Consider the following 72089-nt stretch of genomic DNA (forward strand, 5'->3'; position numbering starts at 1 on the left):
TTAAAATTAGTTATTATTTTAAAAGAAACATACAAATCCTATACATTTTTGCTCGTTTAATTTACCTTCTTTTCTCTTTTTTGAGAGAAAACTAATCCAAGCATTCAAACCGATGTCAAAGGACGATTATTAAAAAATGTTCCTTTTCTCTTTAGATTTCATTTTGGAGTGCTGAAAAAGCCTGTACTCGCTCTCACATCACTCAATACCTATAGCTAGTGATAAAGCTCAGGTCAAAGAATTATTGATCTAGTTGGCCTGGATCTCTCTTTTGAAAGCAGAATATAGATAAAAAACATGGTTCAACCTGAAGCCAAGCTGCGGAGCTGCAGAAAGCATGAAGCGCTGAGCTTTCTGAAGAACTTTGGCTTTGTGGGAGATCGTATGGTGCTTCAGTTCGTAGCTGTGGAATTCTCAGGGATTCTTAGCATTGCAAAATGACGACGGATCTGTGAATGATCAGAGCAAGGTGTCTCACGTTGGTGACTGCACACCGGCATCCGTGCGCTGATCTCTAGGTTTGTCGGTCTCAGTTCCTGAAATCTGGGTATTAAGTCAGATGTCCAAAGCACACAGATGCTTCTCCGTAAAGGCTCTTGCCAGTTCATCATCCCGTTACCCACAATATCCAACTCCGATTGAATTAAAAGTTCACTTCAGGCTCCCCAGTTTGTCAATCAGAGTTCACCTGTGGAGTGGTAGCTAACTTCTTTCGTAGGAGCTGGATTTTAACAGCTGTGATATTCACCGTCTGAATGCTGAATATGGTTGTGGATCTTACACTGTCAGAACCCCATGAAAAAGCCTCCTATCTTTTGTTTGCTTTTCTGTGACTACGTTCTTATCCTAAAAAGCCGAACTTTTATTGTTAGGTGTGTTTCTAAAAGCTTAGAGACATAAATCTTATGTGATGGGTCTGTCAAAGTATTTGAGTGAGAGAAAAGCAGGCAGGTGAGCAGTGAGAGGCTGGTGCTTAGAAAGGTGTGACGGTGAGAGTCGCTGCCTTTGTTGCCTGTTCCCCACGTGGTGCGCTGGACGCCGTGTTGTGCTGTCTCCTGGCAGCATCTTTCCCATGTTCACTTCTGTTATTACTTGTTCCGTCTTTGTGCCTGTATCGTGCAACACGGCCCTTGTCATTTGGGAAATTCAGTTATAAATTTCTTAAGCTTTTACCTTTACATTTACCTCAGTGCACTTGGCAGCCCCGCACAGCAGATTTTGTCTTAAAGGCTGGTGTTTCTGTATCAATTTCAGCGTGGCAAATTCATATTTTCTTTGTAGAGAGACAATTACCTGCCAAAGTGAAATGAATTAGAACTGTGTGTGGCAATGCTCTCTTATGACTGTATTTCTAAATAGAAGGCATTTTCTGTATGATACTTTATCTGACATTTTCAAAGTTTGCACTCAACTTTTTGAGCTTGCGATTGGTTGTCAGGTTCTTTCCTTGCAGACAATCATGCTACAGCTGAAATGTTTCTAACACTCCATTTTAGCAGAACCGCATTCTTATTTTTAGAGATGCACATTTTTGCTTCTGTAGTCTACATATCTCCAATTATCAATTACACTGCTGAAAAAAGCACAAACAGGTTTTTATGAGGGAGAGACTACCATCAATATCCCCAAACATAAATATAAATCTTGGAAACAAGTAATTACTGCTTCTATATGTCCTTGGAAACGGTCTGCAACTAGTTTTAAAGGATGCATAGTTTGGTACCTTGCTTTTTCTGTAATTCTTATGGGATTTTCAGGTGTCAAAAATGCTGCTCTTCTGCCAAGCCCCAGCAGCAAGGCCCTGCCACTCAGGCACGAGCGCAGAGGTCACACCTCCTGCTGGGCTGAGCAGCAGAAACAGCCCCATCTTCTGCGAGGCACCAAACGCTGCCCTTTCCTACAGGCCCCTTGAGATGCTGCAGCATTGGTCCTCACCGTTTCAACAAGTTCCATCAAGAGGAAATGAGCTTGGCGGTGTTTGTCATCTTCTCCCTGCAGTCTACCGCAGTTGGCAGAAGTTCTGTCTTTTTTTTTTTTTTACCTGAAAATCTCATACATATTTCAATCTCCAAGTTTTCACCAAGCAGCTTTAAAATAGCAGTAGGTTACCTACTTCTTGCTTTGCTCTGTGGGTTATATGTCCCTCCTTGCATCTAGCAAAAAAAAACTCTGGCTATGGCTTCTCAGAATGGCTCTGCCTTCATAGTCAAAACACACTGCCTAGCTGGTTCTTGCTCTGAAGCTGTTGAAGACACTATTTCATCTGCCAATAATAAAGAAGCAACTGACCTAAGTTACTCTTCTCTATTCACCTTGCTGTGATGGCAGAGTGCTGACTATACCATTATTGCTCTATAAAGCAAAGTCAGATTTATGAGGCAAAATCTATGATGGTATGGTTCCAGCTAGACAAAAAAAAAAAAAAAGCCCAGTATGAAAATAGTTATTCATATCTGTGATAGCCTTTGTCGCAGAAAAGATAACCCTCCTGTGCTGAAAGGAATAAGATCACTGATGTAAATCAGACTGCTACATTCAAGTCCCTCTAAGTTATTAATGAGCCTGGAAGAACAAGGATACTTAGGAGACATCCAGAACAGCAAGACGTAAGTTGTTGGAGCAGAGGGAAGTACTTACTTCGCATGATACTAAACTCGTGAACAGCAGACTGCTTAACACCAGCTTAAGCTGGTGAACTCAGCATGAAAGAAAGGGAAGGAAAAAGAAAGAGAGAAAGAAGGAAGGAAGGAATCTATAAAAGACAGTGTTTGTAACTTGGCAATGTGTATTATTTAAAACGAGATGTTATGTTTTGGTGCACTCGTTCTAGAAATAAAAATAACAAAATTTTGGTATGAAGTGTCGGTGTAAGCAATATGATTTTCCTCAGCTTTTCCCATCTCACAGCTGATGGGATTCTAATTTGTTTCACATTTGTCCATTTTGTGTTTTCAGTAGTAATTACTTCAACTTTTTAACATAACTGTATTTTTCAAGCCAGGCTTCAAATATTATCACTACATTCACCGTAAACCAAAAGGCTACTCGCAGTGGCAGCTTCACTGCCCTGCTAACAGGGAGTCTCTTTATCCTTTTTGCCATACTGGATGGTAATGGGATAACTATTGATGGCCCAATACTTATTAAGATGTCATCAGACAACATGTTGTCAGAAGCCATTATTTTTAAATTGTTATGACAAAAAAATCAAATAGCACTTCTATGATGCTAGCCACTTGTTTTGTCAATGGGAAAGTATGTACTTAAGAAAAAAAAAATTGCATAATGTTAAAATCAAGATTAAGTTCATACTTGTGTGTGGAAAAACGATCAAATATTCAAATGACTATAATCTTCAACAGCATAACAGTGATTAAATAGTGCGGGCCTGAGTCCTACTTAGTTTATACCAATTTTGTGTTACGGTCATTCCATATGATTGCTGAAGCACAGCATTCGAAAATACCTTGACCGCTTTCACAATAGAGGAGAGGTTTCTTCCCAAACTGCAGGTGTTATTTAGGAAAAATAAGAGTGTTGGTTTATTTCTCAATGGTAGTTTGATTAGTTCTCTGAGACTTACGGTTCCATTCCATACTGGCAAAAAAATCCCAAGTGCCCTGAAACGCACTTCTCCCAGATTCATCACTCATAAAAAGTCAATTTTATTTACACAATTAGTGCAACTGTACCACATCAGGATGTAATGAGGTAATGCCACGAGCTCTGAAATGCCATCCCCTTCCGTATTTAATGGAGGAACTTTAAATAGGAAACTGCAGCAGACACTATGTGCAAGACAGCAGATATCTTCCCTTTCTCTAAAATGGGGATAACGCCCTGCTGGAAATGCTCTTTTGTACTTGATTCTGACTATGTTGCAGATTTATTTAAAATCATATAGGGGAGATATCTGCATGCTCCTGTACTTCTGCCACTAAATGGAGCCATTGTTAATTGATTTAATTTATTCTGGTCTTACAGTCAGTGAAGACTAGGTGGCATTTCGCAAGTGTTTGTGTAATGTCCTTGGTCTTTGTTATTAATTATCCTCTAAGTACATCCCTTTTTCCAGACTTCCCAGTTAGTTTTGCTGGAATGTTTTTTTTTTTTTAAAAAAAATGTTTTCAAATATGTGTCTTAGAGCTATAAAGACCTAAGTCAAGAAAAGCTTCCCTTAAGTAATACACAGGAGTTAGTTTATAAAGTAACTAAAGTTGAACCACTAAGTAATAGTGACCACAGTATAATTAACTTCAACATCCTCAGGGGAGAGATTGTACAAAAAATGAGGAAGCCAGTTAAAAAGACCCTAAAGTCAAAAGTGAGGAAATTAAAATCCTTAGACTCAGCATGGAGGCTGCTTGAGCAACCATAACAGTGTAACAGAAGGCATGCATAATCCTAAACAAAAAGGGAAGCTGACAAGCGAAAATGAGCGATATGGATACGGGAAGGTTCAAGAAGTTAGTATAGGCAAACATATTTTTCTCAAGGTAGAATTTTAACTTGTAAAGTCAATAGGGATAAAATATAGTGGCTAAGATACACAGGGAAGATTAGAAGGATGACAGAGGATTTGAGGAGCAGATAGCCTGACATGAAAACAAGATTTTTTCAAGTACTAAGAAGCAGCAAGCCTGCAAGAGATTTTGTAAGTCCAGTGGGCTATTTGGTAGGAGAGTGAGAAAGCTAATGAGAATGTGGAGACACTGAAATGAAGGTAAATGACTGGTTTGCATTAGCATTTCTGCATAGAATTTGGGCAAAACAGATATACCAGATTTCCTCCTGTTGGGCAATATAGAGGAGGTTTTGTCAACCCCAGGAATTGACATGTGCTGGAACAAATTCACAAATTAAATAACAACTGCCTCCTAAGACTGCAGAATAAATGCTGGGGGGATTTTTAAAAAAGTTACGGAACTACTGACAGGAATATGTGACCTGATTAAAATCAGTATGTGTACTAAAGGACTAGAGAGCAATTACCCTCTAGAAGATAAGACAAGTGGTTCTGCGAATGTCAACGCAGAGATCCATCCATGTCAGTAATAAGAAACAGTTAAAACTGATTAGGATGATATGGTCAGAATTTGAATTTTAATGTTTTAGTATTGACTGTTTCCAACTAAAAAATGTCTCCTGGTAAGCAAATAGGAGAATAAAAAAATACATTTTCAACAGAGCAAAAATTTTTAGGGGGTTACTTCAAATGTACTCCCTTAATTGACATTAATGTATTTGTTAATGATCAAAAAAGTGGGAATAAACACTGATGTTATACAAATGCAGATGATCCAAAATTATGCAAGTTTGTCAAACTAAATAACTGTTAATAACGTCTGACAGAAAAAGGAGCTATCACAAGAAATTCAGTGTAGCAACTCAGGCAAAAGATCTGAGCAAATGTGCCGCAGAAGAGCACTTCCCTTGGATTTGCACTGTTCAGGCAAAATGGATTAAATTTAAAAATAGCCACTAACATTACATTAACTATTATTATTTTTTTAATGCAAAGTTTCATCTCTAGTATTGACTCAGTTCTCACCTTCCCGGTCTAAAAAAGGTGCCATGGATATAAATGGATTAATAGAACTATTAAATGTGTAGTTCCAGTTGAGTGAGAATGTAAAATGTTTAGATTAATTCACAGAGAAAACCTATGCCAGTAAACACGTCACCTAATACAGAAACAGACAGTACAAATGAGTTGCTTCTCATCCCAGGCAAGAGCAATGGGATGCCCAGTCCAACTGGAAGCAAGTAACAGAGAATTGTTCTCAGCTCTTTGTTAGTACAACTTATAAACAGCCCGTGAGTTCCGTGCTGCAATGCCATGAAATTCAAACACTTTTAAAAAAACGTAAAAACAACCAGATATTTATATTCATAATTAGAATATATCTGATTGTATCACTTGGTGTGAACAATTTAAGGGATGTGTACACTACAGCCGTGTATCGGATTAATCTCACCTAAATTTAGGTGTGCCCTAGTAAAGAGCCAGATCTAGGCTCATTGTCTGAGACTTTGTTATTAGTGGAAAGAAACAGATGACCCTACATGGCCTGCGATCTTGGATGCATGGGATTAGTCTCTCTCTTTCTCCCTGTAGGCAGAGAACTGAGAGGGCTTGGTTTTAGGATGCTAACTACTAGACATGCAAGCAGAAGTGAGCCGTACTCCAACTACCTGGGGTTAAGAAGCATTTCCCCTGGGAAGAGTTCTGTGGACTCAGCTCATCATCATGGGGATGGGCCACTGGATCAGAGGGACTGCTGATACAGTGTGGCATTTTCTGTTTCCTTCTGTTGCCCTAGAAGATGCTGTTTTTCACAATTAAGAAGATTCCAGTTTGGACAGTCAAATGTTATCCATCTGAAATGTTTTATGGAATTTGCAAAGTAACTGGGAAAATTATGGGGTTTTTAAAGTGAGCCAGTAATATACTGATGGTTTTGCGTGGACTCAAGTGATCCAGAAGATAGACAAAAGCTGTTGAAAAGACACCCAAGGATGGCATGAGTAAAGCAGTAAAGACAGAATTTTCCCACCAGTTGTTCCAAATTACTTCATCATCAGTCCATAAAGCTCCTAAAGCACTTCAGGATCCTTGGGCTTGATCTGAGGGGAGCACTTACTGTTTTGCTGCGTTTAAACTTTTTAACATTGCTAGTTTAAGTTTTATGTCTTTGTGGAAAGTGACACAATGGGATTGCCAAATTGCCTCCACTAATTGAAATTTGAATAAGTCATGAATCCTGTTAAAAATGGAAAAATGGAAAAGCCAATAGGAAATCCAGTAGTTTATTGAAATAATTCATACCAAACTCTGAAAAACATTTGGTCAAAGGGAAGAGCAAATGTTGCTCAAGTTTGCCTAATTAAGTTTTCATAACTGTGAGGGGTCCTGGAATTCAAATTAATGTTATTAATTTGCCAACATTATAATCTCTTACATTGGTGTGCTGCAAAGTTATTCTGATACAGTTTAACAAGCTTCTAGTTCTACAGAATGTCTCCTATTTTACTTCCTTTGCTACCTTCTGGCAGAGCTTAAATAATGGTTATTGTGCTGCTGGATTAAATGACTGGTTAGCCATCAAATTGTGCATGCACATATGCATGAAAACAAGGAAGTGTGTCCACCCGTTTTGTTTTGTTTTACTAGATCTATAATGATTAATTGCTTTACGTACTTAAACACAATCACTGAAGTAGCTGAGCACCTAAGAGTTAGTCTTACCTATATACAATATAGACTTCTTTGGTAAAGCAGAGAATTGCTATTCCAATTTCATCCTCCTTTACATTTCATCATTCAGAATGGCTAGCTGAGTTCTCATTTTTGACATCTTGTCCTTGATTTCCATGACCCAATCTTGGGTTCTTCTGTTGCATCTCTAATCACTTCTTCACTTCTCCTTCACTTCTCCAGCTTTCAGATTGTATGTAGCAAACCGATATTTTTGCTGCCTTCTTCCTCTTCTAACTAACTGTTATTTTGGTGTAATCTCCTTATCAAGCAGATTCAGCTATCATCCCTATATTGCCAACGGTCAGATTTACTTATTTATTCCAAACCTGTCTCGTCCTATCCAGACTAAAATCTCACTTTGTCTTCTTGCAACCTCTTCAGAGATACCTAGCCATCAGCTGCTGTTCAGAATGGGGCTAAAGAGAACATGAATATTTCCATTTCTGCTGGTTGCCCTCATTCTTAATTACTATGCACATCCTGCATGTTCAGGTCCATAAGCGTGTATGATCAATGCCTATGTTTTGAAAATACATTCTGCTTGAACAAAGTCTAAAATCCTTTACAACTGGGGGAAGAAGGAAAAAAAAATAAAAACACAATGTAGTTAAAATATAGAGCAAGCAGAAAATGATATATCAGGATACCTGAATATTGGAGTATTCTAGCTACAGGAAAGGTAAAGCACAAGTAAAGAAAAAGCAGCCCTCTTCTGCATTACCCCCTGGTGTGCTTTAACTGTGACCTCAAGGAGCCATGTCTAGATAGGAGAGGGAGTTCAGTTTCCAAAGCCCATTCAATCCTAAGCTCCTCTGCAAAGTCTCCCAACATGGGGTCCAATTAGTGCCACTTGTATTGGTGAATTTTTTTTAGAAACCTGCTGAAAGCAACTAGAATAAAATTCTCAGATTAACTTTACACAGGCCCTATACAGGACCTGAGCCCTGTATCATTTTCATTCAAGGTAGATTTTGACTGAAGTCAGTAGGAGTCAGAAACTAAGCAATGCAGGATCAGGTCCATCATTTTGTTGTTTATCATTACCTGGTCCCTATTCTTGCCATCATCTTTGCAGTCTGTATTTTTGTTACCTTTTCTGTAAATTAGTGATAGTAATATTTACTTCTTCTGTTAAGTGCTTATAGTTATATCACTGAAAACCAGGCAATATTTAATTTCTAGAATTACCCACCTGCCACTGAATTAGCAAAGCCCATATAAATCATTCTAGATGAGTGCCTTGAGAAATGTTCAGTCCCAAGTTAAGCATTATAAATGCTGGAAAGATGCAGAACAGAAACTAACTGTAAGGGCCATCATGTAGAAGTTTTCCAAACAACAAACAAACAAGGTTAACTAGTCACTGAAAGCAAATCACATTGGCATGAGAAAAACAGAGGTAAAAAACTTGCTTAGTCTTCAGCCCTGAGTTCAGGCTGTGGAACTGTGTTAGCCCATGGTCATTCTCCCTTAGTATGACCCAAATATTAACTATAAATACAGAGAGAGAAGGAAAGAAGAAACTGAGCTGAAATTAGCCTCCTGCTCAGAGGGCAATGGGTTATCTTGCGTGTTTCTTATCTGTAGATAATCAAAAGTAAAGTAAAAAAATGTGTAATTCTCTGATATGCTTCAGCTACAGCACGTTAACTGTTAGACTCTCGCTGTAACATTTGGAGTGGATGCTGTTTAAAATGCAGCAAAAAGAATTAGAATTATAAAATGTTGATTGGTTATGTTATGATTCCAAAACAAGGCAGACATCCTTTGTGCTGGTCAACATTTTAAGCTGAATTATATTGTTTAGTACATGATTAAGACTAAGACCAGTAAGATTTGTAAATGAGCAAAATGACTGATACAACACAGGGAGAAAAATTAACAAACAAACAAACAAACAACAACAAAAAGAAAACAACCCCCCACACAGAAAAACAACAATTACCTGCAGTTTAGAAACTGGTGATGCTGCTCAAAATAAATAAATAAATAAATAAATAATAAAAATAATTATGTAGCTCAGTCCAAGTAAACCTAACTCAGGAGCACAGAATCGGGCCCACTCCTTGGATCTTATGTCTGCACTTAGCTGCTGTCTCATATCAGAGGAAGAGGTACCATGAAAACTATTTTAAGAAAAATTGCTTCTTGCCGTGTGAATTCATGCTAACCAATGATTCCTAACAAATACTCCATTGGGGAAGCTGAAATAATTAAGTAAACAATTTAGAAGCTGAAGTAGAAAGTGTTGATTGCTCTAGCTCATCTCACCAGGCTGCGGAGATACAGGACTCCTTGCCAGCGTACCAACATATTTGGAAATAACTGGAGTTCCCATTTCACCACTTGTAACAAGCTAGTAAGGTCAGAAGTGGTAAATGGTGGAAAGACAATTAGTATAAGAACAGCTTCTGTCACTAATCCAAGCATTGTCCCTGCTCTGCGGATATAGCAGAGGGCTACAATCCTTGTGCTAGTGCAAAACGGATCTATTTAATGCAATACCAGCTTCAGTGACTATCTGCTACAAAACTAATACTTCCATAACTTTCAAAACAGAATCCTTCCTATCTCTGAATTTCTGTTTTTTTTCCTTTCCTCCTTTCTTCTATCTCTGACCTGCTGGTTTCTGAATAAAATAGTCTTTTGCTGTTGCTGATACAGCATTTACAGGGGTTACGGTATACCTGTGGCATTTGCATTTTCGCTTAATCAAACTGCAATATATAGATCCATTCAGTCCTGAAAATGGTGTACAAATTCCTCTTTCTGCCTTGCTTTCCCCTAATAGCAGAGAGGCACTAGAGGGTTGCAGGGGGCTGTGTGTTACAGGCTGCCTGCAGGACCCTAGCGGACTAGGCTGTATTTAATGAGCGCGTCTTCACTGACAGATTCATTATTTGTGTTCGGTCGCTTCAAGTCAAAACTGATTAGTTACACTTACTGCAGCAAAGATTTAATGATTTTATTGTTTATCTTCAATTTATTTTGATTAACATCTCCGTTCTTTTCATTGCAAGTGCAATTAGGTGTAATATAACAGCGACTACTTTAATTTTGCTGAAATTAAGATGAATAAGTGACGGATTATGGCACTTTGTTTAACAAATAAATCATAGTTAAGAGGACTGTATTAGTAATAAATGCAAAAACAGACAATCTAATTAAAATGCATGGAGCTGATAGTTTGAGTTTCCAGAAATGTAATGAATTTTCATTTTAGATATCAACTAGATTTAGGTGCACTATTTATTTATTGACAGTAAGATGACAGAAAGACAAATTATTTTGTAAATCATCTTAATTTCTTATATTATGTTGGTAGAAGGAAGTACAAGCAATGAAATGAAGGCATACATTTTAAAATTTCTAGGATTATATTTTTGGGAAACACTGCAATTAAGGTGTAGCTGAAAAAGAGACTGAGGGACTGAAACGAGAAAAAAAAACTCATTAGTTCAATTCTCACATGTTTAGACTTCAGCATTTTCTGCAACAGATGAATATTCTCCAAGTCCCAGCCACAATTTTCCTTTAAGTTCATAAGATTCAATTCACTGCCACACAGCAAAAGCCTCAAGACATGTAAGATGGAAGAAAGAACTAACATGAAGAAAACTGAACCCAACAAACAGTGAGCAAAGCAAGATTGCTCTACACAAGCGTCCCCAAATCACGGGGCAAGTAGCAGGGCAGCAATCCTGGAGCCAGCTTACTGTGGGGGTCGTATGGGCTTAACTTCTGATTGAGGAGAACCAAGAGGAAAACGAACCCTTCAGAATCAGAAACTTTATCCCTCTGATGTTTAAAAGACCTTGTATTTGACAGGACAGCTTTGAAGATAAAGACCGAAGCACTCTCCAGCTACAGGCTGTTCAGCACCCCACACTGCTATCTGCAATGCACTTCACTTCAGTTTCTCAGAGTTCAGTCATATTAGAAAGGAGATAGGGAGACATTTTTTAGTATATTGTGCTGTATTTTTCATGCTGCTGTTTCTTGCCCAAGCTTTCTTTGCAGAGCCTGCCCGAGCTCGGCTCCATTCTACACATCTCCATCACCATTCCTTCCCACTGCAGGATGTCAGGCTGGCCGGTTGCTCTCGCTGGCCAGCGTGTAAATTGGTTAATAAAAACATAGGCTGACACCCCTGACTTACACATATGAGAGATCTCTAAACCAAGAGGTTGCCACTAAAGACAAGAGAGGGGCTTTGCCTTATTCTTAATGTGCAATTATTAGTAGTATTATTTGTCCGTAGGAGGATTTTATTCCAGGGATTAAGGTTAGAGAGAACTAAGAGCTATATACACTCTGTTAAGATCCTATTTTGACTTTTTTCCCCATGGTATTAGGGACTGGGGGGGCGGCAGGAGAGAAGAGGAAGGAACAGAGAGTGCAATCCCTAAGATCACAAAGCCAGCAAAGGAGTACTTTGTTCTTCCTAAACTTTTTAAGTGCTCTTCTTATATTATTGTTTCTTTTTTTAACCATTTTAAGAGATGTTATGATATTCAGATGAAAGCCATCATTGAAAGAACTATTTATTATGATTTAGTAGTATTTTTGTTTGTTGCTGTACCATATTTAGCGTTTGATCACCGTACACTCCTTGAATTATGAAATTTCAGTGGCAATACAGATTTCTTCCAGCTGAGGATATGCCTCATGAATTTAAAAGGGTCTTAAAAATTGCATTTTAGCAAATACCAAAAAAAAAAAAAAAAAGGAAAAAAAAAAAAGAAAAATAATTTGTGTCCTATGTGTGTATAGAAAAAATACTGAAGCCAGTTGTACTGGTGTAAAACAAATAAAGGGAGGGAGGAGGTGCACTGAGGAGCTGCTAGGGCCTACTGTCTTTGTTCCTGATCACACTGATCAGATCTGCTAATTCCATTAAAACAGGTAGCTACTCCTAAGTGTATAAAATGAAATGAACAAATAAATCTAGGTACTTTTAACGAGGCAATATATGAACGTATTTACAAGTGTTATGTGTGCCGTAACCCCCCTTCTGATACTACTTTTCAAAATTTGATAAATAAATGGATGGTAGGTAAGGACCGAGCAAGAGGGAGATGAGCAGGAACGATGCTAATGACCAAATCAACCTGTAAAAAGCAGCCCTGCTCTGACTGGAGCCCCAGCCATCAGCTGAGTGTCATGTACGGGAGCCAGGAAGAGCTGGGGGAGGTTGTGGAGGGGTTGGCGAGCTGGAGACTGGCAGCATCATTGGTTTGAACAGGCCGTGATTGATTTGTCACCAGAGGCCCATTTGACTGGGCGAAAAGCCCTGATCTCAATCTCTCTCTGCCTCCTTACCTCTGCTGTCCCTTTTTCCTTCCCTACATTTTGACGCTGGCACAGCAGCAGGGCAAGGGGACTCAAGTTGTGGCTGACACAGAGCAAAAGGGTTGAGGGTCACCGCTGCTGAAGCCCTATAACGACCGACAGGGGAGATCCAGCTCGTCACACGTTTCACTTTCCATCTCGCCTTTAGAGCTCTAGAGGTTTTCAAAGCCCCAAATACACACTCAGAGCAATACGGGAGCGCGCCATTCCCCCACAGACGCACAACCAAAGCCTCTCTCCTTCCCGTTCCCTCTCTCTCCCCCTCTCTCTCTCTCACACTCACGCACACACACGCACGCACACACACTCTCTCTCCCCACCCCTTCCACCTTCCTGTTATCTGTGGCTGGGAGAAACCTCTAGATCTACAAATATTAATTACAAAGGACAACGAAAGGTAAGAAGGCGTCAATTATCCAAAGGTGTCGTGATGTTATTTCAAGTCAATTGCAAATGTGTGAGAGGGGAAGATTTCGCCCCAGTGATTCCTGTCTGCTTGGCTGATGGGGACCGGAGCCGATTCCCTCCCAGAACTGCTGCAGCTATGCCTCAAACCACACACTTTCCAGCAGGAGCCATCAGCATGGGCCTTTCTGAATTCTCTCTTTATTTCATTCATTAAGGGCATTAGGCAAGTTGGAATTTGTATGAAAAGGATCCTATGGGAATACTGTCTCCAGGGTAGGTATTTTCATGACTTTCCACATCCTGGGGCTCTCTCTGTATGTCTTTCTCTCTCTCTTCTGTTAGATGGAGCTTTAAAGGAGGCTGCCCTCATCTTCCAACTAATCTGGGGGAAGGAAATAATCTGAGCTGCATATATTGAATGAAAACGTATTTTATTTTATAAAAGGGCAGTTACTAAGAAATGATGAGACCTTTCCTGCTTAATTTTGTTAATGGGCTTTGTTATTATTATTGTCATTCCTAACTGTTTTCAGGTTTTTCTCACACAAGACTTTTTAATGACAATTGCCTTCGTTATCCAAAAAGAAAGAGATAGCAGACGGTACAACAGCAAAATAATATTAATCAAACAAAGGCAGACTTTAAATTAAATGGGCTGTTGTGTTCCCATAAAAGCAGGACAATCTCAATACTCTAGCTCATTTCACTTGGCAAAAGAACATGGCATCAGTTTTTTAACTTTAAAATAGTTTAATGAACACGAATGGAGAAATAATTTTTCTGTGTATTTAACAGTCTATAAAGAAGAGAGAATGCTTTAACTTTGATCGCCACAATTAGTTCCCTGGGTATCTAGAGGGGAACAGGGCAGCCCTGGGAGCCTCAGTTCTTTAGACACAAAAGCATTTAGATCGCTTTAGAGCAGTTAATCCTGAGACTGGCTAGGGTCCCTTTTGTTTTCTAACTCCATTGTGGGTTTTGTTCAGTTTTTTCTATTCGCATGATTGACTGCCCAATGGATGCTAATTATCCAAATGTCGCTTCTGTCCTTTGAGTGACTTTCTATGTATTATGGGCAACTGTCATGCATTCTGTCATTCTATATCATATTACATGTATTATCATATGAAAATGGTACTCTGCATAAAGGAAGGTGTCTGAACCAGCAGATGCTGCAGATATTTAGAGGACTTGCCTAATCTGAATGGATTTTCTATAGAAAAATTGGTCAGAAAGAATATAGGGGAGTGTCAGAAATGGAAAGTTTATCAGGTAATTATTTTTGTCCTTTTGCTGTTTACATGATAATGTACAAAGCATTAACTGTCTCTGCTTCTGAAATCTGCAGCCACCTTCCTCCTCCTGAACCAGGCAACCCGTCTGTATTTATTAGAGTATGACAGCTTAAGCTAATTAAACTGATATCTGTCTAAAATAATAAGCACAGAAAGTTAGAATAAACATTATGATTATAAGCAGAAAAGGCAGCTATACAAATGTAGCATCAATGTTATATTTTAATGATAATTTGAAATTTCTGTATGAAAAACACTGGAAGTGCAATTGCAAACAATAATAAAGTTCTGCAAAGACATTTTTTACTATAAGTAATTTTACTTAGATCTTTATCTCTTTACATGTTATTAATAAGGACTAGCACAGCTGTGAGCTTGCATATTTATTTTTTAAATTTATAAATACATGAACATATATTTCAAAGGATATCAAGGGAAAGGTTTTTACTACAATATTTCCCCTAAAATAAACTTAACACACCTCAGTGTAATGTGCATGCCAACACTTAACAGGAATGCAAGATTTATAACGATGGGGCTTTTTAGATTTGCACTCTGGGGTCCATTGAATCCATAGGCACATCCAGAGTTCCCTCTCCTAAATGTTAGGATTGTATTTTCTATTTGACATTGATAGAAAAGCTGGGGATATATAACACTGAAATTAATGATCTTGAGCTTCATCAGATATGTGTAGTAAGTTTCCATTAATGGTAAAGCTAAATCATGGGAAATATGCACTTTATGGAACAACAAAAAGATACCCTGGAAAGACTTGCTCTGCTGTATCAAGGTGCTTTGAAATTTTACAATGATCAAATATACATGATCAAGCTGTGCTTGTTAGGGTACGAGGGGCTCAAAACGGTCAATGATTATTGATCAGACTGTTAAGTATTTGTTCACGATTCTTTATATCCCAAAAGATTCAGGGGAATGAACAGTGAAAAATTGCATCAGAGTCCACCTTTGTTTGAGATTGATGTATCAAAACAGAGTATTCATTTGCCAAATCTATTGGAAAAAATGTGTGGTAAATGATGACATAAGGACTCCAAGTGCAGAGATTAGTATTTCCCCTTTTTAATTACCTTTGTTAAAATTTAAATGCTAATTCAGAAATGTAAACACGTAGTCTTTGTAGAACATGAATAGTGAATTATTGATAAGAGCAGATTTATACAGCAAAAGCAGAGATACAATCATAGCTTATCCATTGACCTTTGCATTTTACCTAACGTTTTGAGCATGCCAGAATTTTTTTAATTGAAGTTGCAGTAACAGTGATTTAAGAGAATCCATGAGGTAAAAATGGAAATTTCTGCTACTCTTACAAAACAGCAAATCCTATGGGGGTGCAGCTACTGTCTTTTGGTAGTGGAATAAATATTAGTTCTCATGAGTACTTCCAATTAAGTGTTCTCTTATTATATTGTCATTTGGCAAAAATCCCAACTTATCTGAATAATTATTCCTTTTTTTTACTTGATATTTCCATAGTCTCTATTTCTTCAAGTCCACCATATATAAATATATATTTTTAAATTAACTATCAAGTTTGTTCCCTAATTCAAAAATTACATGCATTGAAAGAAAATGCTGATGTGTAATTCTTGCAAAATCATAAGGCATACTTTATTTGATTTCATTATGCTGTACATTGCATAAATTCACAAGATCTTCCCCGAACACAGAGATCGGTTAAGATAAACTTACTACACATTAAAGAAAACTACTGAACACAAAGAATTATTTCTGCAGATATTTGCCTCTAAGAAATGATAACATATGTCTGTGTCTGAAGCTACAAATAGAGAGATGGATATACACACATATGTTCATTCACACACACACACATAGCCTCATAGTCATGTATCTTATACATATTTATATAAACAAATTTACATACCGCATCTTTTGTAAATTGTAAAACCAGCAATACCTTGTATCTCATTTTCAGATGTTAATTCCCTTAAAGCCACTTAGGATTTCTCCAGAGGAGAACTGCATTGAAAACAACCAGCTACATCTATACTTACATAAAAAGTTTGCAAAGTATAAAATTGGTGAAATGTCAGCGATTGGTTGGAAATGCCCTTTCACCTTCTTGTGTCTGACCTGCCACTTAATTAATCTGTTCTTGTCTGAGAGCAGACAGTGTTAAAGATAAGCAGCACAGTGAGCAGAGCCCACAGCCCTTTGAATATATACATTCAGCTTTTTTGTAAAATAATTTTACTTAACTATATTCATAAGAATTCATAATTTCTATTTCACTTTGTGTCTTATCTGATTTCTTCTGAGTGTGAGCATTTACATGTGAGGTACTCTGCATTTAGCTCCCCTCTTTCAGCTGTATCTGTTCTAATTGCCTAGGCTAGTCCTGTAAAGTTTGCATCTGCTTTCCATACCTGCTTGCTGTGTTTTCAGATCATTTTTGCAGAGACATGCGGTGGGCATTCGGGTAGTCCAGATAAGGATTTATAGTGACAAAATATTGACTGGATTTGGTATTCACTTATGAAGCATGACGTTAGTGCCACAAAAATCCCTGTGATGTACAGGGAATAGTTAATTAATTAAAGGACCTGCTAATTGCTACTTGAGGTACTGTGCAGAGATGATGAAGAGTGCTTGGTACAAGGTTAGGTTCTCAGTTTTGAGTGAACATTTTCATTTAAAAGATTTCTTTAAAGTACATCCTAATTTTTTAACGTTTTTTTTTTTTTTTCAGGTTACTGTATCTAGTTCAGACTCAAGTGTTCAATTGAGCTTCAATTAATTATAATATATAGTCAGGGTGCTTTAGCTGGGATAGATTGATGGAGAAGCTTTGTTTCATTTGGTGCAGGTGGCACTGTTTAATAAGCACAGGAGAGAGTGAATAATGTAGTGTTTGCAAAGAGAAATAAATGCAAAATAGAGAGGTGCAATTAGATCAGCTCAGAGAAATAAAGGACAAATATTAAATGGTCAGGTATCTTGCAAATAACAAGTAAAATAGTAATAAGTATCTCATTGAAAACTGCCATTTTAATTTATGAATATGTAAGAGTACTGCTTTTAAATAAATCCAGTGAGCAAGTCTTCTGCTCTCATTAGGCAGGCACATTTCAATATCTGAAAAATGCCAGAGTTCTGATTTTCAAGCACTCCATATTATTTTTCTTATACTGAAATATAAATAGGATTCTAAATCTAAAATATAAAAACAAGGACTTCAAAAATGGACTTCTAAATTGTACTATAAAATACTTAAACCTTTGGCATTCTTTAATTATGGCTATTTTATAGTCCAGAAAAATTACCCCATGGAAAATTAATCTGTGAAAACTTGTAAATCATATCAATAATTTACTAGGAAATGAGTAGCTTTATGCTTCTCATGCATGCACTGAAGATAAATAAAGTTGCAGAAGATTATACAAAAGAAAATAAGATTGTAGATAAACAGTAAAGCCCTTGAGAATGCAAATCTTCTAATTGTACACAGAAGAATGAAAACAAGTATATCCTACTGAAAATAACACTATTCAACTTAAAAAAAAATAATAAAAAAGTATCTGGTATCTGACAGGGTACTCTTGTGAGCTACTTAATAAAAGAATGTGAATGTATTTAGGCATTTCAGCAACACTTCTGCATCTAAAAATTTCAGCTGTAGACAGATTTTCCACAGACGATTCCCCCCTACTGCTAACCTCTTAAATATACCTATAAAATACAAAATGTTCCCAATCACCTCCAATAAAGGAAGCTTCCTTACATTAAATGCATCTAATATTTGTGTTAGAAATCCGAAGTGCTTTCTGATGTGGTTAAATTCACAAAGAAATGTGGTTGTAGAACAGAAAGGAATGTATCGAGCACATCACTCTGAATATTTGCAGATGGACACAGAACTGTGGAAGTTTACTTATAAAATATGGAATTAATCATATTCTTCGTCTCTGATTATTCCGCAGAGGCAATACAGTTGGACTCTTTCTCTGCAAACCTTATTTTTGTTATGTAGCCGTGTTTACTAAATCCATGCTATACCCAATCAGGGCAGCCTCCCAAACCGCCAGGATTGGTTGGTATTGAACTTGTAAAATGTTTATGAGTGAGTGTTTGCCTGGTAATGTAGCCCTGGGTGCCCTGCTGTCAGCATGGAATTACTGATTCTGTTACACGCAGAAGGGCTTTGCAGGGAAGAGAAGGGGAGCTGGGTAGTCATAGGAACTTTCTCCTCTAAAGTCTTAACGTGCATTTAGACAAAATAGTTTTCACCAACAGAGCTACCTTCACCACTTTGTTTAAAAAAAAATTAAAAATCCATTGATTTACTCTAACAACTGTTCTGCGACAAAGAGCCTTATTGCAGTTATTTCAGCTCTTAACTGTACAGCAACCAGGTTAGTCAGTATAAATTAGATTAAAAAGAAACCATTAAGAAGTAGCTACACTACCAGATTCAAAGAGACACTTCTGCCATCTTTACCATATTCTGTGCATGAATTTTATTGGATTAGCAGTAATCAAAAAATCATATTGTGTAAAAAATATTCTATTTAAATTATTATTTACTATGGGAGAAGCTCGAGTCAGGCAATTAAATCTAAACACACCACCAAAAATCCGTATTCCCCAAAATAACTCTCCACAGCTATCTTGAATACACAGCCACTGACCTTCAGAATCATATTTTCTTTACCAATTCACAGTAATAAAAATGAACATTTTGTCATCACTTTGGGAAACTGTGCCAAACACCTTAAAACACATGTCACATGCCAACTTTACTTCATTTTTCTCCTCAGGGAATAGATACATCTGGAATCATAATCACAGATAAAAACCTTGACAAAATTGCACATGAGCCCAGCCCTTCTCTCCAACACCTACCTTTTCATAACATTTAATACAATATTAATATCAGTTACTAAAAAGGCTTCCAACCTTTACATTTCTGACATAACATGTTCAAACCCATATTTCACACTTCTTGTTCTGTTTTAAGTTCAGTGGATTTAACAGGACTCTAGAGAGAAGATCATGTGGCTGAAGATTTCCCTCCCTCTCTAACACCCGTAGAGGCAGTTTTGGAATTGTTTAAATAGCTGTGGCTATATAAACTGAAATATGTAAGATTATGGGTATCTTATTTCTCTCTCACACGTATAGATACATGCTTGCATATTTTTCTGAAATCTACTGCTTGTACCAGCGACAAACAATCTCTACACAACATCTGGGCAAAACATTCTGAATATTTTCATTTTACACTTTATTATTTATTTTTCCTGCATATTCTTGGTTTATCAGACAAATACAATTAGCTCGTATTGTATAAAAGCATTATTTGCTCTTTTTTAGCTATGATTGACAGTTTTTCAAATCAAAATAAAGCACATTCTTAGCCGATCATCTTCTTGAAAGTGTGTTACTGTTTTAAGCTCGGTTTGCTTCTGAGACAGCTAGAGATCTTACTCGCCAGGGCTAACTGGTGAAATTACAGATCCAACAGATTCCCTGCTCTCCCCCAAGTGCTTGGCTTAGGTAATAATTAACGGCTAATTCCTGGACTGAGATTTTTACTGTATGTTTTTATAAAACATTCATCAGTTGATACTGCAAAGAAACGGAATTTGAGAACTTTGCGAATTTTCTTTTTTTATTGCGTTTGTAATTAATACCATGCTGGAGGTACCTCGGGCAGCTCACTGTATGGCTTTGTTCATGTCAGAATGGTGATAGCAACCCCTTTTTGTTACATATTTAACAGCTTTGAAAGACATTTTTTAAACAGCAAATGTACTCGACAGCTTTAAAGCAAAGGACATTAAATAGGTTGCCAATTATTCATTCAACAGCTCTATGTGCGTCAAAAAAATGCATACCACCAAATTTTCCCAAGACAAACCACTTAAATTTCCTGTGACTCACGCACCATTTTTGCACTTACTGGGTAAGGATAGCAATTATTTAGAAAAAGAAACAGATATTAAACATTTCTTACCCTGGAATACTAAAAACATATTTATAAATACGCTCATTTCCAGTTTGGGGACAGCATCTGTGACAAGAAATGTCCTATTTTTAAACTGAATGGTGTTTCTTAATAAGCTTGTTTTATTATTTTCTTTCACTTTAAAATCACCCAAAGTGTCTCACTTGGTATATAAGAAGCGCAAAAAGTGATATATGAATGGAGCAATCATTTCCCAGAATCATTTCGAGTCAGTCTATCGAGCGAGTAAATCTGAAGCATGCTAGTCTGTCTCCAGCAGCTCAGGGAGATGAAGAGCTGAGCTGAGCTCCACTTGCTGACAAGAAGCAAACTGTCTCACATTTTAGGAGAACAACATCATTGCCTATAAAAATGAAGAAGAGACAAAATAAATAAAACCAGTTAATGTTGTAGTTAACTTGCAAATCAAGTAAATCTGTTGGTACAGTATTTTAGAAATAAATGATAACAGCATCACACCAAACACACATTTCTGAACATATAAGCGTTCTGATTTTGATTTAATGGTATATCAGCGTCAACTATTGCTTCCTTTGCTGGTACACACTTCCTGATGCCTACTGTGAAGGGTGCCCATATTTACAACTGAGTAAGATGATTAATTACACCTTGTCAATCACGGTGCATGAAGACATAACACCACAGCAGACAATGAAGAAGATGCCTGAAGCTACAATTACATTTTAATTCATAGTTTATTGTATGTTCCCATATATTGCAGTCTAATAACCGTAGGGGCATCAAAAACATATGAGATATCAATCACTCTGCCCCCTGGTCTTTCATGTTTATATTATTCCACAGCCTTTAAATTACCATAAGTAGTTACTTATTTTCTAAGCTTTCTTCTCTTCTCTCTTACCTTTTGCTTCCATTTATCTTTTATTCTTAGTACCTTTATCCAACAGCTCTAAGTATCTGATGGAAGTTTGTAGCTCACTTAAAATCTGTAACAGACAACCTGAAACCCAGCAATTAGCAAAGACAGCTTAGACTTGTGTTCCTTTGTTGAAGGAGGCGTTGAAGCTTTTGTTCTGATTTAGTCACGGTAGCTGGGTGGAAGCTGGTACCTCATTATGTGGTTGGTCTGTTTGTCTGGTAGGTAGCAGATGGTACTGGAGATGACGTTACCAAGAGAGGCAGGGTAGAGAAACTCAAGACCTGTGATTTGTTCACCTGTCACCTATAACAAAATACAGGTTAAAAGACTTTATTATTAGCTGCACCATTTTTTTTTAATGAAAAAACTCGTTTCAAATGAGTCCGCCATTGATTGTGAAGATTACTTTGCTGTAGCATTTTTTCTGTTGCTCATTATTCAAGGATACCCTGGATTTTATTCTGAACAATGTAAATGTCATTCATGTGTCAGTGTGTACATTAGCAGCTTTGTGTTTACATTCTGTTACTCTCCTTGTGTTTTGGTAGCCAGGGTTGGATGTCTTCTCGTGTTTGTATATCCATTAAGTAGATAATCAGAGATAGCCTGTGAACCCGAGGTCGTGCCATGCCTTTTTAGCAGGCTATTGGTATTATTGGTTCCGGCCACTTGGGCAATACAGCCCCATTAAATATCGCTTTTTAATTCCATAAAAAAAACATGGCATCTTTTAGATAGTCCGCGATGTCAGACGGAGCCTAAGAATCCGCGACCTTTCTCCCTTCCAAAGCGTCTGTAACCAACTGCGTGACCCAGCACGGGCCTGGCACCAACAGATCCGGGGCCGGCAGCCCGAGAGGCGGCTGCGTGCAGCAAACTGCCCGAGCGGGGGCCACGCGGTGCTGCTCCACAGCCGGCCATGGCGGAGCCCAGGGTGCGAAGCGAGCAGCGCTCCGCGGGCGGCTCTCAAAGCGTGCCGAGATTTGGGGAAGGCTGCACGTTAGGGGAAGGCTGCACTTCGGGGGGTGGGCACCGCACAGCTCCAGCAGCACGCGGCTCGAGGTCGCTGACCCGCAGCGTGAGGGTCCAGGCGTGACTCCTGGGCCAGCTGCGGTGCTGCTGGGCGGGCGGCTCGGCCCGGGGCCGTCCCCGCGTGCCGGGGCCGTGCGGGGCCGGGGGGCGGCGGCGGCGGCGGCGGCGGGGCCGCGGCCGAGCACATGCCGGCGGCCGCGGGGCGCGGCGGCAGCCAATGGCGGCGGGGCAGGACGTGATGTCAGCGCGCCTCTAGAAAAGGCGCGGAGCCTCGCGCGGCGCCCGGGCTGCAGACGCGGGCTCGCCGCCACCGCGCAGCCCCGCACCGCCCCGCACCGCTCCGCGCAGCCCCGCGCCCGGCTCCCACCCCCGCTCCACCCCCCCCTACCCCACTGCAACCCCCCCACACACCCGCCGGCAGCCGCCCCGGGCCGCGCCGCCTTAAGGAGCGAGGGGGGCCGCCGAGTGCCCGTCCCACCTGGTGCCCGTCCAAGTCTCTCCCTCCTTCCCCCCGGCTTTCTCCTTTCCCAATGAGCTCCGGCGGGCTGGGGGAGGAGCGGGGGACGGAGCAAACTTTGCCCCTCAGCCTTCGCCGCTGCCAGCCCTCCGGACCGTGAGTGCGTGCGGGGGGCACCCGGCCCGGCCCCGCAGCGCCAGCCTGCCCTCCGCCCGCTGCAGCCTCCCCTCCCCGCCCGCCTCCTGCACACCCCGCACACTGCGATGTAGGGGCTCGTCCTCCTTATTTTTTTTATCGTTTCTCGCCGAAGATGGTTTAATTTTATTTTTTTTTAAATGCATTCCTATTATTTATTAATCCCTCCCCACCGTAAGCCTGCCCAGCCTTCCGCCGGCTGGGCCGGAGCGTAAAGCCTGGGACCGCACCTGGGGCGATGAGCCCCGCACTGAAGAAGCCTCCCAGAGGGATGCGCCGGGGCCGCGCAGCAGCCTAGAGCCCAGCCCGGAGCTCCCAGCGCCGCCGGTCCCCGCTCCCTCGTCCCCTCCGCCCGCCTCTGCTGCTCCCCGACCCCGCGGGACCCCGGACCCGAGCCTGCGCCGCGCTCCGGAGAGCTCCGCCGGGGGGAGAGCCCCGAGCCCGAGGAGAGACGGGGCGGCCGTGCTAGATGCATGGGGGAGGGCTCCGCTTAATGCAAGTTCTGGGCTCCTGCAGGGACCCCGACAACTGTCAGCAGCAGCAGCAACTCGGGGCCTCCTCCTCCGCTTCCTCAGCGATGCTTTTCCACAGCCTGTCCGGCTCGGAGATGCACGGGGTCATCGACGAGATGGATCGCAGAACCAAAAGCGAAGCACCGGCCATCAGCTCGGCTATAGACAGGGGAGAGACCGAAACGGTAGGAGGCGAAGGAGTGGGAGTCATTCAACCCCCTAAACGTAACGAACCCCTCAAAAATACAGCTTTTCCTTTAAAATAGCAGGTCGGGGGGAAACGTATGCAAAATACTAAATCGGAAGAAAAATAAGAATAAAGACACCCGCAAAAGGTCGAGTAAAACCACGGGGAAAGGCATGAAACTGTTAATTATTAATAATATGCATAGTAATAGTAACGCTTGGGTGAAAGGAGCGGTGCTGCTCTTGCGAGAAAACAGAAAGCTAGACCAGCCTTTTGGTAGCGTCCAAGAACGCCTTCCCTTCCCCCAGCCCGGCCGGCCTTCTAAAGTTTTTAGGGAGAGGCAAAGTATGCTTTTATACAGATAACGCTCTGGCACAGCGAGATTTTTCTCTGCGGAATGGAAACACAAACAACAAAGAATCCGATTCGGTGTTGTTTTTCAGGTGGGATGTCCACGCTGAGGTAGTTGTTATAGCACTAAGTAAAAAAAAAATAATAATAATAATAATAAAAGGAAAACTAAAACTCGAGCATCTTTAAATTATGATTTTTTTCGTAATAGAAAGATACGTGAACACTGGATTTGCAAACAAGGCAAACGGATTTAGAGGATGTGTTTCAGGGAGACAGACGGATGCAAATTTTTGTAACTTTACCACTTTTATCTTATGTCTGCTAACGCGCAGTACTTGTATTTTAATACATTTAGATAATAAAAAGATGAATCTTTCAAAGCAGAGTTAAGCCAGCGAAGTGGAAGAGATTTCTGAAGTGTATTAACTGAATCAACATTTTCTGTGTACTGTTTTTGTTTTGGTTTGTTTTTTTTTGGTTAAGAAACGATAATTCTGGGCAGAAATGATCCCATATTTTGGTAATGCTGTCTTTTAAGCTGATATGGGCATGTGCAAGAAAGATATCTGTGCTTGGTTTTTAAAACTTCAACAATAGGTGTTACTTCTCTAAATGCTATGGAGAAATTTACTTAAAAGTGACAGTGAGATTATTTAATCCTGAAATACTGGCTGAAAATAAGCCTTTCAGCTAGAAGGGCTGAATGTGATTTCTAATCAAAGCAGTTTGGGTTTTCTTTGGAAAAGTTAATATTTCTGTGTAAAATTAAACAACATCAAGTTATCTTTCCTGGAGTAATTCTGTGTCATGATACCTTTATATATCTACATAGAAATTATTTGCATGCACACGTGTATAGAATGAGCAGTGGGATAGGATACTAGATCCTTAAATGCCATTTCTGGATATCAGAATATTTTTGTTACTGGTAAAGCAGAAAAAATCGTGTTTTGTTTAAAGTGGATTTATAAAGAACTACTTTGGTTATAAAACGATCCCTAATCAGAGTTCAGTTACTGCCTTAAAGACCTAAGCTACCAGTGGACTTGTGTGGCTCCCATACCGCTCTAGTGCCATAATTTTATTTGTACGTACTGCTGGTAGTGGAAATGCTGTCGTGCAAACAGTAGTGCTCGTAGTGCTGGGGGTTGGTGATCTCTGCAAGTGCTGGATGAAAGTAATCCGTCAGCATGTGCTGGAAACACAGCTTCATTTTCTTTCAGTTCTTCCCGTTAGCTGTCTTCCCTCTCCTTGCTTTGCGCAAGGACTTAAGGCTCTAGAGGAGGTAAAAGTAAACACGCGGCTTCCCCCCGCCCCGAGTGGGAGCTCTGCGGCTCCGGCACGTCTGCAGGACGGCAGCTCTGGCCCCAGCACCAACGTGCGGGCTGGCCTCGAGCAGTGCCATGCTGACAAGTTTGGGACGAAGTGGACAGCAGCGCAGTGCCAGGTCTGCCACAAACACTGCTCCACTCCGAGCCTCTTGTCCTGACTTTGGGCTTGGGTTTAGGTTGAGGGTGTTGGGTAAAATACACGACCGCGCTTAAACGGTTTCCGATAGTCTTTTTCTCTTTATTTTCTTTTTATTTTCTTTCTTTCTTTCTTTCTTTTTTCTTTTTTTTTTTTTTTTTTTGGTAGGAGTTGACAGAAAATGTATGTATTTGTTTTTTTGCAGGGGGTTTCGATTGGATTGTGATTTGACACTAAACTATTAAATTATATAGGGGTTACATTTAGTTTTATTGCTTCCAAGTTTATCCCAGCATAATCTAAAGCACTCTGTTGTTTTTCCTCTCTTTTTTTCCCCACTATTTCGTTTTTCTGACAAAGCGTTCTGCGCCTCAGCCCCAGTGGTGCTCGTCTCCTCGGCAGTTGTTTCCCGATCCCTGCGGTGCCCTGGGTCGGGGCAGGCTGGGACGCGGTTTGTTGGGGAGCAGCTCTCAGAGAGCTGCGCCTGTGCGGCTGCTGGGGGGTTTGATCGTAATTCACTCGGAATTTTATAGCTAGGAAAATACACACCCAGACCCGCACTCACGGGGCATTGACTATGCAGGCGCTCTCCGTGTATCCGTAACGGGAAATTTTAGAATTAACTGTCTGCGATTTTCCCCGCTCTGATGATTGCGCCTGTTTAGCGAGGAGCATCTTTTCTTGATCTGGGACCGGCAAATTCACAAAAGGAAAAAAACGGAGCGAGAAAGCCTGGCTCTCAGCCGGCCCCCCCACCCCCCCCAGCCCCGGCCGCTTTCGGCCCGTCCCCCACCCTCCCCGGGGCCGGCCGCCCCGGAGCCCCCCGGCCGCGGAGCGGGGCCGGGCAGGGCAGGAGCCGGGCTGGAGCCGGGCTGGCCGGGGGGGCTGAGCCGTGCAGCAGCCGCTGGCTCTCGCTAACGGCCCGCGGTTGTTCTCCCAGCAGAGCATGCCGTCCATCAGCAGTGACCGCGCTGCCCTGTGCGCCGGCTGCGGGGGGAAGATCTCGGACCGCTACTACCTGCTGGCCGTGGACAAGCAGTGGCACATGCGCTGCCTCAAGTGCTGCGAGTGCAAGCTCAACCTGGAGTCCGAGCTCACCTGCTTCAGCAAGGACGGCAGCATTTACTGCAAGGAGGATTACTACAGGTACAGCCCAAAGCCGTCCGGAGAGCCGCGGGGGGGATGAGGGGGGACCGCGGGATCGCGGAGCCTCCCGGCCGGGGCCGGGCGCATCCCCCAGGCTGCTGTGGGAGCCCGAGGCCCCTCAGCGGGCGGCCGGGAGCGGAGCGGAGCAGCCCGGCCCCACGCGGGTCCCGCCGGGGAGCTGCGGACGGGGCGGGGGTCGGGGGTCTGCGCGGCTCCCTGCGGCTCCCTGCCGCAGCCCGGGGTCCGGCGGCCGCGGGGGGAGCGGGGCCGAGCCCCCCAGGTCCTGCCGCCCTCCCGGCAGCGGCCCGGCATCGTGTCCCGGCCCGCAGACCCCCTCCGCGGGCCGCCCAGCGCCCCTCACCGTCTCCTCGGGCCCTTGTGTTTTGCAGGAGGTTTTCGGTGCAGAGATGCGCGAGGTGTCACCTGGGGATTTCTGCCTCCGAAATGGTCATGAGGGCCAGGGATTTGGTATATCACTTAAACTGCTTCACTTGCACCACCTGCAACAAGATGCTGACCACCGGCGACCACTTTGGCATGAAGGACAATCTGGTGTACTGCCGCCTCCATTTCGAGACTCTCATCCAGGGGGAGTACCAGGTGCATTTCAATCACTCGGATGTAGCCGCTGGGAAGGGCCCAGCACTGGGAGCGGGCTCTGCCAGTACTTTGGGACTGCCTTATTACAACGGCGTGGGGACTGTCCAGAAGGGGAGACCCAGGAAAAGGAAGAGCCCGGGGCCTGGGGCAGACCTGGCAGCGTACAACGCAGGTAAGAGACCCCATCTTCCCCCAAGAACAATTCCGACGGTTTGTTTTTGTTCACTTCCAAAGGGGGATTTCCGTTTATTTTAGCTTAAACCGTTAATAATAGTTTAGCTGCAGCATAATTATTGAGATCAAGTGCTGTCAAACTGCAATTACAGAAGCTAATATGTTAGCATTTTTCACTTCAGCTGGAAATAAAATGTTTTGAAGCGAGGTCATCTGGTTAAGGAGGGGGAGAGGGGGGAGTGGAGCCTGAAATAAAATCTGGAAACCAGAGATTGGAAGTTAGCACTTCAGAGAGCTGTGAATTTTCTTTAGTAGCTACACCCTCCGAGGCTGCTGATGGGCGAAGCGTTCTGCCCTTCTCTCCAGCTCCCGCACCTCCGGCTCGGGGGGCAGGGGGCCGAAAAGCGGCCGTCCCCGGGGGGCAGCGGGGGGCAGGTGGCTGCGGCTGGGGCTGGGGCTGCGCGGCTGGGACGGGGCCGGCTGGGCTGAGCGCCGCCGCTCGCTGCCCATCGCCGGCACCGGCCCTGCCGGGGGGAGCCGTGCCCCGAGCTCTGCCCTCAGCTGCCCGCTCCCCGAGGAGTTTCCTCGTCCGGCCTCCCCACGGCGGCTCCGGAACTTTGCAGGGAAAGGAACCGGGGCGGTCTCCTGCCTTCCCGGGGCCCCGAAGGCCGCCCCGTGCGGGGCCCGCTGTCTCTGGGGAGCGCCGCCCGGGGGGGGCCCCCGGGGCCGTGCCCCCGCCGTCGGGCTGCCCCCTCGAGCTGCCCGGGGCCGGCCGCGGCGCTGTCGGGGTGGGAGCCGGGGCAGCTCCCGGCCTGGGCCGGGGGGCTCGGGGGACTCCGGGGGGCTCAGGGGGGCGCGGGGAGGCCGCAGGGTGAGGCTGCTGCCGCCTGGGGCAGGGACGGCGGCGCCCGAAGCGAGCGGGTGGCGCTGAAAACAGCCAGGAGAAGGCAAGCGCACCTCGGGACGGGGCTGCCACCCACCGCTGCCTTCAGCAGCGATTTGGGAACGGCGCAAAAACCCGGGGCCGTCCCAGGGGTGAAGGCTGCTGAAAGGTGCGCCTGGCGTTGTCCCTGCGAGGTCCCGCACACGCAGGCGGCAGCGGCTCCCCCGCTTAAAAACGCTTCCTCTCCGGGGGGCTGCGATCCAGGCGGCCTTCTGCCGCCTCCCCGTGCGGGGCAGATGTTCCCATTCAAAGGACCTGTAAAGCGAGGCAGCGGCATCTGTCCCGGGTGGGAGCACAGCCCCAGAAAGTCTTGGTGCTCCCCGACTTCCTAACCACGCCGTCCTTAGCCGCTTTTTGAAGAATTCGTTTCCAAAATAATTGCCCTCCGAGTTTGCTCTTGGAATTTGGGGCTAGACCCTGTAAATGATGCTGCAGAGATCTTCCGCGAGGAGCTTTTGGCTTCTTCGCTTAAACTATTTGTCTGCTTAATATTTGCTAAACCGATAATCGATTAATTTATATGGTAATAAGTGTAATTGATCCTGGAAATCAGACCGGGTTGTCTGTTGATTTTAAATCTCACAAACGAGCAAATTCTTGCAAAGCTTTCTAATTTCTGTCTTCTAAAAGGAAGGCGTTTAGAAGTGTGATAGTTTCTCTCTATTTTTAATGGAACTTTTCGTTTCCTCCCGAGAAATGCACGATGTTGTCCTCTGAGGGTACTCGGGGCTGGCACTTTGTGTAGCAAGCTTCATGTAAATAAATCTTCACCAGAGGTGGTGGGAAAAGGGGGACCCGGAGATGCGGCCAGAGCAGGGACAGGAATTATTTTGTAAATAGCAGCAAACACTCATCTGCGACATGAATTGGACTGGCTCTTTTTTCTGCCTAAACGAGACTCCGTTTGCACAGGGATGATGGGTTTTGGATGTGGATAGAGCCTGACAAGTGGAAAATAGCTTAGAAGGATGCCGAAACTTCAAAAAGATTTTTTTCCCTCTCTCTCTTTGTTTTTTCTTAAAGTGTGTTCCTGTGATCGTAATTTCTTCTTTCACTTGTTGGACTGGATTTTGATGTTGTTTTTTTTTTAGGTCAGTAAATCAATGGCTGAAAGCTTGCTGAACACAGAAGCACCTGTAAAGAATTCTGAATACTCCCTTTGTGGATTAGACCCCAAACCTCCCACAGCCCGCTGTACTTTATTCCTATCTATCCAGTCTGCCTTTGATAAGAAGACAGGAAAATCTCCTTGCAAACGCTAGAAGTGCTGAGCAGGCTCGGGGCAGCGGGAGCTCCCCACGCCCGGGGCCGGGCAGGCGGCGGAGGCGTTATAGGGGCGCTATAGGGGCGTTATAGGGCGCTCCCTCCCGCACGGGCGGCGGGGCCCGGCCGGGCTGCGGCTCTCTGGGGCCGGGCCGCTGCGGGGCGCTGCTCCGGTCCCGCTCCTGCTCCCGGTCCCGGCCCCGCCGCCCCGGCTCCGGCAGCGGGGCCGGGTGGGGGCTGGCCCCACGAGCAGCTTTGCCAGGAGTTTTCTCCTGAGAAACCCGGGGAAGCTCCGGCGAGCTCCCTTCTCCCTCTCCCCCCGGGACGGGAAGTTCCTGGGGGGCACCGCTCCCGGCCCCGCTCCGAGCCGCAGCCCCCAGCTCCGAGGAGGGGACCCCGCAGAGCCCCGCTGCGGCCCCTTTGTGCGGACAGACGGACGGACGGATGGACGGACGGACGGGCTGCCCCCGTCCCCAGCAGCGCCCCGGGAGCAGCGGGGGTGGTGGGCCGTGAGGTCCCCCCCTAATCCCGGTTGGGAGCGGGGTCCGGGTGTCCGCCGCGCCCCCTCCTGCCCCCGGCCGCAGCTCGGTCCCGGTGCCGAGCCACCCCCCTGCGGCTCCGGGCTCCGCTCTGCGCTCCCGGCCGGCCCCCCCCGCCCCCCTGCAGGCGGCCGCGGGTGGGAGCGGGGCCGGCCCCGCACCCAGGGGCGCTGCGGGCGGAGAGCGCCGAACGCGCCTCGTGTCTCAGCGTGCTTCCCGGGCCGGGATTAGTTTGCTTTCTTTTGGGGTAATGTAACGTGTCAAACGCGAGCCGCTAAGAACAAAAGTTCCCCCCCCGGAGGAAACTCCTCGCCCCCAGCCCCTCCGGTGCCGCGGCCCCGACGTGGGGGATCCGCGGGCTGGGCGCGGGGCAGTGCCCCCGGCTCCCTCCTGCCTGCAGGCTTTGCACAAGGATAACGGCGCATCCCGCTTCGTGCTCGCGTTGCTGTTTTTAGAGACGGTTTTACACGTTATTCTGCAGAGGATATTTTGGTCACCGGCACCGAAGCACAATGTTTTAATGTGAGGGAGCGAGAGGCAGCTCCTGGCGATGCTCTCTGTGGGCTTCCTCTCGAGGCCGAAGGGACGCTTGTGTCGTGGTGCCGGGGGGGCTGCGAGGGGTCACCTCTGGGGAGAGCAGCGGATGGACGGCAGGGCGATGGCCTGGGTGTGGGGACCGGGGGAAAGGCAGCAGGGCCTCAGAGATGGCCTAGGGTCAGGAAAGATACTTGGCACCACTTCAGAATTTGCTTTATCACAACATAGGAATGAAGCGTTAGTTAATTTAAGGCTCCTCTGACTGGAATGTTACCAGTTGTATTTCTGAACTCCCAGCAGGAGTCCTAGATGCTGCAACTGCATGGAAATCCTAAGTCTGGGTGGTTGAGCAATTCCTCTAGGAGATGTGCAGGGACACCACGAAGGACCAGGGGGAAGTGCCTGGAAACCACAGCACCGAGCGAGGGGCACGTACGGTGCCAGTCTTACACCAGGATGGCCCTTGCAGAAACTCCTTCACTCCTAAGGTCTCCACACTTCTGTCTCTGTGCCTGCAGTGCCCATGGACACCTCAGGCTGGGCAGGAGATGCACGTAATGCCAGATTGGTAAAACCAAATTCTGGAGATGGTGCCAGGTACCAGAAACAAACAGGAGAGGGGAAGTGGCGCTAGCGAGGAGGGTTAGGTCAGGCTGGGGGATGCTGCGGGTGCTCAAAGCACTTGGGCAAGACAAGGAAGAGCAGACACCCTCATGCACTTTCAAAGTCTGTTTTGTAACTTTCTTCCTAGAAAAGGACAATGGTTTGCTGGTCTTGAATGGTACATATTCACTGTCATCTCAATATTATTTTTATTTAGAAGATTGGGGGTAAAATTATAAGAAACTGAAAGAGCAAATTGTTCATTGTCCAGTTGATGAAAAGCAGATCCCCTCCTTCCCTTCTGGGAGGATTTAGAATTAGTTTTATTTCCTTGGATCCTGATTGTATCTCATTCTCTGTAGAACAGGTTAAAATCCAGCTACTTGCGGCCCTAGGGTTTGTTTTGCTGCATGTTAACACGAACAGGTCTCAGCCCTTCTGACGGCTATTTTGATGCACTTCCTCCTAACTCTTTGCCCTGTTATTTCTGGGAGGGTTTGAGAGCATTTAAGACAACACACAGAGGTCTTTTCCATTTCTAATGTCTACAGTTCTGTATGTTTTAAGACCAAGTACTGTGTTGTTTTACATTTCCATAATACCTTTTGCTATAAGAAATACAGTTTCAGTTATTCTTCCCAGTATTATTTAGAGGGAGAACTGTAGCTCTGGAGGAGACTGGAGCTTGTGGGGTCACCCCAGTTTGGCAACTAGATCTGAGTTCTTAAACCAGAAAAAGACTTTGCTACATTCTGTCCAGCTCCATTAATGCTGCATTTTTACTGTCTCCTTTTGTGTGTCTTACACCTTTTAAATTGAGGTGCTTCCAGTCTTTCCATACATCACGACAACAAGCAGAAATGCTTCTTATTACTGGAATTTGGCACAAGAAAGTTAGGTCTGCAAAGGATTTATAGAAATGTATACACATGCACATACATGCGCACACATTTATATGTCCAGCACATTTATACTGGCTGTTTTTTGAATTGTAGGGGTACAGAAACTCACCAAGATGTTTGAGGCTTCAGACACTTTTTACCGATCTATTAAACAAGCCTGCTTTTGGTCTCACAGCTGAAGTTTTGCAGGCCTTGCTCTATGTTGTGCCACATCTTTTAAAGTTTTTGAAAAGGTGAAATTTGCAAAGCAACCACTGCACATGCTGCAAAACTGCTTTTTAGTGTATCTGTATGCATATTTCCACATGAGTACGTGCATTTTGTTTTATTTTATTTTTTAAATAGTGGTTTTAATGCATGCCTTTCAGAAATTGAATGTATTCAACAGGGCTGAAAAACTCTCCTAGACAGTATGAATTTAAAGTATGATTACAAAGAGATACATGTCCATGAGATGTACTCAGTTGAAATGAATCAGTGGTAATGGATAACTGAAAACAAATCTGTTTATGTGCTTATGAAATTCACCAATAACTCACATTTTAAAATACATTTGTCGTTTTGTTTTGTTTTGGTTTTTGCATGCAATGTAGAACAGAGATAGCAGTGATTTTTGATTACTTTTAATCAACATCTTACAGGAAATTAAAAAGGAGTTTCAGATACTGGAGCAGAAAAAATAAATTAATGGCAGCTTATTAGAGCTAATTTTCAGTTATATCCATGATATTATTTTTAGTGAATTTAAGCTTGGTCCTTAATGTTATTTTAAGAGTTTTTCTATGGTTTACTTTATGCACATGTAAATTAAAAACTACTTTTGGTATTTGAGACTATTTTGTTTGGCATTCAACATTTAATATAATTTGATAATTATTACAATTTTCCTTGGTCACAGACGTCTTTTGCAGGCTTTGCAGTTGATTTATGCAAATGTGTCAGTCAGTCTCATTCAGTGATTTCAAAAGAATATAACAGAATCAGTCATTCAAAGTAGTATTTTCAAATGCTTACAAATGAAATGTAAATATAAATAATAAAAAAAAAGTGTATTTTTTTTTTCATTTGGTGTGTTGCTGATATATTGTATTAACAGCTTTATTTCTTGAGCTAGTCAAATTATAGTCATAATTTGCTGTCTGGTACCCACAAACTTTATTTCTTTTATAGTGTTTCATTTAATGGTCTCTCTTGTACTCTACAGGGTTTAGTTTGATGGAGGAAATAATTATAATTTTAACTGGTCTGTTCCATCGAGATTTAAGTGGGCTCTATTGTACAGCTTTCTTTGTACATTACAACACAATTTATAGTGATACAAAGTACGTTAAAACACTTTACAGAGTTGAGGACAGCTACTGTCCTACAAGCAGAAAGTGGAGGAAAGGCTGTGCGGAGATGGAGGAAAGAAAAAAGGAAACAGACCTGACATTTTAAAAGCCATAAAGAGGCAGGTGAGGGTCCTTGCAGACTGGTTATTGTAAGGGAAAAATAGAAGATGCAGAAATGGAGGGGAAGGCAAGTAGGATTTGTACCAGTACAATACGTGCCATGGTATGTTATTTTAATTGCTGCTCTCAGATGAACTGCAAACAATGTTGGTCACAGAGCAATAGGTTTACACGCCTTTTCCTCTTGTTGCCTTAAGCTTTAAGCTGCAATGAAAACGATGGTGACCACCTGGATAGAGACCAGCAATACCCCAGCAATCAGAAAACAAAGCGCATGAGGACATCATTCAAACACCACCAGTTGCGGACAATGAAGTCATACTTTGCTATTAACCACAATCCTGATGCCAAGGACTTGAAACAGCTAGCTCAGAAAACCGGCCTGACCAAAAGAGTTCTTCAGGTAAGAAAAACAGTCTTTTGTACCAAAACATCAATTTTGTATTTGAAATGCTGTGGATCTTACTAGTCTTCAAGCTTTTCATAATCATTCATACCTTCTGTGAGACATCAGTTACATTCTAGAAAGTATGAGAAAAGTTATTTCATTTCAGCTTCCCAAAAGCAGATCACTTGGGTTTTAATTTTTAATGACAGTTGTGAAGGCATGGGGTGCTATTTGTTTTCCTGAAGTTAGACAATTCTGGTGCATGTTTTAGCTTCTGATCTGCTGCAAGAAAAAAAAAAATTAGTTAATGTAAATAGAGAGCTCTTAATTTAGAAATTGCAAGGAATGGTTTTCTTCGTGAGTAATCAGCAGTAATTTATTATTTTATCAGGACGGGGAGGATGTCTTTTATTTCGCAATGTAAGTGGACATAATCTTTGAAAAATTAAATTTATTTTTTTAGTCATAGTAAAGTAACTTAGAATGAAAGGCGACTGCATTTTGCAAGTACCTTTTCTCTGAAAGCTTGATTTTTCTTGCTTCAAGGGTATACACTCCATTTGAATTATTATGGCAAGGAAAGGTAAGAATATTAGTCGGCTTAGCTCCATTCTAATTTATAGCTCAGATTCAGGAAGTGAATTTTAATGGCACTTATTCAGTAACTATAACTAGAGATAAATGTGGGCATATAGGAGGCATGACATTCCAAAATCTATTACTGAAATCTTTAAATGGATCTTTAATAGTAGAAAAAACTGGTTTGTGGGCTTCGTCGAGAAAGCTAGGGCTCAGGCACCTGGGAAAGCAATGTGGACAGCTCTCATAAACTCATAGGCAAGTGGAGGGCAGTAAACAAAAACATTGAAAAAAAATGAATTCACTGGAGAATTGTGGATCTTGTAGTGTTTACACATAACTGAAGAAGGAATAAAGGTTTGTAGGCTTCCTAGTAAAACTGCTAATGAAAAGCTGTATGTAATTCCTTCTCTTGGCCACGTCCATCATAGCTGGATTTTGTTTGTTTTTGTGAAGCTGATTTGCAGTGGCACAGATTCCTCCTCTATAACTGGTGCACATCCTAGCACTTGACACGGTGCCTCTCATAGCAGATCCCTTTTATCTATGAGTGTGGAAGAAAGGATTTTCTGCATTTAACTATCATTATTTCAGCACTTCCTCATTTTCTAATCAGAGTTTACACACTTTAGTGATATCTACTCTGTTACCAGTGCACTCACACCTGAATTATCTGAGAAATTTCACATAGTGCATGAAGAAATTAGATTGGTGCGTAGAAAACACCTCTCTCTTAGTCTTCCTTCTGTTTTTTTTTTTTTTTTTTTTTTTTCTCAGCCTGCACCAACTTTGACTTCCATATCTGTTCTCTTTTCATCCAATGAGCTTGTCCTTCCAAATTTTTTCCAAGTCTTTTTCTCTGTTCCTTCCTTTTATAATGTATTTCTTCTCCCTAAAGCTGGATTCCATGTCTCTCTTCAGCCTCTCTTTCAGTTTCTTGATCACTTCTGTTTCCACGTTAAGTACACTGCATCCTCTAGTTTTAAGGTGCACAATGCTTTCTCTTTTTTGTGGCAATCCTTTACAATTCTACAAAACTTTTTTCATGGTTTTGGTAATTGGTGTTTCACTTCTTTTACTTCCACAGTTAAATGCTTCTTTATCTCTGGGCTCCTTTAGCTGAAGAGTGGCGCAAGGTAATAGTTGGTGTTGAGGATTGCACACAGAGGATGGTGCTGTTGGAGGCACTTCAAGAAAATGACTCGGAGTGATACTTTGCATAGTATTGCTTGAGTTTTTCTGTCTGTTACGAGCATTCTCTACTCCACTGAAAATTTATTTGGGCTTTAAGAAACAAACTTGCTTTTTGGATTGTAGAACCTTTGTGCCCAGTTGGTTTATTTCTAACCTGTGAGAGAAAATAATGTGTGCTTCTGAAACTGCAGAGGGAATTTTTCGAACGCTGAAGTTCACCCATGCAAGTTTCGAGGTTGCTTCTTGCTGGGGAAAACTCTTCATGATGTTGGTTACTGAGATAGTGTCACTTGTTAATTCTTTTGTGCCAGAAAGGTTGGCATTCCATCTGTGTCATTTATTGAACATGAAGTAATTCACTGACACTATTGATCTAAACAAGCATCGTTAGTATTAGGCTGTCTCACATGCTGAAGGCGTATGGACTCCCAGATGTATATGCACACATTTCAGCAGTAAGAAATTTTCTGCTTTCCCTATCTTGTTACTAGGCATGTCTGTAAGCGCTTGTATTTTTGTGTGTTTAGGTCTCAGTTCAGCTGACGAAAGATAATGATTCTTTATCTATCATGAACAGAATATAGTGGAATAGAAAATATAAGGTAGCAGTTGAGGAGAAAGACAAAATCCTTTATTCTGAAACCAGTGGGCTTTCTAAACATGCAGAGGAGTTCCTAGTGTTTTAGGAAATGGCTATAGTGCCACTGCTATAAAGGCAGTCCCATATAACATGTCATGAGAGTGGCTTGTAGATGAGCAGGGAGTTTGGCCATCTTCATAATGATCTGTGATACTGGACTTGGAAGACCTGACTTCTGTTTTGGCTTTATATACAACTAGTCATCAGCTACCCATGTCCAGAAGTGGAATGACAGGGAAATGTAACATACTGCTTCAAAAATTACATTTCCTTCAGTGGCTTTGTAATGCAGAATATTTTCCTTAAGTAATGACATCAGAGTTACAGTAAGCCTATTTATTTTTTTACTCCCTATCTTTATATTTTTCCATTTCCATTTAGCTTTATATGTGCAATTTGATATACACCTTGTACTGCAGCTGGGGAGGACAAGTCCATTATTGTAAGCTATCATTCATAATTAAAGTGACCAGCTAATTGTGAGCTAACTAATTGGTGTAAATGTTACGCTTTTGGGAATCGATCTTTCTTTTTTGTGAGTTTAGAAAGTGAAGGTGGAAGTAGAGGTAGCCCTAAGAATATACGGTTTGCTAGCTATTGCTATGTACCTCTTCTCTAACCAAGAGTGTGGAAAATGATTATCCATGGCAAAAGCAGTTTAGGAACATGAACCATTGTTTTTCAGTGGGTGTCTTGTACACTGCTTATCCTTTCTTGAATCACTCCCCAGTAATGTTGATATGAAAATCCTACAAAGGTTTTCCTGCGTGCATTTGGACTTTGCTAATTCGGTTTCCAGCAGTCAACAAGCACAAAAATTTTCTCAGTCACGTGTGAGTATCCTGCACTACCCTTTGGCAAAGATTTGCTTTAGGATAGCATACTGAAGACTATTTACCAAACCTTCGTTCATGAAATATCCTATAGTTCTCTTTCAACTGTATGTTTAATAATCAAAACAAAATACTCAGAAGGTGCCTGCAGTGAGTAAACACGGTTTGCTGTGTGGTGAAACATCCTTTACATTTTTGTTTCTCCTGTTGTTAGTAAGTAAAGTTAGTAAGTAATGTCTCCAGGTAGATGTGTGAATTAGCAAAATTGTGTTTAAAAATTTGTTTCTAGTGTAAGCTATTCACACAGACAGTATACAACAGTTGCAACAATGGAGGTGTTACAAACAAAAAATAAAATTATCTTAGATAACAAGGCCTCATTCATGATGGTATCTCAATTCTTTACAACATTTAGAATATTTACTTTCAATACTTCCCTATCTTATGGAGATGTTATTTTATTCCTATTTTACAGTCAGAAAATGGAGACAGAGAGAGATGAATTAGCTGTGCAGATCTCTGAAGAGATAGGATAATATTTTAACTGCAGAACGACCCTGCCTAGCTGCTGAGCTGCCCAGCTCCAGGCAGGCGGCTCGGCTCCCCTGAATGTGGTAGTGTCAGTGGGTCTCATGGCTGCTTTTATTTCTCAGTGGGAGTTTTGGTCCATATTTTCCCCATTTGGTTTGAAACAGCTCAGCCCTATAATGATACAGTTGGACAGAAAAACACTATGTACTTCCCAATGAATTTCTTTATTCCTCAGTGCTGAAGACCAGATTCCTAATTGTGTAATTGATGTGAGATAAGTCCTTCTGGAACAATTCTTTCAGTTATGTATATTTGGGTTATTATTTCTTTACTTGAATGTAATACTGTTACAGGTGCAGGGCCCGAATTGCCAGTGTGCACATAGAGCACTACCGCCATTATGCACGGGACAGCTGCCCTGGCTCTTGCACGCTCGTTTGCACAGCTATTCGCGACGACACAGGGCAGTAGCAAATCAAGTTGGCATTCCTGCAACTCAGAAAACAATAGTTTTAATTCTTTCATTACTCTTCAACATTAAGTCTTTGCTAAATACTGTCATATCTTCAGTGCATACCAGAATATCACTATTGCAATAATTATTTTGTTATTCATTTCTACCACAAAACATGGCATTTTCTGAATTTCAGTCAACAAATATTTAGATGCCTTTTCAGTAATATTACAAATATTTACTAGTGGACAACTTTAGAGAGCTCTGTAGCCATCAGCTGATTAACCTTGACAATATCTCAACTGAACTTGAGGTTTTGTCTGTTTTAATTATGCTGTAACTATGGAACATGTCAACAGTGGCAGTCTCTAAACTTAAACTTCATATATATGATTCTTTTTACAATTTCTAGAAGGTATATATTAAAAAATTGAAGCCAAATTTCTTCCTTTGTGGGACAAATATAATTATCTCTTACTGAAAGGTAAACTAATCCCAAAAGTGTTAAAATTGCTGTTTTCTACCATTCCTACTAATTGGCACTTGAGACTTTGTAGCTCGAATGCCCAGAACAAACTAATTTGCTTCACCTGCACGCCTGGCACACGAGGCTCCTCACCTTGCTCAGAAGCATGCACAGACACTTCCACCACTCCCTTCTTGCAGGGCTCTGGATGAACAGTCATGTGAGGGGAAGACACTGGCTTTAAATGTTTCAGGCAAAAATACCACAATAGTTTTTTTTTTTTTTTCAGTTTTGATCACATCACAGGTTTACCATTATAATGGACTGTGTTATAAAATAATTAATATACTTTTGCAGTGCTAGTTTAGGAGAAGGTTTCTGTTTTCTTTGTGTATATGAAACCAATATATACCCTTTAAACAACATGTTTTAATAGGGGAGCACCAACATAAACTGAAACAAGGACCTGTAGGGATGTGAGTAATGAATGCAGCTCCCATGGCCACTGCTAGAATTTGTGCCTGAGGATCATTTCCTTGTGGCATTCCCAGGAGAGAGTGTAAGAGAGAGTGTGTGTGCTTACAGACCCTTGGCTGGGAGAGAAAGCTTTCCAGAGGAAAAGGAGGAGTGCTCAATAGGGGGAACTCGGGGCTGGACCATCCATAGATGAGAAGAAAGCCAGTCAGAGGAAAAATGGTTTGAGACATCTTCACCAATTCTAACTGCAGCTGGCAAGTTGAGGGGAAAGAGGAGACTTCACAGGACTGCATCGCATTTCCGTGCCACTCCGCCGCCGGCAGCCTGGCCTGAAGTGGATCCTGCGGCAGGGGCTGTGCAGGTTCAGAGCTAGAGGTCAGGATTTCTGTAAAGGATGCTGTGACCACACAGCAGCCTCGTGAGCTCTGCACACTCACTTTCCCTGTATGGGCCACAGAGGAGAAATCTGATGGACTGAGGCTGGGCAGGTACTTTGACTCAGCTCCTTTCTCTGACAAATACAGAGATGATGAAGTTCATTGCACCTGGAATGGAAAGATTCGGTCCTATCCCTTATAACAGGTCAACGTGAGAGCAGTTGGATCAGGATTGAGTCAATTGTAAAGAACGTAACAATGTCAGAAGGCCTTCTGATAAGAAAGCACAGTGAAATTTCAGCTCGTTGTATCAGCAAAATGAGCTGGCATCACCATATAGCAGGTTGAACACAGGGTATTAATGGCATTTTCAAATTTAATCTGAGTAATATTCTGTACCTACAGTTCATACAAGTTTCACAAATAAATTTTATTATATCTATTTTCAAATAGGTCAGAAAAATATTGCATCTTTAAACAAATCCTGTAAACAGTAGAGAACATTTTTAGCTTGGACCTAAACTGAAATTTAACTGAAAAAGCAGTAGTCATAGCTTTTGTCCTATGATTAGTTAGAGACTAGTTAGATAATAAATAATGCAAGAAGTAGAAATCATGGAAACATTATTGCGGTATGCAGCTATCATTTCTTCTGAAATTACATTTTTTAATGCACTATGGGCTTTTAATACCATTTGAGCCTCTTTTTCCAACGTCATTCCAGGACTGAAAAAATGTAAAATGAGACTGGCATAGGAGCTGAATCATTTGAGAAAGAAGAGTAAGAAAGAGGGCCAGTCTTTTTTGAAAAGTGAGAGCACTGCTGAGACAAGACATGAGAAAGTTCCCAAGGGAGCCCTCTGAGCCCGCAGGAAGGCAGGGTGCTGTGCTGTGTCGCCTTCTGCACACAATGGGAGATGGACCTGAGATACCAGGGTGCTGAAACTCGCTAGTATATGTTCATCAGATGCTTGATTTATATCTCGTCGTGACAAGTACTTCTGGGAGTGAGGGCAGTTGAGGATTCTCAGGGGCCGCCAAATTTGTAGGCATCTTTATACACAGCCTGCACTGAATGACTCCCCTCCTGTCCCAAGCAGACTGTTTACACAGAGAATTGCAGGAGAGGGAAAGAGGAATGCTTCACAGGCATGCAGAGGACACTTTTCATGACTGGGGCTACTTTTTTAACATGTTACCATAAAACATCTTCACCAGTTCAAGCTTTGATGAATTTGTGAGTTTGCTTTTGCTTTTCTAAACACTGCAGCTCTTTAAATGCTACCCTGTTATATTAAACTATTTCAGGTTTGGTTTCAAAATGCTCGAGCCAAATTCAGACGGAACCTCTTACGTCAAGAAAACACAGGGGTGGATAAGACTTCAGATTCAACACTCCAAGCAGGGACCCCATCAGGTCCTGCATCAGAAATATCCAATGCCTCCATGAGTCCATCCAGCACTCCCACTACTTTAACGGACTTGACTAATCCTACCATGCCTACTGTGACATCTGTCTTGACGTCAGTGCCCGGAAGTCTTGAGGTTCATGAATCTCGAAGTCCTTCACAGACAACTCTTACAAACCTTTTCTGATGACTCTTTCTTAATAATTTCTTTAAAAAAGAAATTATTCTTAGTTGAAATTCCAAGTGTATTTTAATAGAGGCTTTGAGCAACTGACTAACCACAATTAGGATCTCTCCTAAAAAAAAAAAAAAAAAAAAAAGAAAAAAAAAAGAAGGAAATGTAGTGTTCTGGTATTATGGAGTGTGGACTGAAGAATAACTTGGAAGATCTATTGCAACACAACATTTGTGTAACTGTACAGTTTTGTGGACTGAGCAAGGGAAACAGCAATTAATTTAAGTTGGCTAAAGCTTCTGTATTTTCAAAGACTGCCATGTGCCTTATATACTGTTTTATCTACATACTTTGGATTCCATGTCCACTTCTCTTTTTCTCTCTGTATATTTATGACCAGGGCAAAAATGTCAAGAGTTTGTTACTTTGAATAGTCCTAAGCCTTTCATTGGTTGCTTTGTTGTTTTAGAATTTTAAGGTCAAAGTCTGTTCGAATACCAGAATTTGTAAAATCTAACCAGTAATAAAACCACTTATGGAAACTACTTGGTAATGGCTGCAGTTACATTTAACATGAGCTTCACAATCAAGATAGGCTGATTGTATTTAAAAGGATTAGAAAATTGCACTTCAAACACGGTATCTGCCTAGGATAAACTCTAAATATGATGTATACAATTTCTCTTGTTCCTGAAGTCTGTATGGGTGAGAAGTCCACCCCGTACAACCGTCTAGGTCTATTCAGTATAGAGAAAAAAAAACCTGTTAGTTGCAGATAGAAATTATCAGATAATGTTAAAGTTAAAACAGGCAAAATATACTTAATTGTGTTGTGTGAAAGAAACGACTTCAGCCAGCATTTACGAAAACAATCTTGCTTTTGTGCAAGAGATAGCTTGTCCTATTTCATGGAGGAGACAAGCTAGGTATCCGACAGCCGTGTGGCCAGAAATGGTTTACTACAGAGGTGAACACTGGGTAATACTCTCCCTAGGAAGAAGACAGAAGTATTTCAGGTTATTTTACAATATTGGTGGGCAAAAATGAGGCAAAATTATGTCTTACAGAGTCACAGCCTTACATTTTTTGTAATGCTTTGAGGGAATAGAAAACCAAGGAAGAATATTATCAATACTAAAAAAGTGGATATTCCTTTAACTATTACGGATCTTTCAATAGAACTGAATTCCTTCTCCAGAAAAAAAAAAAAAGTGCAAAATATAATTCATCTTTTGAGTTCTTTTTCCTATTGTTTTTAAAGATGCTTTTCCTGTAATTAAAGAAATACCTCAGCAAAGTTTAAATATGTATAAGAACGAGTATACACTATGCTGTTTGCCCAGTAGTTTTATAGATTTGAGTGGTACATAACATGCATATGGTTGTTCCTTTTCAAACCTGTTACAATCATTTTTTTTCAGTCAAACTCTAGGTTGTATGTGGCTAGCTCTCTAAAGCTAATCTGTCATTCCCATTGGATCAAAATTGCTTAAAGATTTTCCAAATAAACAGCAAGATATGTGCCAAGATTTGCGTTCTTTGCCCTTTTCAGAGCACTGAAGATAATTTATTAGGCCAGACTTTTTGGTAACAATGTTTTGGTTTTAAAAGCGCTATATTTATTCAGCTTTCTCAACTGAAAATTTGCCATTCTCATGCAAGCCAAATTTCTTTTCAGCTCAGTGAGAGATCTCAGAGAATGAGGACTGTGGGATAGAAATGCTGACATAATTAGGTCATTTATTAACCTTTTTTTCCACACTTCTGCTTAAAAAAATACAGGTGAGTTATCTGAAAAGCAAGATAGTATGAAAAATCATAACTAGCTTAGATCTGTGAAAGAGATTACGCTCTGGTCTCCAAAACCAATAGACTAGCATAGTTCTTTACGTTTATTCACGATGATGAAGCATTTGAAAAAACGAGTTCAGGTTTAATTAATAGCCTTTACAGATACATCCAAGACATTTTTTCCTCGTATTATAAATGTCTAATAAGTCAATTGTACTGGTTAGTGGACTGTAAGAGTATGTATCTGCCTTTCACAGACATTCAGACACAGATTCTGCTGTATGTAATGTTTTGCTCATTGTCAGCTACCTTGGAGATTTTATTTTTTTGACATGCTTTGCTGTATCTCTTCTTGATTTAAAAGGCAATGTTGGTCCAATGTTAAAAGGATACAGCCTATAATTAGAAACCCTGTGTATTAACCTGTAAGCAGTTTTAAAAATCAGAATCTTGAAGTGTTACAGCAAATGTAGCGGATGGTTCTTATTTGTGATCTTGTATTTTAACTACCTGAATCCACGTGGATGGAAATACCTTTCAAAACAACTCTTAATATTGCCTTTTCAAATAACTGAAATTTATGAAGGGGAATACTCTAGTGTTAATATTATCTGAAACCTATAAGAGACAATTAGATAATTGTCTGGTTTAATCAAATCAGGGATTTTGCATATAAATAAGAGACAATATTCTATGTAGGGTCTTTATGTAGGTACATTAGGATTCACTCACTGGCTCCAATGACCTATGTTGTCCCCATGATTGTTTCAATCCTGTGGTATTGTTTGGTTGTTTAGAGCTTGTTGGTTTTGAATGCTGTACATTTTTTTACTACTGCAATCCTAATGTTTCTTCACATACTTGTACAGTTCCACATTTGATGTATTAGTCTGAAATTCTGTTAAAAACATGAACAAAAATGGAAATGATATTTCTTTGGAAGTGTATTTTTACTGTATATCTAATTTGAACTAGTTGAACATACTTCTTTACATTTTGCATGATAGGTGTGTAGTTCATTTTTTAATATGAAAGAGACTTAAGAGTAACTTAGAATGAGAATATAATGAAACCTATACAAATATGGAAAATACATACAATGATTTGCTACTTTTTGACTGAAGAAACTTTTTGAAATACATTTTACATAGTTTATTTAAGATAATGCAGATATTTTGTCTCTGAGTTCATAAACAATAAAGGATATAAAAGGGGATTATGCATTAGAAAAACTTCCAAGTCACTTGGCAGCAAACTGGATTGTTCTTGTCAAACAAAGAGAGAACATTTGATTTTCAGGATACTGAATAGACATACATGTACTTTGTTATGAGAGATAGTGTTACTGTAAGCGGTACGTAATCACAACTTAAAATCCATTGATACTGTTAATACTTACATTTCATAAAACATATTTCTTAGTTCATATTGTCTAAGTTTGGGGAGAGAAGACCAAGGATCGTTATACTAACAAAGAAGCTGAATGCTTGCTCTGGAAGCAAAAGTGAATTTATAAAAAACACTGTGGATGGAGAAAGGGCCTCTAGGATATTCTGATTTCCAAATTATCATTTCTTACATTTCTTACTAACTGTTAAGAACACATTTAGAGCACTTTATTATAACTGCCTTTTTTTTTTTTTTTTTTTTCTTTAGAAGGTAAAGATCAAAATTTAGACACCTGTAGTAATAATCTCCTTTTATCAAAAGAAAAAGAACAAAAAAAAAAAAAACACCAAACAAAGTATGAACTGGAGTTGAGATTTAGGCATGATGGTAGCAAAGCCATCCAACTAAAAGAAGCTCCAAGTGTACATGCTTATGGTCTTCACAGTGACTTAATAGTCCTTGGAAGCAGAGATTTGCATTGAAAGTAGCTGAGTTACCATTTATCCCTCCTATTAGGGAGGCTCTAACCATTTAAATCATTCCTGGTAGCAATTATTTCATCCATAGCTAATACGTAAAAGATAGTTCTTTGGAAGTGTAGTTAGCACTATGAGAGTGCTAATATCTGTAGTAAAATAATGATCTGTGAAATGAAAGTCTATGCATTTTCCAGACCACTTTGACCTGCATTTGAAAAGGCTACAGAGTGAAATGCATGTGCAACATGTCCAATTCACCTTAGCAGCCAGGGTTTGGTTGGGTGTGAAATGCTCAAGCATCTGCTATTTGCTGCATACAATTTATGCAGTTACCAGCTCTGTGCATTTCTGCTTTCCAAGATTGCAATATTACATCTCACTTTCCAGACCTATGAGTCCTTTTTGTCTTGTCCTGCAAGCGAGTTGACTGGAACTCTCCTTATTCCCATACTTGAAATCATTATGCCCAAGTCTGCAGCATCTTTGTTTAAAGAAATAAATCTAGCAAACCACACCAGTTGTTCACACACTCCCATACATTGCATTTATGGCTGGTCAGAGTCTCTGATACCATGCATCACTGCCCATGTAGACAGCAGGGGTGATATGAATCGTGGTCTGTCCTCATCCTAATTAAAGAGAATCAAAACAATTAGGTTTTTGATCTATAGTTGATAAATATATGTTTTACGAGTATCCTAGGACTGGAAAATCACTCGAAGAGGGAATAAAGAAGGCATCTTTCTGACACGCAGGAAGCTGCCATGATTATGAAGACAAGCAACATGGCAGCTGGACTGCAAGTGCTCATGTTTTCACTTCTGTAAGTGGAGAGATGGTCCTTCATTCATTGCAGGACTTAGCTGGGCTGCTTAAAATTACGTGGTTTCAGTCTTGAAAGTGAAGAATCAAGTTTGAATCTCTCATGACGTTAGGTGAGTTACCAGTAATTTGTCTGAAAATTACTGTTGATGGAGGCAGGATGGCTCCACTGAATAGCAGAATGTTACCTTTTACAAGGAAATACTCTGCTGATGCAGCATTTATCCCACTGTTCTGTGGGGCGTTGCTGCTAGGAAGGCATCTTCATGCTTGATGTGGTAACCTTTCCTGAAAGTGTTTAGTAAGTAGGCTGAACTCCCAGGAAAGTCCGAGAAACCAATCATCTATTTGTAATAATTCATAATTGTAATCAGTATCCATGTCTTGTTCTGCTAACATTTCTAATTTTGTAATCTGTGTGCTACAGTTAGTCTTTTAGCATTTGAGGTTTTACAGAGGCATTTTTAAGTTGTTTTACTGAAGGTAGCTTTGGCTTCATGCCGTGAAGGGTAGTAACCGTTGCCTCGCGTCAGTCATCATTTCTTGCTACCCGTAGTTAAAAAAGCAGCTGATGTGAAAGGGCAGTTAGAGAATCTTCAGCTGAATCCAGTTGCATTTCTTACATTTGATTGTTTGTAGGGACTTTTCTCTCTTTACTTTGAGTGAAGCACAGTCAAGATACGACTCGCTGTCACTGAGTCGTGTCTGGGTTTTGTCACAGAAACCGGCCCCGGCTGCACGAGGCAGCGAGCACACATGCCAGAGGAATTATTTCCAGCTGCAACAGTGAGTTTTCCATGTTCGTAACATCATTGAGTCCGAGTCATAGAGTAATTTAGGCTGGAAGAGACCCTTAAGATCATCAAGACCTACACACGCTGAAGGAAAGAAAACCCAGCCTCAAAAACGTTTTCCACTGAGGCAGCAAATTCCATCAGGCCTAACAGAAATTTATATTACTACAGTTTTTTACTACGTTTTTATTCTCTTTCTCCCCTAAGCTTTGATACTAATTAAACCCCTGTTTGTTCTCACCATCAGCCTGGTACCTGGTAAACACAGAGTTGTGCTGGATCAGGACCATGAATGGCATCTATCTGACTGACAGAAAGCTTTTTTTTTTTTTTTTTTCTAGGACTAGATAAAAAGATAGTTAAAGGGGGCAGTTAAAGGGGGCAGATAGTGGGCAGTTAAAGGACTTCTCATCAGATTGATCTGATGTCAGCAGTTCTTTCTGGCCTGGCAACTGGATTTTTGTAGCAACAAAAGTCAGTCAATATTTTGTGGGTTTTGTCTTGAGCAAAGCATAATACCTCAAATACACAACCTGCTGACAGTAAATTCATATCTAACAATATGCTTGTGCATTATACTGTGCAAATTATAATTATTTCCTGAGAATACCACTTCTGTGAAAGTTTTTCTTTTGTTAAAAAAGTCCCTGTAAAAGGTTTGTCTCTGTATATATATTTATACAGCTTGTTTACATGGCATAATATCCATTTATTAGATTGTAAAATTCAGCACTTAACAGAAAGTTTTTTGTAATAACCTCTAGAGAAAAATAAGTAATTAAGCTTTTTATTAAAAAGAGAAACCTACACTAACTATTGCATAGTTTAGCCAAGTACCTATGAAAAATGTAATAGCTTTAACAAGAGGTACAAAAATATTTGGAACGTCTTATGCAGTTCTATGGTTTAATTGATAAAAATCAGCAATGCAAATTACTGGGATGTAGGGTTAGGGAAGTCACAATGAATTTGCAGCACTACAAACACAGAAATAACCATGTATTTTTCTTACATTGACACAGAACTAACCAGGCTCTTATCCATCCACTGCATGGGAATTACTCTGTAGTTTAGCATTCCTTGGTTCCTATTCAAAAACAGTGAGAAGATGCTCATGCTTTGGTAATTTAAAGTGTTCCTAGGAAGGGATTTTGAATTTTCATGAGCATATTGGTCTAATAAAGGGTAACAATGATAAGGAGCTCTAATCCATGCATTATTTGTGTTGGCTGAAACCTTTAGAGCTAGAGACAGCTTCTGCCATCCCTACACAGAGCTAAAACCCCAAATTCTTCCCGTGGCTCTCAATGTACTGTTCTGTCAGATGTTTCTGGCTCTCCTTCAAGCCAAAAGGAAGAAATGAGCCCTAGAGGCATATTTATGTTCTTATCAGTTCTGATCTTGGTGAGTTTACAAGAAAATTTGGCAGCTGTGGTTTATTCTGTTTGGCTGAATGCCTCTGACCCGTGCAGTCGCTGTGCCTCTGGAGCTACCCAACACCTCAGGTAGCTCCACCTTACCATGTCACACCTTCCAAATATTGCTCGAACCAGGTTTTTCCCTAACGAACATCACACACAGTGACGTGTTCCAACTGCTTAACCTCAGCATGCAGGGAGTGCAGATGTGAGATCAGCATGGACAGGTTTCAAGTGTTTTTTCTGATTACAGCCTGTAGCCTCCAGAAATTGCTTTTCCACCAACAATTTCATTTGCCTCCTCACATCATTTCCACATGCTTGATCACTCATTTTTTGCTGTGCCTGTTCTGGAAATCAAGACTAATAAAAGAGATACTCTGTAATATTGTTCTGCAGGCCGTGATTGAGCAGGAAGCTGATGCCAAGCCAGTCTGGGCAAGGTTTCTGTGAACGTAGGGAAGAACAATTTTTGAAAGTCCAGGCCCGTCACCCACAGGCAGATAAGAGGGTAAAGAGATGGCATTGCCCCATAGACATCTCATCTCTTGCACCTAGAGGTTCTGAGGATTTCTTAATAGTTGTGAGAATTTTTTTTTGAGGCTGAAGAACTCTTTATTTAGCGTTGCTTTAGTGGTTATTCTGGGCAGGCAGCTTCAGGTTTTTTCAAGCTGTAGACCCGCTGAACATTTTGTACCAGAGTTGCAGACTGTTGTCTAGTGGATTTAACCCAGCTGACCATAAACTTGCCTTTATTAGTTCACATGTACAGCGCCCTTAGAAGTAGCTCAAAAGCTTTTATATCCATTTTTGTTAGTGTATGATCTGACTGGTTCTGGAGAAGCAGGCAGACAAGTGTGAGCTACCCATGGACTCGGGAGATAAGATGTTTCATACCCACGGGCCTGCACCGCTCTTTGAAACGAGGCTCTTCCCCTCCAGCGCTGTCTGCAGTGCTCACTTTCATCTGGGCAGGCTTTGGAAGAGAATTCTTGGAACGGCCTGCTGCACTGGCCAGCTGCTGGTGCCTTTTGGAGATGGTATTATGCTTTAAGAAATCAATTGCGGATGTTCCTGCGATCTCTTTCATTCAGTCCTAATTAATACAGACCCAGACTTTCTCCATTTCATATACACTTGGCATTGACTCCTAACACATCACCCAACACACTAAATGATGGCAAAAGTTACACTGCAGTCAGTGTCATTCACGTTACAGAAATAAGCCTAACCACACACATTCCGAGAGCCTTTTTAATGTAATCCCCATTTGTGGCCTTCATTTATCTTTATGTCTTTTCCAGTTCTACCCCCATTGTGCCTACAGAATTCAGGGATCCATTTTAGATTAATACAAAAGCTGTACAATGCTCTTTTCTGTGAATCTTTACTCTTTGACTCCCCAAGTGCAGACTGTTCCCAGTCATGTTTTGTGTGCACACTCTCTTTTTCTGCCTTTCTGTTTTGTCCCAGAGGTTATAGCCTGCGTGCACCAACACCCACTAGCACTGACAGGATTTTCCAGAGTCCCCTCTGGCTGCTCCAGCACAAAAGAGAAGTCACAGAAAAGACATTTGCAGCTATTTGTAGAATTACTTTCTCTCCACAAAACAGCCCCAGTTCCTGGGGATCCGTGTTTGGAGTGTGAGGTGTGTTGCTGCCGCTTACATGCAGACACCATCATTACCAGCTGGCTTAGAAAAGACTGAAAGCCAGGCTGCTTTTATGGTCTACAAGATCTGCATATAAATATAATCCATTTTAATTCCACAATTATACCGGAGGTGATGCCAGGTGTTAAAAGGGAGAATGTGTTTCTGGCAGGACTCCAGATTTTTCCGTTCTTTCTGTTTCTGTGGGTTGGAGCAGAGACCGAGGCAGGACTCCCGCGTCCGGCTTCCACTGCTGACGCGAGTTCACTTTGTAGCTGCCACATGGAGGCTGTCCAGAGGTTCCTTGACTTTATTTTGAGAAAGTGCTTTGAAGTTTTTGAGTGAGCAGTGCCAAACTAGTGCAAAATGTGTGTAATTGCAAAGTGGAAGTCATTACATTTCATATGGGAAGCCGCGAAAAACGAAACCACAGCAGATGAATGTACGTGCATCTCTCCTCTCATCTTCTGAGCCCTAATTGTCGCTTGACTAAGCTGTGCTGGAGACAGGAGGACCTGATTTATGTTATTCTGCAAAACAGAAACCATAAACCACTGTGTGTCCATTTAGGGATTTGCAAGATATGTGAGAATGCACAAATCTGTCACATGTAACAGATGCAGAGGGATTTATACTGGCTGGTACTGAAGGAAACCTCCCTTTCCAGGAAGGAGACACTAGATTATATTCTTTGGTAACTGCAGATGAGAAAGCATAGGTGTGTGAAGCAGGGGTGTGGAAAATTAAACACAGTCAGAAAGGTAAGCCTGGGAGCACGAAAGTCTATCCTTTCTCCTTCCCTGCAAGACAGGAAAAGTCCCAGGAGCTTTACAACCGAACGAAGGTAAGGATCACTTCAGTATAAAAACCACTGGGAGTGTGGTTGGGAAGAACTCCGGTCCCGGAGGTCAGGAGTGCAAGATTGCTGGGATAAGAAGGAGTTACAGTGTTAGAGGTGATGCCGTCCCCAGCCACTGGCAAGGCTTTGGTGTGGGGAAGGATTTTAGATTGATGCCGTGCAGGCTAAGGAGAAAACAATCTATAGTGAGGGTATCCATACTTAAACATCCAGTACTTTCTAACTGCTCGGCATCCCAGCCCGTGTTGTTAGCACAAGGTAAAAGCTGACAAGAGTACATTGGAGGAATTATTGTTTTCTTTCATTCGTCCAAGCTTTCTGTCAGAAATATGGAGGGGACAATCCCAGGGCACTGCACATGCTGCCCTTGGACCCAACACTGCTCTTTGCAACTTTAAGCTGTCTCTCTTCATTAAATGCATTTACTGAGCAGTAAATCTATTGTTTGGTATAAATAATTGACAAGGAAAGGTGTCACTTACTGCACAAATGCTGCACTTTTCTGGATGTCCAAATTTCCAGTTCTGCAAAGCCCTCATTGGGAAACTGTCAGCCCAACCTCTTGTCTCTTTACAGAGTTAGTTTGGGGTATGTTTCCTATCTCGGTGCTTTACCTAGCTGTTGGAAGTGACAAAAACAGATGCCGTAAAACACAGGAAAAATGCAGCTGGACTGAACCTCAAGTATTAACAAAGCATATTCCCTTGATATACACTAATCTTATACCTTCAAAACCAGGAAAGATTCAGTTAAACTCACAATCGTTTTATAGTCTCTGTAGAACCATAGAAGCTTAGGGATCCTTTGTTATTCCTCCATAAAGAGGAAAGTAATATTGAATGTGCCCTGCTTAAGTTGGTTGTTTTTAAATACTAACGTTTATTGCTCTGCAGTTTCTCTTTAACGTGTGCATAGAGAACAAGGAAACACCTAGCTGCACAGGCTTATTTTTAGAAACAGTAAAAGAGTCCTCTGTTAATAACCGGTTACCTCTTTTGCCATTTGTGTAACTGATCATTGTTAATGATCCAGTTAACGGGATTCATTAGGGAGGCTGAGGGCTTGCAGCTATACGGCACGTGATCTGCGGAGCTCAGGAATGAAGTGTGTTGGTTTGTAGCTGGCATGTCTCTGGGAAAGTTCCCTGGTTGGACACACACAACTGCCCTGTTTGGGTCCCACGCACTAAACCTCTCCATCCCTACATTTCCAGTAATTTGCAAAAGTGGATGGCTGTGGCCTAGCTGCAGCAATTTATTTGGCTTAGCACTAAATCTCCAGGTTCTCCCAGTCCTGAAGCGTTGCCTTCCCAGAGCTCCAGTTTGGGGCTTGCACTCCTCCTTCTCACAGAGGTACCTGGAAGCAAGCTGATGGTTTCAAGACAGTTTGAGACCATTTGGATATAGCAAGAACAAGAAGTATCTAACTAATATCAGAGGTTTCCTCACCAAACTGAACCAGATAGGTTCCAGCCCCTAGAAAAGCCAGTTGCACAGAGTATCTTTAAAAAAATGCAGCATTGCCCGTGTTTTCCACAAGGCTATCTCTACTGTTTATGGGGGGCCGTAATGAAAAATGAGTTTAATTTTATGAGATCTTGAGGTGGCAACTGGATGGTCAAAACATTACAGAAAGTTGGCCCCCAAGCAAAGGTTTTCTGAATTAAAAAAAAAAAAAAGAAGAAAAAAAAAAAAGGATTACCAATATAGCAATATGCTATTTGTTTGCAGAGCTCTGCTGTACATCCGTGGGTAGGAAACATGATACTTTGCTTGAAAGCTGAGCCCTACGTATCTCACGGGACGTTAATGCAAAAGCAGGAGAAATCTAATCTCAGTCTTCTAGAGACTGAAACAGCGATACAGCATGTCGTGCCCTGTCATCACCTGTTGCTAAGGGTTGAGATATTCCCAGTGTAGGAAGGAGACTGTGAATGAGGAGTGCATTTTGATGACTGCAGAGGAGGAGATTCTCAGGAACTGTTGAAGATGCTGCTATTTTCTAGTGTATAAAATATACCTGACCCGAGGCAGCAGATCAGCAGGGGCAGCCCAAGGTGCATGCACTGAAAACATCTCCTTTGGAGCTGCTGGCACACTTAGCAGCTGTCAGTCAGCGAGGAGAGCTGATCCTCTGGTAAGCAGATCTCCTCACCGATTATGGTTGCAAAGGCCTAAACCGTGGCTTCTTCTTCAGCATCCCTGATCTAGCATCTCTTTCGGCTTCATATTCCCCTTGTGTTCCTCACATCTAGCTGGTAGGCAGTGCTTTTCACCCTCTGTTTGCTGCTCTCTGGCTTCCACCTCCCCAGTGCCGCTTGCCCCCTTCATGTGGCCGCCTTGGTTTCTGTTCCTGTCCCACTCCCGGGGGAAGGCAGCACCACCAGCATGGTGTCCCTGGTTGCTCCCCTTGGGGCTTGCTTACTCGGCTCGTTACTGCAATCGCAGCCCTCCCTTGCATCACCGGGACCACTGGCACCACGCGTGTGCTTCGGTGGCAGAAATGAAGCCAGAAGCTGCGGGGAGGCCGGGGCGGCAGGGGCCCAGCAGGGCTGGTGCCAGCACCCAGCAGCAGGGGAGGAGAAGTGGAGATGGAGGCAGTGGCTTCGAGGCCAGCGGATGCCAGGAGCTGGAGGAGCGCAAGGCTGGAAGCGATGGCAGATCTCTGCTCCTGGGGAGGGCAATGCACAGCAACGCAGGAGTTTTGGGTGGTCACAATATCTTTTTTTCATAGCCAAATATCCATCTCGCCATTTAATTCCTCTAGCAGCTCAGTCTTCAACTGTAGAAATGGGGTTGGCGTGCTTCTTTCCCACGTGCTGTCCCACCAGCAGTGAGCAGGTGAAGGACTTTCACCCAGTTGGGGCTGACAGAACAGCACCCTCAGGCTGTGAAACGTGGGCACATACTACTTGTGTACAGACTGCTTCTGGGTAGTGAGCAGAGCCCAGCACAAAACCTGCAAGGCTCTGAGAAGTGGGGGCTTGGCGAGTCTCATTTAATTACAAGTGCAGTGCTTGCTCTGCTCAGCCCCACCCACATGCCATTTCACGCCTGATTTCTTCTCTGATTTCTTTGGGGAAAGAGAGGGAATTCGAGTGCATGTAATTTGGGTTAACAAGACGCATTATATGCAGCCTCATTCTTGTAAAAACTTTCACAGGGAAATCACCCAGCCCATGGAGAGAAAAAGTTTTCTCCTTATTGTAATTTTTCCAAGGCTAATCAAACTCTCACCGTTATCCTATTGATCACAGTGAAGGTTTGATTTTCTACTGGCTGCCTAGTTAAGGTACAGTAGCTGTTGCTTGGCTTACTGCATGCTGTGAGTACAACAGAGATCAACCCTCCATTTCTATGCTCCTTTTTGTCCCTTTCCCAGATCCCTTTTCCTTCAAAGCTCACCTGCCTTTTGCTTTTGTGGTGCTCTACCTGCATTTTGCCTTCTCCTATATCCATTGAGCAACAAAAGGTGAAAAGCTGGGTTTATACAATTAAAATTGTCAGAATAAGAATGGGAAAAAGCAAAAATCCTGAACAGGTTTGAAAACAGGAGGAAAAGGAAAAGTTAGAAATGGATGTAGCATCCCTTCAAAATACGGACAAATGGGCTGCATGGCCAGCACCTGTGGGCGTTATTAGCATAAACTTCTTCCAGCTTGGACAAGTAATTACAAGGTGTGTGCTCCTTGTGGAGCGTGTCCAGAACTGTCACCGAATGCATGAGATCCAATCCTGCCGTTATCGCCATATGCTTTATAGTCTCCAAAGCTTGTCTTCCCGCGTAAGGAAAGGCATCAGTCTCCATTTCAAGGTGCAGTTCCTGTCCCTCTGGGGGACAGCTGCCGTGTGTCAGTGCACAGCAAGGAGGCAGGGAGCAGCTACACAAGAGCAGCATGCGGGAGAAAGGTGCAGGCTTTGCTTTGCCTTCCTGAGCAAGGGTTTCTTTGGATGTGTTTTGTGTCCCTTCAAGTCACTTGGGAGTTTAGGAGAGCCAGAGAGAATAGCTTTTTCTGTCATTATTTGATAACCAATACAGTTCCCTTTGACCCTCTCCCCTCTTCCTAAAAAAGAAAGACCAGCTCAGCATTGTGTTATTTTTCAAAGCCTTTACAAATTAAGACAGTAACATGGAAATCCTCGTTGGGTTTCAGTTCATACTTCCTCCCATGCTGGGCTGAAACGGGGATTCTTTTGTGATGGCTGTGCTGCTTATTTTTTTTAAACCTCCTGAATTTGGCACACTGCCCTACTTTATTTTCTTTCCATTCTCTAGTGCTGCTCCCAATGGGAGGCTCATTCGCTTCTAATGCATGGTGTTATCTTTTGCAAGTTGAACTCTAAATCCCGTGTTGTTTTTCCTTGCTTGTTATTCAGGTGCAGAGAATGTTAATGATGTCTCTTTGGTTGGTGGATGCCCTGGCTTTGTGGCTTTAATTGTTTTTATTAATGTGTTTTATAAAGTAAATCACAGCTAAATGTAGATTTTGACTGGCACAGAGGTGGCACATCTGTGAGACACATCCATTCACTTGCACATGAAATGCTCAGTGCCACCTTCTGTAGCGAGGGAGGATGTTCCAGGTGTGACTGGGAGAAGTTTTACTGAAGCAAAAGCTCCAAAATCATGAACTGACTCCTGATATGCAGAGGGACAGAGAAGGGGAGAGGGAGAGGAGCAGGAGATCTGCCAACTAAATTGTATTCAGGGTCACTGAGTGCAGTTCCTGCTCAGGGGCAGCTGTCCACACCAAGGAGGGGACTTTCCTCAGCAGCACTCAACATTCACCATTCATAGTCACTGGAGAACGCACGGTCCTCAGATCAGAGATCCAAGACCTTAGCAGGAGAAGATCCAAGTTCTCCATTTGTCCCTGGCTCAAAATTCCCTGAGACCCTCCTAACCGCTTCTTGGTGACTTAGGAAAACCAGGCTACATTTTCTGAACGTGAGGGGCCTGGCAGGAGGAACGTGCCCGCTGCGGCTGGTGCCAGCACAGCACCGCGGTGCCATGGCCCTGGGTGCCGGAGCCTGGCCCAGGCCACGGGGACACCTGGGTGGCAGAGTTATGGGGGAACTAATATGGCCATGTGGTGCGGTGAATTTCTCTGAGTGCTCTGGGCTGAACTAGCATTAGAGGATTTGGTAGAAGAAAATATGTACTAGCGTCTGTAGTTTGTCTGTTTGTTATTGAACCGAGAGTCCCCCGAGAGCCGTGCAGTAAGTAAGCAGTAAAATCATCCAACAATGCCTTGAAAACAGCCCTGTCTCTAAACACCGCGCCTTCTGGGCACTGATTGTGTTCCGAGTGGCTTTCTTCATCTCAGGAGACCGTGTTACCTTGGACAACACACAGCCATGGCCAAAAATAAATAACTAAAGCTGCGTGGCGCTTGAGTCGTCAATGCACTGAGATGATACAAGGCTAGAATACGAGCTGATGGGTTTTACATGGGCAAAATCTCCAGGCCATTCTCCCCTTCCCGAGCACTTGCCCTTAATTTCTATGCAAGAGACATTGTCAGTTTGGGGGATTCTTACCAGGAGCTTGTGAGAGAAATGTTGAAAAGGGATTTTTCCAGGTTGCCTTTTCCATCTTCCCGCTGCATTAGCTGCAGGTGGTGCAGCTGCTGTTTCGGCATTTCTTCTTCAAAAGCTACATCACGTAATATCACTGAGATCACAAGGAGATGAGGAGAAAAATGGCCCTATAGGATTTTTGATAAAAAAGGATACATCCATAAAAGATGAAAGGTTAAATTGCTTTTAGAAACACAGCAGCGTTTAAACAGGTGAAGATCCTCGGAAACGGAGTTTGGATTCAATAAAGTAGCCACGCAGAAGGGCAGAAGAAGGCCTTTCTTTGGAGGGAAATGTCACACTTTAGTGTTAATAAAATGTCTAGTGGTATGATAATAATGATAGCAATCAGAAGCCTTTATTTTTCACCTGGCAGGGCTGGTTCATGCGTGTTTTTTCAAAGCTACCTGCAATTCAGGACAGAACAAAAAAAGAATCAGGCATGCATTGACTGAAAAATATCACAGTGGAAGAGAAGAGAGCCAAACCGGCCCAAGACACCTGAACGTTACTGGGGAGATAAAGAGTGCTGCTCCCAGGTGGCAGGACATTTTCTTCTTCAGCCTTTTAGATATTGCCTCCTCACAGCTGAGTTGTAAAGACATTGCAGGAGATTTACAATCCTAAAAGAACACACAATGAAAATGTCAAAAGGAAAAGGCAATTGCAAACAATAGTTTTGCTCTGGGCTGGCCCACTCTACACTCCACTTAGTAGTGATGTGCCACAAAGGCAGCCAGCTCACAGCATTAGATACTACTGCACCTCTTGCATATTTATTAGGTTTAATGTACCAGAACTCGGTGGAACAAAATTTGTTCTCCACCTACGTAGATGCTACAACTTTCTGAGGAAAGAGAAGAGCAGAAAACATTGGTTGCTTAAGGGCAGGCAGTGGCACCAGAGAGACCAGCACATATCGCTCCAGGAGGTCTCATTGTGTGGTATCTTCTTGCAGACATTAATGTCCAAAAAAATCACTTCTTGCTCAACTTTTTTTCCTGCTAGTACATTGCTCACTATACCTCTGGTGCATCTTGGCTAATTTCTCTGTCTGCATCGTTAGACTAACTGCCTCTCTTTCATCAAAATACCGTTTGCTCCCAAATAAAATCTGACAAGCCTCTCTGTCAGGGTATGGCTCTGTCTTGGGTTATGGCTGTATCCATGACAGGGCAGTGGTTGCTAACAGTTCAGCTCTGTAATTCTCTGAAGGAGCATATTTGGTAAAGTTACTGTAGGGGGAGGCAGCAGCCACACCTCTAGTGTGGAACACAGCAATTGCTGCTCTGTTGATGCCTTTTTATCCTTCCAAAAAGTCCTCCAGCATATGAAGATGTGCAGCTTGGGGAAACCCATTACTTCTGCATGGATGAGAATTAAATTTAGCATCCATCACCAAATTGATAACTGCTTTGTAGTTAAATACACAGTGAAAAAGGATTCATGTTGATGGTTGTACCCTTCGAGCAAACATTTTCCTTATTGAAAATTAGTAACTTGTATAAAGGCACTGGTCGCCTCTCCGTCCTGCTAGCTCAGTGTGTGACTGACACAAACCCACCTACGTTTAGCAGCATACACGTAGGCTGGTGTGTACCTGCGAGCCGGGGAGACAAGAAAATCTGTGTGTGCAGCCCAGCAAAGCCGGTCCCCATGCAGCTGTCAGGGGCTGTGTGCTCTGGGGCAGCAGCAGCCCTCGGAGCTGGGGCTGAGCACCGGGAGCAGGATGGCATTCCTGAAGGCGAGAGCCTGGCGCGGCGCTGCTGTTTGTGGTCGTGTTGGGAAAGCAGGGGACAGAGTGGGGCAGGCAGCTCGAGCAGAAGGTTCTCAGAAATGCTTCCGACACATGTTTGGCATGTGTGGAGTTTGCCATCTCCCCAGCACTCAGATGCTCTGGAGCTGAATGCCAGAGTGCACATCTGGAAGGAGGAGACTGCTGTCCTGCAGAGAACTAATAGGCTGCAGGGACTTTTCTGCTATAAACTCTCGTCTTTGCCTCGTGCAGCAGCTGGCTGGGTTAGCTGTAGCATTAATATTGTATCATTAATATTAACTTCAGCAAGGCTCACACTGGAGATGATACACTCCAGCCCCAGGAGCCAAGTCTTTTGAACAGTGCTTGCAAGATACAGCCATGAGCACTCACTCCAGCATTTACTTTGAGACTCCCCGACTGTAGATATGCTGCTCGTGCTGGCCCAGAGCGCGTGTTGATGGGGAAGGTGCCAGCTCTTGTCAGTCACTGGTGTTGTCATGAATTATCAGGGGCCACACAGGGTATAGCTGTGTGTGTCAGCCTTGAGAATGAGCACTGGAGCAAGATGCGAAAACATGAGGTCCTGCTAAGACGAAATATCAGAGTGAGAAGGAGCTTCCTTGGCACAAGAGCTCATGGGTCCTGCTCACCCAGCACACCCCACGCATGAGCAACCTTCCCCCCTGCCCCTGGGCCATTGCTGTGCTGAGCCCCGACTGCTGCTGCAGGAGCAATGAACGTGGAAGCGTCAGTAACTGCTACAGACAGGACTGACTCAGTGCAGAGCCCATTGGAGTCCAACAGGAGACTTGTAGCCTTACCAGTTTGTTTTCTGTCTGTCAGAAAGTGGAGCAGTTTTTCTAAGGCACTGAAACTATTTTATTTTATTTTTTTCCTGAGCAGGACATTGGTAGAAGCTGGAAACATCAGAGAAAGTCTAATGAGAAAAGAAACACTGTAGTACTATAGTGAACTGGTGTGCTAATTGCCTTTCAACAGTTATGTTTTTCAAGGCGTTATCTTTGCTGCTGCAATTTGTGTAGCAAAAATACATCATTTATTGCTGTACATCTAGCACAACACTGAGCTGGCTGAGTGCTGGAGCTGTTGATTCATCAGCAGTACACTTGGGAGAGCTCTGGACTTATCTTTTGCCAGGGTAGCATGTCTTTTGGACTAATTCTGATCCAGGATTGTCTTGGAAAGGAAAAATAACCCAGTGTCTGCCCAGATCTGTATTATGCTGCACATCCAGTTATTTGTGTATGTGGGTCACAAAAGCCTTTGCTTCCCAGTGTCCTCTGATAGGCACAGAGCACGTGGAATAAATTTACACCCCAAAATCTGAGGCTGGATTACTTTTTAGAAAAACATCAGACAATTTTCACTCTAAAACTTATAAGGCACCGAAATAAAAAGAAGCAGAAGATATCCAAGATTATTAATGCAAGTACAAAAGTACATACGTTTTTAGCAAAACACGGTAATGGATTTGAGCTTTCACTGTTACGCTGAGGTATACACAACCAGATATTGCAACTTTGTTCCACCAGAGGCCCGGGACAGAAGGCTCTTCAGTTCATGCTGCAAGGATTTTGCTCATACTTTGGACTGTTTCCCCCTCGTACTTTTTGGAGCAATGTTGAGCCTCTGCCAAAGGAGGGGGATGTGGGGGTGTTGGGGAGATTAGGGGTGTTCCAGACTGTTTGCTCCAGAATTTCTGTGTTCTACTACTGCTGGGTTTAGGTATGGCTGTAAAAATATAACTGTACTGTAATGTAATGAAAAAAACGCAGGAGAACTGAAAGTGAAACTGCCTCCCTAAAACACTGCCAGCAACAGTGAAAGCAAGCTTGCCTGCTCGCCTGCGGACTGAAGAGGCAGAAAGAAACAGCCAGTTCTGCAATTCCAGAAATGCCTCCAGTAAGCAGAATGTTTCACAGACAATATATATAAAAAGAACCAATATTTGGTGTTTTTTGAACAATGTGCTTTTGTGAGACTAGAATCATTGTTGTTGCTGTTTTGTTTTTTTTGTTTTGTTTTTTTGTTTTTTAAACTAATGGTTCATAAGGCTAAAAGGAAGAATAACTTGACTGCTTTCCTATATTCTTACCCATTCCCTGTTTGTTGGCTATTTATGGCTTTTCTCACCAGAATAGATTGGCTTGGGCCCAGGTGCTGTGCACATGTCCTGGCTGAAGAAGGACCTTTGTTTAAGGGAGGATGACCCCCAGGTGTGGTGTGGTTCTCCACTCGTACTTGGTCTGAGCTGGGAGCAGAGGCCTGGCACTCACGGCTCCCAGCATGGTGCTCCTCCCCTTGGAATGTACCGACGCATTGTGGAGGTGTTCTCTCACGGAGGGTGAGGGCATCTTTCTATACCCAGTGACATGGAGAACTTGGGGCTAACTTCCAATTCCTTGCTAGCCTTTATAGACACTGACAAACCTCTGCTTGGATTCTGGTCTGAAGCTGCACTGCCTTTCCTCTCCTTCAATCTCACCACCAGCTTCTCTGGGAACTGGAGAGGCTGAGGCAAATAATAGATACAAATCATGACCAAAGAAGAAATGGCTGTCATTGTAAAAATGTATTTATTAATGATCTTCACATAATTCTCTAGGAGTGATATTCTGCAAGACAGAATTGTAATAGATTTTCACCAAATGGGAATATTTTCCTCCAGAAGTATGTAGCATTAAAGGGAGTGAAGAAGCTGAATATGTTTCCTCCAGTCAGGGAAATGACGGATCAGGGACAAGAGACAATACATTAGTAAACAATATAAAAAATGTACATTTTGTCATTTTGTATTCCTGAGTTATTCTAAATCTGTGAATAAATCGAGAGCTTAAAGTCTCTGGAGCTGTTTTGAAGTCTCTTGCTTTCTATAAATATTGCATTTGCCTCAAGTAAGAATTTCTGACATGTATTAAAAAAATATACATTAGTAAAGCGTATAAAATAGATATTTGGAATGCTGTTATTGTTATTTTTTATTAAAAATACAGTTTAATGGAACAATTGAGTTCTACTTCAAAGTGTCAAAATTATTTTTCATGCTTTTTCCCCATGTTCTTTGAACTTTATGGTTGAAGCTCTAATTTTCTGCTTTCTGATTTTGTCCTTGTTTGAAGCAGTCATTCCCTTGCACAGATAATGCTCTCTGCGTCCTATTAATTCTCCAGTGAGATGCTCGTGTTAGGGTCTCTTGGCAGCTGGCCATGGCTAGCTGAGCTTGGCAGGCCAAGTCCAGCGCAGTCTATCAGACTGGACAGAGAGAGAATATCACCACTCCAGAGCAGACCTGAGGGAATAGCTTACAGCTGCTCTTAGTGTTGTTTGGGGAATGTTGAGGGAGAATCAATGTCAAACATGAGCATGTGCTGGTGTCCATACTTAATCTAACCAAATGGTGTGAAGAGTTCACTTATCATAACAAACTGGCAAGTAACCTGTTTGCAAGGAGAGAATTCTGGAGTTGGTACGTGAGGAAACTGCTGTGGGTTTTCACATTTGTGACATGCTTTGTTTTATTGTGTGCTGTTCCATGTAGTCTGTGGAGAAGTTAATGGTTTTCATGTGCTTGCAACATTCAGTCCAACTGAAGTCCAGAACTCCTTTCTGTATGATACGGAGTATGCACTGTGCCGTACCTCCAGCAGAAAGCTGTCAGGCCAGCTCAGGCCACTGGCACAGTGGCCTAGTTCAACATCCAGTATGGACATGGCATTAGCAAACAATGCTGGATGACCTGGCAGTGAGTGGTGAAAGGAAGCTGCTATCAGCTTCCCACCATATTTGCAATAGCTGAGTGAGCAGGTGACCACAGTGTTAGCTCAGCACTTGGCGCATGCCTCTGTGAGCCCTTGAGCAGAGGCGGACTCTGGAGGTAGTCTGTGCTTCTACACTTTACAGACGCTTTTCTTGTGGGCACACATCACCACAGAGCTACTCACATAACTCAATGCCAAGCTAAAACAGCCAGGAGCTGGGAGAGCCTCTGACAAAACTTAGCAAAGGAGACCTCATTCCCATGACATGGGAGCATATGCTGCAACCGTGGATCGCCCTACATGTGCTTGCATGCTCTGTATTTCTACCTGTGGACTCACCCATTTAGGAGAAAAATGCAGGAATCACTTTTATAGAAAAAAGTCGTTGAAATTTTCTGACACCATTATAGTGCTGCATTGTCATGAAGCAGCTCTGAGAATTGCAAGTCCCTGGGACATGAAGATTGCCTCAAATGCTTGCAAGCAATGTAAATGAACAAAACAAGGGTGGGGAGGGGCTGCAGCCAACACGCACGTGGTTTCGTGTGGGTGTTGTCTACGCTATGTGGTAACAGCATGAACTCACAGCAGTAATATCAAAGAGCTCCTCAACTTATTCATAATTAGCAGTGGGAATGCTTGGGCTTACTGTTGTGCTCACAAAGGACCAGGGTCTGCGTCGGAGGGAACTGGAGCTCTTTAATTAACTCCTTTCTAGAGCTGTTGAGTTTTGCAGGCTGTCTCTGGCCTGACTGACAGAAGAAACTGTCCTTTGCTTGGGCCTCAGCGCCTCTGTGCTGGGATGTCCATTTTGGGGTGTCCTGCAAGTGCATCGCTGTCCCTTTAGGTGGTTTGTGCTGCCATGTGGAGCCATGCTGATGTCTGCTCAGCTTTGTCAGGAGCTCCTGGTGTCCTCCTTTGCCTCCCACAGCATCCCTTGCACCCCATTACAAGTGTCTAGCCACCCTCTGTCGTTGTTGGTACCAAGCGCAGCCTGGGGCCAGCTGCTGGGAGCAGTGGCACCATGGGCTGAGGGTGCCCTCCCTCACAAGGCCCCACCAGGCTCCTGAGGGCGGGCGTTCCTCCACAGTGCGGCCTGGGGCGCTCGCTGCAGCCACCTCTGTGTGAGGGAAGGCGTCGAGGGGCTCTGCCACCACCCTGCAGCCACCACGCCAGGGCGGAGGTGCCGGTCACAGCTGTCCTGCCGCCACAGGAGAGGGCGCGCTCTGTGGGAGCCATCTTCTGTGGGCACTGGCGGCCATGTTGTGAGAGCTGCGGTGCTGGGGGGCTTGGCAGGAGGATGCGGCTCTCCTCACGTGCCAGGCACTTTCAGTGAGGTGCTGATTCTATGACACGAACCTCCTTCTGTGGACGACAGGAACCTCTCTGAGGAGCCGGGCCCTGGCTGCCGGTGTCGCCTCTCATGGATGTCCCCTCCCTGGCGGTGCTGGTGGAGGGCTGTGTGGAGCTGCAGTCTCCTGTGGATGCCACCCGAGGAATCACCCCCCAGAAGATGGCACCAGGTAAGGCTGGAGAGGGGATGGGGTGTTTGGGGCCTGAAGCACGTGGGGCTGCCAGTTCTCCTCCTCAGGGGATGTTTGCAGCTGGGTCCCCACAGCTGAGGCACACACAGCATGGAGCATGGGCCTTGTTCCCCTTGTCGTATCTCCTCATGTGCGTTGGGGACCTGCTCTCTGCATCATGTCCGAGCACCACGGAGTCTGTGTCTGCCAGTGAGTCATACAGGAGGGGGGAGAGGGGGCCTGCTGGATATCCACTTATTTTCTGACGCTTTGACACCAGAACTCTGCCCCAGAATACTGGCAAGCATGAGGTTAGGCACAGAGATGCTCTCCTCACACATTTATGTCAATTGCATCATTATATTTCACTTGGTTTTTGTCCACTGCCCACTTGAGTTAGTGACAAAAGATTTCAATGCTGGGCATGCAAATTAAAGCAAGAGCTGCTATTGTTTTCCCAGGTACCTGACAGCTCCTCTTACTCAACCTAACGCAGACTGAATTTGAAAACAGAGGAGCCTGGGCTGGGGTATTCCTGGCAGAATGATAGCTGACAGGCCCTTGCAGGCTCCAAAATCAGCGTGATGTCTGACACAGAGGAACGTGTGTTGGCAACCTTGCTTGAGCCGCGTTTCCAGAGCCGTAAAGAAACTGGGGCACTTCCAGGGGATGACAGAAAAGCTGCTGTTTGAGGGGAGAGCCAGAGGCCATGTCATTGTCATTCTCCTCTGTTTGGCGATCTGCACAGACTCCTTGGAAGAGCACCTGAGAGCATTTATGGGACAGGAGAAGTAATAAAAGTTATAAAGCGGTGGCCCAGCACTAGCAATCAAACATATTAATGCAACATTTACAGCTACAAAGGGGCTCGTGCCTAGCATGGGCTTGTTGCCATTCTACTGGGGACAGAGAAGTGCTGCTGGGGCACAGTCTGCACAATGAAACACCACAGCCTGCAAGGAATGATAACTTATTTGTTAGTTGAGAATCTGGCTGTGGTGAATAGTGGTGTTCCCTCCATGACGTGCTTGCCATCCTGGGTGTACTGTGAGCACATATAAAGTGCTGCCAGTGGTACTGTGACAGATTGAAGGATCCTGCGTAGTACCAGTGATTCACAAAGCTTTGCTTTGCTCAGGATGCATCTGGAAAGCTTCCCAGATTATACATCTGCCCCTTTGACACTGAAGCAGCAGTGCTAGTTGGAGGCCAGAAAGAGCAGAAAACAGATTTAGTCTGGGCTGTTCTTTGGGGCAAGGATTGTCTGTCTCCATGCTTGGAAAGCAACTGGTGAGGCTCACCAGCCCAGAGCAATTCCTAGAGCAGCTGCAGGAGGTCCTGGTGCCAACAAATTGCAAGTGTGACAGGGGTCCTGGAAAAAGCAATGTTTTCTTATAAATCTGCGTGTTGTACTGTCCCTCCATGGCAGGTAAATTGAAAGTTGCCCAACTGCATTTGCTGTGCCAGTGGTTGCTATTTGCCTTCTTATCACCTCCTATCCAAGTTGGAAAATGTCGCGGATTTTCTAAATGAAGTTGATCAGCAGGCTCCATAAGCTATCCTGTCAGGAACTGTAGACGGTTCTTTCCCATTCTGTGTGCTTTCTCTCTCCTTGCATGGGTGGGTGGAGATGAGGGTATCGTACGTGCTCTTTGGGACACAGACCACTTCTCAGCTCTGGGTTTTCTACAGCACCTCCTGCCATGGGAAGTTCTGGGGCACCTTGACACAAAAAATGGCTTCCTATGGGAGAGGCAGGGTCTCACCAGAAAGACCTGCAAAATTCAGCAGAGAGGGAGCAGAGTGTAAGTGCTGAGGTGAATTGCATTTGACATATGGCTGGGAAGTCTCTGCCTGTCTGTTACAGTTAATATGTGATGAAAGAAGGGGACGTAGCTGTTGATAGTTTCATGAGTTTTGTTCTGATATGATCTATATGAAAAGAGGCAAATCTATATTCACGGGCAGGATTCTGCCTATGGATCAGAAGTGCACATCGTGCTTTCATAGACTGAGGCAAAATGAGTCAGTGCGAGGGCTGCAATTAGAACTGCCTCACAACAATTTCCATCATCACATATCATGGATTTCTGATATTTAAAATCTTCATTTTCCTCCCTGCTGGTGGTAGAGGAAACTAAAGGTTTAGGGTGGTGTTTTTTTTTTTTTTTTTCAGCCTAGGAACGTAATAAAAACTGTCACTGGAAATCAAAATGTTCTTTGTTCTGGCTTGACTCGTCATCTACCCGCATCCTTCTGAACTCTCCTAGAGTGTGGTTGTCACAGTAGTGCACGTGCCTGTCCTTTGTAGACCCTTCAGAATCTGGCTGAAGCCCTTGGCACCAAGGGGCTCCTCTAAGCACTGCCGGGCACAGAGCGCTGGGTCTGCTCCCTGGGTGTTTTCTGCTTTGCCAAGTTCCGGGTGGTTATCGTCAGGATGGGATGCACCCCCAGCACGTCTGCAGCTGACTGTCGAGCTGAAAGTGTCACCTCCAGGGTGTGTTCTGGGACACCGTAACTATAAAGTCATGGTGAGCATCAGTACAGGCTCTGCTCCTGCACTTCTTTCTTCCCCTGTAAGTTACGAGCTCCAGAAGGCTTTCCAGGGCTAGATTAAAATGAGCAAGAGTAACACAACCAAAGTACATCTTATCCAGTACTTTTGTATTTAACGCAACTGCAACGCAGGAGTGTGGGCCTTGTCTGAGCCTCGCTTCGTGGGAAGGTGAGAAATGTCCTTATTCTTCATCGTCCGGACTTTTGACACAGAGCAACCTGCCCCATATTAACTTCTGCATTTCTCATCAGGATGCAACATACTTTAAATAGCATCTGCATGACTGGCTCTTTTTTTTTCTTTTTTTTTTTTTTTCGTGTGGAGGCTGATACACAAAGTACCTCAAGTGGCAGCTGTCACCAGTGAGGTGGCATTTTTCTTCACTGAGGCTGACAGCAGCTGTCCAGGAGAAGTATGAATGGAATGAGAATGACATCATGTTTATTCAGGAATGACATTCCCAGCCATGGATCAGTGTCAGCAATATTTTGATAAGTTTTAGAATGAGAAAACATTTCTTGAAATGTTCCATGATTTATCCTTTGTAAAATACACAACACAAAAAATAATTGAAGAGATTGCAGCAGGACAAAGCAGGGCTTGCCTAGCATGTGTTTCAACGCAGACTTTTATCGGTGCTGGAGACAGTCACTGGGGCACACAGCATCTTTAACTCTTGCAAGTCCAACAGGTTTACTGATCTAGCTTTTCCCTCTGTTCCTCTGCTTGTCCTTGCCCTGGCCTGGTTTGTAAGTGCAGACGGCGGAGTTCAGAGCTGTCAGCGAGAGCAGGGAGCTGTAGAGGGAGTCGTCCAGTCAGAGCAGAGGAGATCTGGACTGGATTTTAGTATTTGCTTTTAGGCCACAGGGACAGAAACAGGAGCAGTTCTGTTTGGTTCCTTACAATGCAGCTTACAGGACCGGTTTCTTAAGTACACGTGGATGGGTCAGTCAGGTTTATAACATGATGCCTGATGTGGCTTTTGGTGGCTGATTGTCCTGCATGAAATCTCTTCTGCTGCCAGAAGCGGTCCATCCCGAAGCCCAGTGAAGTTTTAGGGAACTAAGCACACAGCTCAGCGGATTTGAACACCTGAGTCCAACAGGCCTGAAGCTCCGGTTGACTTTCTTGTGTTATTTCTAGTGAACGCCCCTACCACAGTGGTACACCTTTCCTCCCTTATTGCAGTGGTCACACTGCCTCATCATCTAATGGCTGTTTGTTTTTTACGCCTGGCTGTTTAATTGCACCCCTGCTGGTACACACACACCCATCTCTGGCCTGTTCTTGCGTCCAGCTGCCCGGGCCCCTCTCCCCAGGCAGATTTTGAGCCCTGCTCAAAGAGCCCGGAGCAAGTCGCTGGCCTGAAGGGCAGTGAGTGCTGCAGGCAGCACAGAGCGGTTGCAGTGCGGCATTAGCTGAGAGCTGATGGCTCTTGTTGTCAGCAGAGCCCAAAATCTGTCCTGAGGTCCCTGCCTTTTTGGAGGTGCTGACTTCTCCACTCGTGCCTCTGTCAGTCTGGTGCTGTTGTAAGTGCTGACAGGTCAGGGCGATGAGTGTTTGGCTGAACTTCCATTCTGTCCGTAATACCTGAAGATCTGTGTGGCTGTCTGGTGAGAGACATAAAGCAGAAGGACACGTGAGGATGACCACACTGCAACCAATACCACAGCAGGGCTGAAAAGAAACAAACTCGGCGTGCACCAGAGTCAGATGTGCAGCCTGGCGCTAACATCACAGCTTGACATCTGTCTGTTCGGTTGTGATCTCCTTCGCGTTCCCTCCCTTGCCTCCAGCCTCGGTTCTCTCATGGTATCACATTCAACCGAGTTATATTTAATTTGAGTTCAGCAGAAGGGCTTATTTAAATATAAACTTTGTGAGTGACAGAGCATTGGCTCAGCGTGCGAGGAGATGAGTGTGGGGAAGCGGCTGGTGTCTGGGGAAGGGTGGGAGGAGGTCAGCGAGCAGCCCGTGCAGACGGCAGATGGACAGATGGACTCCTCGCCCTCGCCACAGCCCGGCCCCCAAGGCTGCAGCGGGACAGGGGACACCCTGCCTGGCCACGGGGTGTCCCGTCTGCACTGCCCCACAACCCCAGCCTTGTCCAGCTTGCTGTTTTGTGCCAGGCAATGTGCTTTCAGAGGGTCAGAGCAGTTTGTCCCTTGGCAGAGCACTGCAGGAGGCCGGCGCTGGCTGCGGGGTGGCTGTGCCTTCGCTTGGCACCAGGGCCCTCCCTCCCCTACAGCCCTGCTCTGCTGAAGCCAGGCTTCGGTGACTTCTGCTGAGGGCTGCTGCTGTTGGGCAGTTTCACCCAGCAGAGGTGGGACTGGTGTCCCTGCCGGTGCTGCTGTGGCTCTGTGCCTCTGCCTGAAGCTCCCTTGCCCTCCGCTCTCCTCCGCAGCTGCAGCAGGGTTTGCGGGGGCAGCCGTGGTACAGGGCCAGACCCATTTGTCTGTGCTCCGCAGGGCAGAGCGGAGCTGCTGCAGCCTCCAGCCGGTCTTTGTGGCAGCAGAATGGAGTCACTGGGTGGGGGGTGCCTCATGTGGCTGTCTCACATCGGCTCAGCAGGTTCAGGGATGGCGAGGAAAGCTGGGGAAGAAAGAAGGGCTCGGGAGCGACTGCGCTTTATTGGGACTGGGCTATGACTAGGGCAGCAGGTTATAATTTGACCTGTCTCTAGATGATGAAAAACACTACAATTCGGCACTGGTTTTGTCGAGTGAGGACTTTTACGGTGCTGCAGGTCTCAGTAGATCTGCAGAGTGGGTCTGTACCCAGGCACTCTGTGTCCAGCGGCACAGCCAGCCGTGGGGCCACGAGCCCTGCAGCAGCACGGTGCCCCTGCAGTGTGTGAGTTGTGGCGGCTTGCTACGAGATTGCCTCAGCCTGGGAAGCAGAAGGTTAGGGTGTCGCAGAGGGAGCTGCTGCTAGCTGCTTTCCCTTCTTAGCCTGATTCCTCGCAGGGTGTCAGCTGCTGCTGTCAGGCTACAAAGCAAACCATAAATAACCTAGCAAGGGAGGAATCGTTTCAGGGAAGTGTTCCACGGCAGCCTGAACAGGATTATCAATCAATTGAACTGACTTTCGTTGTGTGTTTTGTAGCTGGGTTCAAATTATTTTTTCAAATCTTGCATTCTGCTAGGAAAATGTTTTGATGCATGTTCATTAACGCTCACATACAAAGTGACTTTTTCTAACGTGTTCACATATGAAATGCTGTTTTCTAACGTGAACCATACCTCTACCACGAAGATGCGTTTAGGTTTGATTGAAGACACAGATTACTCTTGTATCCATGACTTGATGCTTAGTGTGTCCGAAGTACCTGTTACACACACACCTGCTCTTTTCAACATGGAAAAAAAATCTATAAAGAAATACAAATCCAGCTAATTATAACTAATTTACACTTCTGGATTTAAATGTTTAATTCCCATCTGAGTTTCTGTTGGACTTGTGGGATTGATAAAGTCTGCTGAGAGATGACCTAGCACCGTTGTACTGGGTCGGTGAGGGGCCTTCAGTCTCAGACTGGAGGCAGAACTGTTAGAAGAGAAGCACAGCGGCTGGAAGCTGTGGTTTGTGATCGCCAGGTTTGCAGAGTGAGGGTGTGCTTCTCCAAATGGTGAACAAGTCTCGCCTGAAATACAGAGGAAGCAATTGTTTCATCTCCGCGAGCTGTCCTGCTGCAGAAGCAGATTACTGGGTTGATCGCTTTACAACCACGCTAAACATTCTAAACAATTTATGCGTTTTAACTGTATGTTTTTCTCTCTCAAAACTTGCTACTCTGCAATGTTCCACAGATCTTGTTTATAACACATTCATCTAAAATTATCTCAGTGCACACAGCACCCTCCTATAGAACAGATGCTATGTAACCTGCAGTTCTGTTTTGATCTCAAATCGACGTGTTTAAGCTACTCGTGTGAATTATAAATTGAAACTAAACTAAGAAAATGAAATTGTTGTGTTTTTTGCCATGATGCTTCCACAGTTCAATAGTTCTGTTCATTTTAGAGTGCCTTTCTGGTGTGACACTTGCAGTTGCTATTTCAGGTTTAATTATTTTTGTATTTAAGGAGTTTGTGGGTTATCTTAAAATAATCTCTAAAAATTAACCTTTCCCAGCTACACTATTGAACTTTTCCTGGGTATCTTCTCAATTTGTTTTTGCACCACTTCTGAATTTAGATGAGGTTTATATACAAGAGACATTTTCCGTTGTAATTAGCCTAGTTATGTGTCTTCATGCATCTTGAAAGGATGGCTAAGTATCTCTGGAGATTAGCACTTGCATCCCGGGGCCTTTTCATATCTAAATCACTGGTTATCATCCTCAGATAATTATTCCTATTTATTTACTATTTATATTACAGTAATTCCTAAAGGAGTCTCCCAGGTTGGGGCCCAGTGTGCCGGCTGCTGTAGGTGTGTGGATGAGATGTGCAGCTGCAAAGCCCCCCATACTGCTCCGAGCCCTTTGTAGGCAGATTACATTTTGCAGTGCCAGCAGGACGTTGGCAGCACTCTCCTAACCCCCTCTGTGCATGGACGACAGAGGATGGAAGCCTGCATCCTTTTGGTTCTAGGAAGAGATTCCAGATTTCACATGCAGGGAAAGGCAGGGATTTACTGCTGCTGGCTGTGCAGTGAAAAACCAGACTTCAAGATCTGGAGCTGCCCGGTTTGGTCCTGTGCAAATTCCTGGCTTCACAGGCCCACCACGATGGGCTTTTATTCTCTTCAGGGTCCCTGGAAAAGCCCTCTTTGACACTGTTTTGGCACTGTAACTTCATATTTCGAAGCCTTGAAGTATTTCAGTGTTTCATGCTCTTAGTTTTTGGTAAGATGGAGAGAAATAGATTTCGCCTCCCAGGACCTTCTGACTGACAACAGAGCTGGCATCTTTTTCACTGCTCCCCTATAAAAAATCTTTTGGACAAAACTGTTTCTTTGTAAGAGTACTTCACGTATCTTTATAAGAATGAAAAGCTGAAGCCAGAATTGCTTCAAAGCAGAAGCTTCAGATCCGCTTTGGCTTCAGTACCTCACCATAGGAAAGCCAGGAGTCACAATCACATCATTAATCAAGGGCAGTAATAAAGAAGCCTCAGGCCGAGATGCCCGCAAGCCTGACGTTCTGCTATTTCTTTGCCTGATCAGGGCCCTGCCGGGTCCCCAAAGTATCCATTCTCCTCCAGGCTGCTGCTTCCTTCCCTGGGTTTACAAGAATCATTTTTCCTGTCCCCTCGTCCCTCGTGCAGCTCCGAGCTGTGGTCCTGGCACTGCCACGGGCTCGTGTCTGCAGCTCGGTGGGAGCACGTGGGGGAGAAGGGGACCGAGAAGGAGAGGAACACCTGCAGGCCGTGGCAGAGCCACACAGGGTGTAACGGTGTCGTGGCCCCCACTGCGAGCAAGGTGTAACAAACCCGGGAACGAGGAGGCACCTAGCAAGAGCTGCTGCTGGCACAGAGCAAACAGATGGTGCAGGCAGCCTGAACAGTGAAGGTGTCAGCATCGGGGGGCTCCCCGAGTCCACTAACACGTGCTGCAAGGGCTCAGCGAGCTGCGGGGTCAGCAGCCACCTCCAGAGGCGTTCAGCTCTGCCTCCCGGCACGCCACGCAGAGCAGCCCAGGCTCAGCCTCCTGACGGGGGAAGGTAGGAGCTGGAGAAGCGATCGACTCAGGCCTCTGCTTTGCTGGGTGCGTTCATTCACAGCGCTGTGCCGAGGAGGCAGAGGGACCTGATGAATGAAAGCGTGGCTGCTGCGCCGCTCTGCACAGGCTGGGCAGAAAACTGCTCTCGTGTCGGCACACGGAACTCGAGAGGGCTGTGCCTGGGCGAGCAGGACGCGCGTTTTCCTGGTGGCTATTGTTTAATTAGGCTGTTGCTGATGCTGACACTGTGTTATTTTCTTTGCTCTATCTCCTTTCCTTCTTTATTATTTCCTACTTTGGTTTGATGTTGTTGGTATATAAAATTTAAAGAGCTCTAAATTTTTTTAAAGGCCCCTAAAGGGAACGGTGCATTTTGTGTTAAAGTCATTACGTGAACACCTGTGAACTGTTGAGTTTAATTGGGCTACAGCTGTTGGGGAGCGAGCGGGGATTTATTGGTTTGATCGGCTGTCTTCAGGCTGTAGCGTGTTGTCATGTGCTGCCCCTCCAAGTTGTCTCTTTAAACAGAAGCCACATCTGCACCTCAGCTGGTTACGGGCACTGCGGGGCCGTGGCAGCAGGGTGGGTCGTGTGGCTGTGTGAGGACACGAAGCCAGCAGAGCACGGGGAGCTGCCACGGCCGGGCTGCAGCCTGTGCGGGACCTGCTGAGTGCATGGACGGTGCTCAGCAGTGAGCGAGCTGCTCAGGGCTCCCCGCGAGGAGCAGAGCAGAGCAGAGGGTGCTTCCTAGCATAAACGCAAGGTCCTGCCTGCAACATCGCACATCTGCATGGGCAGAGTGGAGGTCGTGTAAGAAACGTCTCTTTTAAGGAAGCAGCCAGTGGAAAGTCAGCAGGGAGCCAGGGCAGCTCGGGGTGAGTCCTCTCTGCCAGAGCCACCTGGGGCTGGTGGCTGTGCCCGTCTCTTGCT

General features: G+C 43.6%; 1 protein-coding gene across 1 annotated transcript; it reads left to right on the plus strand.

The window, feature by feature from the left end:
• Positions 1–23362: 23362 nt before the first annotated feature.
• Positions 23363–41106, plus strand: LHX2 (LIM homeobox 2; the record flags this gene model as incomplete). Its single annotated transcript, XM_084298975.1, has 5 exons — positions 23363–23590; positions 26357–26559; positions 26949–27331; positions 33769–33974; positions 40819–41106. The coding sequence occupies 5 exons, from the start codon at positions 23363–23365 to the stop codon at positions 41104–41106; spliced, it is 1308 nt and encodes a 435-aa protein (XP_084155101.1).
• Positions 41107–72089: the final 30983 nt, after the last annotated feature.

The sequence above is a fragment of the Netta rufina genome, assembly GCF_964035555.1.
Source record: "Netta rufina genome assembly, chromosome: 20".
Classification (NCBI taxonomy): domain Eukaryota; kingdom Metazoa; phylum Chordata; class Aves; order Anseriformes; family Anatidae; genus Netta; species Netta rufina.